The sequence below is a fragment of the Ostrea edulis genome, chromosome 9 (genome assembly GCF_947568905.1).
Source record: "Ostrea edulis chromosome 9, xbOstEdul1.1, whole genome shotgun sequence".
NCBI classification, from domain to species: Eukaryota; Metazoa; Mollusca; class Bivalvia; order Ostreida; family Ostreidae; genus Ostrea; species Ostrea edulis.
In genome coordinates this window covers 31,000,928-31,073,016 of record NC_079172.1, presented here as the reverse complement: position 1 = coordinate 31,073,016, position 72,089 = coordinate 31,000,928, and the positions used below count along the sequence as shown (strand labels likewise).

General features: G+C 35.5%; 6 protein-coding genes and 1 long non-coding RNA gene across 24 annotated transcripts in view; 3 read left to right on the top strand and 4 right to left on the bottom strand.

Moving 5' to 3' along the window:
- LOC125659112 (protein-methionine sulfoxide oxidase mical3a-like) overlaps window positions 1-930 on the bottom strand; it is a 2,051-nt gene extending 1,121 nt beyond the window's left edge. Inside the window, exons 1-2 of the mRNA XM_048890661.2 lie at window positions 806-930; window positions 1-530 (exon numbers count right to left, since the gene is read on the bottom strand). The exon at window positions 1-530 is cut by the window's left edge and continues 1,121 nt beyond it. Of these exons, the coding sequence (XP_048746618.2) occupies window positions 1-496 (496 nt within the window). The 5' untranslated portion in view covers window positions 497-530; window positions 806-930. The remainder of the gene's footprint in view (window positions 531-805) is intronic.
- A 6,963-nt stretch (window positions 931-7,893) lies between these two features.
- Window positions 7,894-10,919, top strand: LOC125659905 (uncharacterized). Its single transcript, XR_007364260.2, has 3 exons — window positions 7,894-8,141; window positions 8,753-8,805; window positions 10,698-10,919. It is a non-coding gene; the product is annotated as an uncharacterized LOC125659905 (long non-coding RNA).
- A 5,434-nt stretch (window positions 10,920-16,353) lies between these two features.
- LOC125661757 (uncharacterized) lies at window positions 16,354-24,505 on the top strand. Its single transcript, XM_048893917.2, has 7 exons — window positions 16,354-16,896; window positions 17,220-17,451; window positions 19,712-20,176; window positions 21,083-21,562; window positions 22,020-22,146; window positions 22,619-22,749; window positions 23,224-24,505. The coding sequence occupies exons 1-7, from the start codon at window positions 16,550-16,552 to the stop codon at window positions 24,391-24,393; spliced, it is 2,952 nt and encodes a 983-aa protein (XP_048749874.1). The 5' UTR covers window positions 16,354-16,549; the 3' UTR covers window positions 24,394-24,505.
- Window positions 24,506-25,563: 1,058 nt separating this feature from the next.
- LOC125661702 (probable ATP-dependent DNA helicase RecS) lies at window positions 25,564-27,672 on the bottom strand. Its single transcript, XM_048893811.2, has 3 exons — window positions 27,206-27,672; window positions 26,885-27,044; window positions 25,564-26,529 (listed from the first exon to the last, which is right to left on the bottom strand). Exons 1-3 carry the CDS (start codon window positions 27,498-27,500, stop codon window positions 25,581-25,583), a joined length of 1,404 nt encoding a protein of 467 aa, XP_048749768.2. The 5' UTR covers window positions 27,501-27,672; the 3' UTR covers window positions 25,564-25,580.
- A 12,429-nt stretch (window positions 27,673-40,101) lies between these two features.
- Window positions 40,102-43,959, bottom strand: LOC125653125 (uncharacterized). 2 transcript variants are annotated; one of them, XM_048882488.2, is made up of 2 exons: window positions 43,895-43,959; window positions 40,102-42,278 (listed from the first exon to the last, which is right to left on the bottom strand). In XM_048882488.2, exon 2 carries the CDS (start codon window positions 42,268-42,270, stop codon window positions 41,437-41,439), a length of 834 nt encoding a protein of 277 aa, XP_048738445.1. In that variant the 5' UTR covers window positions 42,271-42,278; window positions 43,895-43,959; the 3' UTR covers window positions 40,102-41,436. The 2 variants fall into 2 exon arrangements, with proteins under 2 accessions (XP_048738445.1, XP_048738444.1); XM_048882487.2 differs by having other exon boundaries at window positions 43,874-43,947.
- An 8,231-nt stretch (window positions 43,960-52,190) lies between these two features.
- On the top strand, window positions 52,191-59,246 carry LOC125657941 (monocarboxylate transporter 12-like). Of its 12 annotated transcripts, XM_048888894.2 has the most exons (7): window positions 52,196-52,338; window positions 53,922-53,990; window positions 54,286-54,429; window positions 55,737-55,883; window positions 56,872-56,958; window positions 57,739-57,837; window positions 58,406-59,246. In XM_048888894.2, exons 1-7 carry the CDS (start codon window positions 52,224-52,226, stop codon window positions 58,549-58,551), a joined length of 807 nt encoding a protein of 268 aa, XP_048744851.2. In that variant the 5' UTR covers window positions 52,196-52,223; the 3' UTR covers window positions 58,552-59,246. The 12 variants fall into 12 exon arrangements, with proteins under 12 accessions (XP_056006171.1, XP_048744850.2, XP_048744846.2 ...); XM_056150196.1 differs by lacking the exon at window positions 55,737-55,883 and having other exon boundaries at window positions 52,191-52,338; XM_048888896.2 differs by lacking the exon at window positions 57,739-57,837 and having other exon boundaries at window positions 52,197-52,338.
- A 1,853-nt stretch (window positions 59,247-61,099) lies between these two features.
- The window catches only part of LOC125657943 (monocarboxylate transporter 5-like), a 13,602-nt gene continuing 2,612 nt past the window's right edge, over window positions 61,100-72,089 (bottom strand). For 2 of the 6 annotated variants that reach the window (XM_056150198.1, XM_056150201.1), the window contains exons 2-7: window positions 68,512-68,604; window positions 67,615-67,687; window positions 66,079-66,222; window positions 65,350-65,496; window positions 61,579-62,655; window positions 61,100-61,230 (exon numbers count right to left, since the gene is read on the bottom strand). In XM_056150198.1, the coding sequence (XP_056006173.1) occupies window positions 61,121-61,230; window positions 61,579-62,655; window positions 65,350-65,496; window positions 66,079-66,222; window positions 67,615-67,687; window positions 68,512-68,520 (1,560 nt within the window). In that variant the 5' untranslated portion in view covers window positions 68,521-68,604 and the 3' untranslated portion in view covers window positions 61,100-61,120. The other 4 variants (XM_056150200.1, XM_056150202.1, XM_056150199.1 and 1 more) reach the window with 4 other exon arrangements.

Below are 72,089 nucleotides of genomic sequence, written 5' to 3'. Positions count from 1 at the left end.
ATACAGCTTCTGGTGACTTCATTAGTTTGACTAGAGGAGACGATACAGCTTCTGGTGACTTCATTGGTTTGACTAGAGGAGACGATGCAGCTTCTGGTGACTTCATTGGTTTGACTGGAGGAGACGATACAGCTTCTGGTGACTTCATTGGTTTGACTAGAGGAGACGATACAGATTCTGGTGACTTCATTGGTTTGACTGGAGGAGACGATACAGCTTCTGGTGATTTCATTGGTTTGACTGGAGGAGACGATACAGCTTCTGGTGACTTCATTGGTTTGACTAGAGGAGACGATACAGATTCTGGTGACTTCATTGGTTTGACTGGAGGAGACGATACAGCTTCTGGTGACTTCATTGGTTTGACTGGAGGAGACGATACAGCTTCTGGTGACTCTATTGGTTTGACTGGAGGAGACGATACAGCTTCTGGTGACTTCATTGGTTTGACTGGAGGAGACGATACAGCTTCTGGTGAACTGCGCCGGGGGAACATTTCTGATGCTGGGACCACACGAGCAGTTAATTTACTATCAATAAAAGATGGGAATCTCAGTTAAACAGTTTGACAAGTCAAAACAAATGAAAAGTCAAAACAAATGACAAGCTAGAATTACAGTATGATATAAATATAAACATGTATTAATATTTTATAAATGGAATGAGGTATGATATATCAAATACCCGCTTCAGATTTTTTTTATTAGAATTATTATGAAAGTGAGCAGATCTATCTCATTGATCACACATATATTGATATCAAAGGCACTATATGTCAGAATGCTAATACATAATTTTGACTAACCTGAAAATCCAACACGGCTTCCCTGTTATTTCGATCTTCAGTCAAGTCCCTGTGCGGCCTATCTACGTGTTACAGCTTCTTTAAATCACCCCTACTAACGTTATTGTTATGTAAATTTACATCACGTGGGTTTTTTGACCAATTAAAAAGTTAGAGGTGAGGTCAAATTCCGCAGTGAAGGAAACCGGAAATAAATCTGCCAAAGATATAGTCATTTTCTATATACTGTAATAAACATGTATCATCAATGCAAATGCATATTACATAGAAAATTCAATTAAGTACTGTCAAACCAGCGATGATTGTGAAATAGTGAAAAGGCCAGGAAGTTAAAGTCATTTAAAGATCTGGATTTTAGTTTAACTGATAATTAGTCTTACTGTCGTGTCATAAGGGGTGAGGGTCTTTTCTTCTTTTGTCGGGGGGGGGGGGGGGAGGGGGCAAAGGTAATAATTCTATTCTTTATAAGATATGCAAATAAAGAAATTGGGGTGACTGCTTTCTTCCATTTTCATTTATAGTGGTATTTAGGGTAAAGACAGAACTGTAAACATGTATGCATGTATTGATGGAGAATTTCTTTGGTAGTAAGTTTTTACACACACCCCCCCACTAAATAAGAAATCAAAGAATTTTTTTTGAACTTAGGAGAAAAGTTCCCCTTCCCCGATTTAGGATTTTGTAGAGTGGGAAAGTCACAGGACAAAAGAATTTTTTTTCTCTTGTCAAGGATTTTTAAAAAATTAAGTTTTCTTCAGCATTGGTTACAAATAGAGAATATTTTGAATTGAAAATAAAATTGGTGAAGAAAATGCACGATTCCTCCCTTACAGTATAATTGCGACTCATATAAACTGCACAAAATAATACATCACATCATAAGTAAATCATCGTCACAGAAAAAATGAAATTGAGGTTATTGTTAGATTCTATTACTACACTTCTATAGCAGGCCATTTTCAGATGTATTCCTCTTTAAAGATATCTCATAAATTTTAAAAGATATCTCATAAAACTTACAAGATATCTTATAAAGTTTATGAAATATATTAATTGTATCCTTTATAATTGGATATCAGATAAAAGATGATAAAATATGTTATATATTTTATAAGATATCTTCTAAAACATATATCTTATGTCTTTTAAGATACACTTAATAAGATATTTTATAAGATATCTCAAAAATGAATTTTTATAAGACATCTTGTTAACTTTATAATGTATCATATGAATATTCTTTTATAAGTTATATCATAAAACATATAAGATATCTTGCATATATAAGATATATCAAAGTTTGAGCTATATATTTTTAAAAAATTGTTTATGAGATATCTTATAAGATATATAAGATAACTTATAAAGCTTGTGAGAAATCTTATAAAACATTTAAGATATCTTATGTTTTATAAGATATCATTAAAATAAATTTAAGATACCTTCTATTCTTATAAGATATCTGTTAAACATGATATTATTTGATATACAAAATATCTTATAAAGCTTAGGAGATATCTTTCATAATTTATAATATATATCTTAAATATTTTATAAACTATAGATTATATGAGATATATATCTTATAAGATTTATTAGATATTTTATCAGAAATAGAAGATATTTTATAAATTATATACGAAATCCTTAAAGGAATACACGGTATATATAAATATGGCGTGCCATACACCTCACTTAGGAAGAAGCTAGATTAGCAGGATTTATACAAATTATATGAATATATATATATTTTCTATATATCTTAAGAAATATCTGTGAAAAGCCTAATATGCATTTTCATAAATTTAAAACTTAACGTACCAATTTTACTCTTTATGCTAAAGCAATTCATCAGCAAATGTGAATTACTACGGATGTGCTCTGCAATGCATGCAAGCAGGTAGTTATAGTTATACAGTATCAAAGTTGGTTAAGAAGTACTATGTACAAGTTACTGCTCATAAATGGAAATTCAATGGTTGAAAATTTTCCACATTTATTGAAATATACATGTACATAGTTTTCTTATCTATATGTATTGATCAGAAAGTAAGACAATGTTACATCACTGTATCTGCCTAAAAGTTTTTTTTAGTCTTAAATATTAAAGAAATTAAACCTTTAGAGTGGAAAATCTTTACAGTATGTCTATATATACATAAAATCAGATGCTGAAATTTTATAAAATTTAATCCAATATCAGTATATATACATACATTTTAAAGTTATAACAATTTCTTAAAAATTCTTGGAAGTTATTTTTATAACCTTAGTCTGTGACATGCACTTTAGAGCATCCCAGATTACAGGATTTGAAGGTAGATCCTTAATGTAAACTGATGAATGCATTTAGGAATGTGCACTGCACACCAGCTATTTCCTAAAAATGAATCTCTGAAAGAAAAAAAAATTCACAATGATCAATATAAGCTATCTGAATTTTATCTAATTGGGGGTGTTAAGGATTTTTTTTTTTTTTTTTTTTTTTTTATCTTCTTTTGTTTATATCTTTATCATTTTGTTATCAATCATTTCTGAATCATAAGGTATTTAGTACTCGGTAAACTTTACAAAAATCGCCAGTTTGTGTTCACTTTCACTTACGAACTATTTTTTCTGGATTCAGTTCATCAGTCTCATTTTTATGAACATGTAATGAAAGCAAATTGTTTGTTCGTATTTGGCTCATTGTTGATCTCAGTGATGTTTCCAATCTTTTCAAGGTGCTGAATGAGCGCTCACTGGTAGCGTTAGTTGCAGGAAATACCAAAATTAGTTTGAGAATTTTGAGGATCTCGGCAAACAGACTTTTTTCATTTGAATGTCTGAAAAATTCAACCACACTTGGTATATCTGGCGTAAAGTCTTTTGGCAAAACAGTCTTTAACATTATAAGCTAGCAGTGAAGATCCTTTGGCTTCAAATCTGTATCATATAGGGTCGTGACAAAATTGAATTCTTCAAACGTTTGACCTGTGCAAGCCTTATTTACGAGGTTTTCAAGATTAACATAAGCTTTGTAACCTGGTTGGTCAAATCTAGATTTTATGCCAGCTAAAAGCAGATCTAATGCCTCGTAGAAATCTTCCCTATACATATCTGCACACGATGAAAAAGTATGTGCTGCTGTCCCATCATCAAGTTTACGAGGAATTTTGCGTTTCCTAGGAAGAACAGGATCATCGATGTTCATCTGTTTTGCTTTTTCAACAACTTCCTCGTAAAACTGAGTGAGGATTGTCTCATCTCGGAGACTTTGCAAAGCACTCATTGTCGTTGATGCCATTTTTTTGACCATCACACGCCGAGAGATTTGGAGCCTGCAGAGCCCTTGCCAAATTATCACTATAACGTAAAAGTTTTTCACTCAGTAAACACCCAAAGAAGAAATCAAACCTGCATATATAAGCAGCCACTCCCCTAATTCTGTTTCTTATTTCTACCTCACGAACGTATTGGAGGCTTTCATCCCAAACATTTCTTAGAATTTCATAGTTTGACAAAATGCTCAAAAATGTGTCGACTTTAATTGTCCATCTTGTGGAACACAAAACCCTTATTCCCGCTGACGTTTTCTCTAGATTTTGGGCATTTTTTAATGTATTGAAAATCATCTCCCTTCTTGGACATTCTTTAATCAACTTTGTTATATCCTTTGCAATGTCCAGGGTGTCTCTAAGCAACTTACATCCCTTAATAGAATCACTGCAAGCTAGGTTAAGAGCATGACCATAACAGTGTATGTAAAGGGGTCTGGGTTCAAGCGCATGAATTTGTGTTGCAACACCTGTCTTTGAACCAGCCATACAAGCAGCATTGTCATAACACTGGCCTCGTACTTTGTTGATTGGCAGATCAAACCTCAAAAGGGCATCTTTAATTGCTAGGGTTATTGAATTAGCCCCAATGTCAGAAAGACAGTACATCCCTAATAAATCTTCATGAGCGGTAAAATTTTGATAAGCCCATCGAATGCATAAAACAAGTTGCTCTTTGATGGAAATATCTCGTGTTTCGTCTGCCATTATTGAAAAGAATTAAGACGATTTGATGAAAGCAACAATTCGTCGCAAAACCTGCAACCCCATCACCTGCAAAATTTCGTTTTGTATTTCTGGAGCAACATACTTATTTGTGTTGCGTCGTAGCCATTTCTGAAGCTGGGGATCGCGTTTAGCCTTTAGCATGAGAAGTTGATTATAGTTCGAGTTTTTCTCGTCTTTGTCACCCCGAAGAGCAATTCCTTGTCGAGCAAGAAACTTCAAAAATGTTTGTGATTTTAAGCAAATTATCTCTGTTAGACTTCTTCTCGACTTCGTGCGTCTTTGAAAGACATTCTCCAACATCTTTAACCTCCTCCTTTATCGTATTAATCTCCCTTTCCATTGCCTCTTAATGGCAATCACTTTTCTCGTGTGCGGCGAATTTTGTAGTTGCTTTTTTCCAGTTTTTAAAACCACTTGATATGAAAGCTTTTTCTTTCTTGTAACAACTGAGAGTCTTCTTCTGAAATGATTTTATGCAAGGAAAACAGAATACAACATCTTCGATTTCTACCTAATGTAACCAAAACCACCGATCAAACCAGGAGGCATTGAAAGATCTCATCTTTTTACCAAACTTTTTCTGAGATATCATCATCTGAAGAAGAAGAAGAATCAATAAAGGAAGCAACCTTAACATATTTGTCTGTTTCTTTGTTTGCAGTTTTCCCCAATTTACCTGTTTCAATAGACTTCTCATTTGTGTTAGACTCCAAGAGTGGGGAAGGACTACTTGTGATTGTTTTGGTTCAAATGAACCATGAGGTTCAGCATCCTCAAAGGATAACCTCGAACGTTTTGAAAGAGGCTCCTCATGCTTGTGAATACAGGCAACAAAATGATTAGGTGTCCAACCATCTATTTTTGTAGCAATTGTTTGAGTCCACATGATGTGGATAGCATTCTGATATTCTTTAGCATCAGCACGGTCAAGAGGAACAATAAGCTGATTATGATCTTGTCTGTTTACACCAGGGTTTTGCACCTCGGGGAAATCGACATGATTGGTTTCTACAAAACGTTAGAAGCTACGAACATATGTAAAAGGCTTGAATAGTAACCGTTCTGGGTTGTTTTTATTGTTTCCTTTTGTAACGAAGCAATCAAATCACCAGTAATTAAACATTCTTCTGACAGGGAACTTTCAAAGACATATTGAAGTGAACTTTTGTTTGTGGACATGGTCACAAAAGTGTTTTCATTCGTGTAGCGCTTCAGGTTTTTTTTAAATGTAAAGATATTAATAATTAAACTCATTGATGCATGCAGCACACCTAAGAAAATTAGAATGAATGAAAAGTATATGACATGTACTTGTATGATTATCATTTGGTACATGTGTAAATGAAAAATTCCAACTTTTTCTTATATGATATGATTTAATAATAATAATACTACCATATTTATATAGCACCCTTTTCATACACTAAGTACGCTCAAAGGTGACCAATTATGGATTGTTTTTAAGTGGAGGAAAAGCAACAATAAATGGAAACTAGAATATGACTAAATGTAGTACAATGCATGTATATATATATATATAGTAATCATTGCCAAAGTATATAATGTACCAGTGATAATTTTAAAAGTTGCTCACAAAACTGCAAAGGACATAAGGGGACAGTGCATTGTATTTAACAGGATCCTCCCTGTATTTAATGCAGGATTGTAATTGTCATTTATAACATGTATATTAAATCTGGTAAAAATGTGCATATTAGACACCAGTGGACAATGCATTAATTAAAAGAATTTTATCAGATCATGCATCAATCTCCTTATATGTAGCAAAATATCGCAGTCTTTGACTTATATAAAATCATACTAGAAAACATTTAAAATTCCTGAGTGGTGCAGGTCTCATACTCATTTACAGATTGACAGTTTATAGCTCTGAGTTTCTGTAACCACACACATGTATTACTAATGTTTATTTATGCAAGAATTTATGATATATATTAATCATTAACACATATATTAATGTGACGGGACAATATACATGGATATACATCATAACTTTTTCCTTTATTGATACATTAAGCAGTAAATATTTTCATAAGTCATTTCCCAAAAAAAATTCTCCTTTTATGAAAGAAATACCTACATGCATTTCTGGTCTTTTTAATTAATTTAGATTTACTTATTCCAATTACAAACTTATAATTACAGAGACACACATGTAATAATATCAATAATTTTTTTCATATTTAGATTAGTCATGTATCTGTATGTTAGAGGACAATCTGTACAAAAATTTTAAATCTTAAATCAAATATTGAATCACAATTAGGATTACATTGCACTACACTGTACATCAACTATATTTTGGCTGTAAGAAACCTTTGCTGTTTCATTTTTAGTATTACATTTCGCAACATAATTAAACAGTTAAGTCTCAGAAATCAAAATTGAGCTGTGATCATCCAGAAGCTGTTCTAGAAATTTAGAAGAAATTATTTTGCATGATCATATTACATGGATTTTTTTTTCAAGTTTGGCCAAGTTAGGATCATAGTGTGCACTGAGTATTATTTAACCTAAAGTAAAGAATTTTGTAATTATAAGCTCTCTTTAATGAAAAGCTGACTGTGCAATGTTAATTATTTTACATGTTTTAGTTTGTGCTATATATTTAACTGCATGAATTGCCTTGTAAAAAGATTTGGGAATTAAGTACAATTGTAACTGATCAAAATATTTATTGTATTGCATGTTGATGGAGTTTTGAAAATTTAAAAGCATAAATTAAGGCGTCAAATAAAAATTGTGTTTCTGACCCTAAATTAAACACACTATCCCTAGTTTTTAAAGTTCAATGAAGAAACATTGTTTGGGGGACTTGATATCTGTAATCCAATTTTATCTATAATAAGTAATTTTAATCAAACTAAATCTAAAAGTTTCATTAACAATTGAAAATAAGTTCAATAAGACATATAATTAATTTGTTTAAATGGAGATTGTGATCAGAATATTAAAACTTAATTGTTTACAGTTAAAGAAAAAAGATACGAATTATATATCCCAATCTGAATTAAAATTAGACTGGTATATTCGACTTGTCTTCGGTACCCCTCAATACAAGGAAGTGTATCATAGAGAAGTGGGATTCTTTTTCTCTTGCCATTATTTTGACTTGCACAGCAATTTATATTTTTAGCCTAAATTTCAAATCATAATACATATTTGTGCATGTGTTTGCTTTCAGTGTACTTTTTGGGGACTTTGAGTGATTCACCACCCTTTGAACAAATGTATTTTGAGATCCTCAAAGGAATCCTAGATTTGTCAAGGTACATGTATCACATCTTCCTATGATTGAATGTAATGATTATGTTTTCAAGATTTTAAAGGAGATGATTCTGTCTACAAAGCGAGATCATTTTATCTGTCATTAAATTTTTAACCAAGCTATACACTGCATGCAGATAATTATGTTTCTTAAAAAATTGTTATAGTATTCTTTTTATGCATGGTTGTATATGTACATGTAACAGAACTTATGAAGTACATGTATATGTGTTCAGTGTTTTATTATGTTATGTAAAATCTACTTAGGAGTACAACTACATTTACAAATTATGTACATGCATACAAAAACACAAACACAATTTCTACCTCAAAACTTTCATCAGATACAAGTAAAAAAAATTTAAGATTATAAGAATTAAGCTAATAATTATACATGTAGCAGATCTTAGAAATATTTTCATGAAGAGATACATTATTGCTTATGCTATCACTTTGCCTGTATTTCTGTCTTGGTTGAGTATATAGTACACTTGCAGGTGACACACACTGTTTCATGGAATACTGAATCTTAATTATTGACAAATCGTATAATTTCATAATATTACATTTTTTGTTACATACTAAATAACTGCATGATTTTGTTTCTTTTTAGAAGCCATGTTTTAATTGCTGCCCATCAAATAGTACAGTGTCTTTGTGTAAATTGTAAGTATTCAGTGTCTTAGTATAAATCTTAAGTATTTTGAAGCATGATGTTACAGTTAGTTTATTATGTCTCCCCTCTTCCAGGGGGATCAAGACATTGTTTGTATTTTCTGTCTGTCCATCTGTCTGTCACAAATTCTTGTGAACGCTTCTCCTCCTATATGGATTATCCAATAGACTTGAAACTTTGTACAATGCTTCATTGCAATATGTAGATGTGCATATTGTTGGGACGGGAGGATCCAATTATTTTCCTAAACGTTATAGTGGATCTAAGAAGGGTGGAAGATGTTTAAATAGCTTGTGAATGCTTCTCCTCTGATATGGATTATCAGAGCTAGACTTAAACTTTTCACAATACTTCAATGCCATTTGCAGATTGGCATATATTGTAGGGATAGGAGGATCTAATTGTTTTCTTAAAATCTGAGGGGTGGAGGTTATAAAATAATTTGTGAACACTTCTATATGGCTTATCAGAGTTCATAAATGCTTATATGCTTCTGCTCATGCTTTCTCCTCCATACCATACAGTATAATAAGGGGCAGTTTCATTTGGAGAACTTCCAATTTGAGGAGCTCAGGGAAACATTTGTATTTCCTAATAAAGAATCTTTAGTTTGAAATTGTGATTATGGTATTTTGGTTTCTCTTCTATAAAATGTTAATTATATTAAATATCTATTTTGAAAAAAAATCATAAAATATAATTATATGTAAAGTTATAATTAAAATTTTGCTCTCTGGTAAAATAGGCATAGTGTATATGCAGTGTAGATAGAAATAAATCACATAGCAAAGAAAAATTCCAAATCGATTTTAGCTCACATGAGCTGAAAGCTTGAAAGAGCAATTCTGATCACTTTTTGCTGTCATCAGTCCATCTATACAATCTTTTCAACTTCTTCTCCAGAACCATAGTGTTCATTTCAGCCTAACTTGCCACCCTTCACAGGGAAGATGATCACAAAATAGGGTGGGGTCATTGGGCCACAATAGGGGATCAAAGTTTGACATGCAAAGGTATAGGGAAAATCTTTTAAAAATCTTCTCAAGAACCACTGGGCCAGGAGAGCACAAATTTACAAGAAAGCTTCCTGACATAGTGCAGATTCAAGTTTGATAACATCATGGCCCCCGGGGGTAGGATGGGGCAACAATTGGGGATCAAAGTTTTACATACAAATATGTAGGGAAAATATAACATCTTCTCAAGAACCAATGGACCTGAAAGTAAGACAAAGTTTATATTTACATGAAAGCTCCCTGACATAGTGCAGATTCAAGTTTGTTAACACCATAGCTCCCGGGGGTAGGATGGGGCCACAATAGGGGATCAAAATTTCACATACAAATATATAAGGAAAATCTTTTATTTTTATTTTAAAGAATCACTGGGCCAGAAAGTCTTACATTTATGTCAAAGCTTCCTGACATAGTGCAGATTTAAGTTTGTTAAGTAAGTTTGTTAAAGTTATGCCCCCCCCCCCCCCCCCCCCCCAGGGGAAGGATGTCGCCACAATAGGGGATCAAAGTTTAACATACAAATATATAGGGGAAATCTTTTTCTCAAGAAATCATTGGGACAACAAAATTTACATTCACATAAAAAGCTTCCTGACATAGTGCAGATTAAATTTTGTAATAATCATGGTTTTGGGGATAAGTTGGGGCCACAATATGGATGAAAGCTTTACATGCAAATATACAAGAACAATCTTTAAATATGGACCAAGGTAACTCATATGAGCAATGTGGTCCATGGGCCTCTTGTCTTTAATGCTATTATTTAGAAGGAGTAATTAAGACAATCAATCAGTATTCATATTTCATACTGGAAAATAAAATTCAGATAGCTTATATTGATCATTGTGAATTTTTCTTTCTTTCAGAGATTCATTTTTAGGAAATAGCTGGTGTGCAGTGCACATTCCTAAATGCATTCATCAGTTTACATTAAGGATCTACCTTCAAATCCTGTAATCTGGGATGCTCTAAAGTGCATGTCACAGACTAAAGTTATAAAAATAACTTCCAAGAATTTTTAAGAAATTGTTATAACTTTAAAATGTATGTATATATACTGATTTTGGATTAAATTTTATAAAATTTCAGCATCTGATTTTATGTATATATAGACATACTGTAAAGATTTTCCACTCTAAAGGTTTAATTTCTTTAATATTTAAGACTAAAAAAAACTTTTAGGCAGATACAGTGATGTAACATTGTCTTACTTTCTGATCAATACATATAGATAAGAAAACTATGTACATGTATATTTCAATAAATGTGGAAAATTTTCAACCATTGAATTTCCATTTATGAGCAGTAACTTGTACATAGTACTTCTTAACCAACTTTGATACTGTATAACTATAACTACCTGCTTGCATGCATTGCAGAGCACAACCGTAGTAATAATTCACATTTGCTGATGAATTGCTTTAGCATAAAGAGTAAAATTGGTACGTTAAGTTTTAAATTTATGAAAATGCATATTAGGCTTTTCACAGATATTTCTTAAGATATATAGAAAATATATATATATTCATATAATTTGTATAAATCCTGCTAATCTAGCTTCTTCCTAAGTGAGGTGTATGGCACGCCATGTTTATATATACCGGGTATTCCTTTAAGGATATCTTTAAAGAGGAATACATCTGAAAATGGCCTGCTATAGAAGTGTAGTAATAGAATCTAACAATAACCTCAATTTCATTTTTTCTGTGACGATGATTTACTTATAATGTGATGTATTATTTTGTGCAGTTTATATGAGTCGCAATTATACTGTAAGAGAGGAATCGCGCATTTTCTTCACCAATTTTATTTTCAATTCAAAATATTTTCTCTTTGTAACCAATGCTGAAGAAAACTTACTTTGTTAAAAATCCTTGACAAGAGAAAAAAAATTCTTTTGTCCTGTGACTTGCCCACTCTACAAAATCCTAAATCGTTAGTAGGGGTGCAACATCTGGTTGGATATATTGCGTGCTCAATTCAAAATTTATCGATGATCATATACAAATTTGGATATACAAATAAGGGAATAATGATCGAAAAGACACATCTGTTTAAAAATGCGGGTATTACATTTGCAATCCATAATAAACAGTTGATTACACAAAGACACATATAAAAGGAAATGTATAAACGATCGAAATATAGTTTTATTGTTACTTTGGGAACCACATAATTATTTACGGTCTCTGTCTGTCCATATTCATTGATTGAACAGGAGAGAGAGAGAGAGAGAGAGAGAGAGAGAGAGAGAGAGAGAGAGAGAGACTGTCCTACTTGATGTACAATGTATCATTTCACAGAAGGAAATAAAATTGATCACTGATATAATGGTAAGCTTACAAGCATTAAAAAATTCCAGCTATTTAAAAATTTGTTATTGACAATATATTAAAAACTTACAGGAGTTGATGTTTATAATTGAATTCATTACAAAATTTTAAAAAAAATCAGTTTAAACTGTGCATGTAGAAAATACTGACTTTGTATGTTAGAATAACGGAAAAAAGTAAATTGTCAAAAAAGTGGGGAGAGCAGACCAGCCCAGCTTCCTTGCCCACCCCAATCCCCTGTATACGTGCCTGAAACAACATATCAATTCGTGTTGAAAGAAATATCTGCATTTCATTAAATTTCAAAGGAGCTCGAATTTATGTGTTCCCCTATTGAGTATTTTGTATGCAAGATTCGTTCCCGAATTTAGAATCATGCTTTCAGTCAGAGCAGAAATGAATTCATTTTGAAGTACATCTAGTTTGAATGCAAATGTGGGGTTCCTTCTTTTAATTTCATCAGACTCATTAGAACCCCCTCCCACAAACTATGCAGCTTTGTTTTTATTGATATCTAAATCGGCATATGAATCCGGATATAAATTATATAATGTTTTTCGTGATCATATAGATATCGCTACTAGAAAATGTTTATACTCTTGTCTTTTGCATATCCTACTAATGCATTACAGAGGATTGACACTAAATAAAATCTCAACACGAATTTTACTGATTTATGAATGCTAACATCTTATCGAATACATTTGAATTTGAAATTTCGACGTAGAGCGGTATGTCTATTTTCAGAATAAATCCATTGCGCCAGATCTACGAAATGAAAATAATCATTTTGGCATGTTACAGAAACATCAAAACACACATATGCTATAGTCCTGCAATGCATGCATGCGACTTTTCTGAATACATGTATCTATGTATTCGTGAATGAAGTTTCTACGCTTAAAACTATCTTGGCCTTTATGCATTTTGTTTTGTGATTTTGGTTTACCATTCCTTACACTGTGTAAATGAAGGAAAATTTGTTAAAGGGTGCAATTCTACACCATACAATTAGTATGCATGCATGTGTTGAAAAGCAAAATGTACATGTAATAACCAGATATGTATCGTCATTTTTCATGGGGGGGGGGGGGGGGGGGGGGGGAGTGTTCCAACAGGAAGAAAAAAATGGAAAATTGGATTCTTCAAAATTTCTTGCCATTCAAAATAATAATTAAAAAAGATGAACGAAAACAGCAATAAAATAAAACAAAAAACCCAAACAAACCAAGATGTTTTATCCGATGTTCAAAGTCCTAATGTGGGGGTGAAGGGTTAAAAGAGTCTTTTACTTTGACTGGCTCAATAATTTCGCCCCACACTCCATTTTCTTCCATTGTTGGGGGTGGGATGGGGTGGTTAGAGTCCTCTACTATGAGTGCCTCACAATATCTTCATTTTCTTAACTGGTGGTGGTGTGTGTCTTCTACTATTATATCAGAACTTTCAAGCTGGGGTCAAGTTTGGGGGGGGGGGATTGTCACCCAATATATTTTTTACTTGCGTTACAAAATAACGGCCTCTCACTTCTGTCGGCGCTGGTTCGAAACCCGCTCGCGCCGGTAAGTGAGAGTTTCCCAGTTTACTTTCGGAAGGTCGGTGGTCTCTTCCCAGGTACATTGTACATGTATCTGGTTTCTCTCTTCCACTAACAAAAACTGGGCACCACCAGATAACTGAAAAATTGTTGAGTGTGGCGGAAAACACACACACACACACAAAATGGATATTGTTATCAACGGTGGGGGATAGACACTCTTGCCCCCTCCCCTTGATTCTATGTACCTTTGTATTTGGGAGAGGGCCTACATAGGCTATGCCTGTTGCCCATTCCTGTTGAGTTTCTCAATAAAATATGTTTAAATAAAAAAAAAATTCTATGTGCTTGATAACTACGCATATGATAAACTCAATTATTACATTTTGCATTACTACAATTTGCGTCGAGTTCAACGCAGAATGTAATAAAGCAAAATGGCATAGATATATAAGAGCTATTGAGCGTCGAATTAGCATAAAATGAATTAATAAAAGAATTGGCTTTATGACCATGACCTGACCTACGGTATGTTAAATTTACCTAGAGAAGCCATTGTGCTAAAATAAACTTAATATACATAACAACCAGCCTTAAGACATCTGACCTACTGCCCGAATTGAATAGTGACCTTAACCTAATATCTGAATAGACCAGTAGGTGTGTCGAAGCTTAACTGGCTGCCCTGTAATCCCTCATAGGCTGCTTAGCAGCTGCAATGACAAGAGTGATACAAGTTTCATATTTATTAATTGGATCAGAAACAGGATGCAAATTTACATATATGGTGGAAAGGGTCGCATGTAAACTTTTTGTGGGGAACTGGGGAGGTGGCCAGTGTGCCAGTTTGACTACCAAAGTAGGGGCAACACAGGGGGCCCTATGTGGACATAGGTGCCCGAACCTGAACGAGTCCCCACGTTCTAAAGGAGGTAGAGATCTCTGCGCATCTCACCGGTCTCCTGCGTGCTACCTGGTTTAATTAGCAAGTGCGGAGCAAGCTTGTAGACCCTCCTACAGTTGTCGCAACATGCACCAGCCTGTAGCATCCCCTCCCTTAGTAAGAGGTGGATGTGGCCCCAGCTATGAACTAGCTGAGAGCCCCACGAATTAAACTTTAGCAACATATGCAAGAAATTAGTATTTTCTATGAATATCCACTGACCCTTGACGTAGTTTAATGGTCGTCTGGAGGGTACACGTGAAATACCTGCCCCCTGCTTTAGTAGTAGGTGGGAGGAGAGCCGGTTTTGGTGCAGAATTAGTGATCAACTACCCCAGCGCACTCCCCAGTCGCGAACCCCCTAGAAAGATGCGACAATTAAGAAAGAAAAATTGCCCAAATTAGTGCATGTAGTAATTTAACAGCATCCTGGAGACAGCTGGCATCGATCTGAAAACAGGCATGTTATCGATGGTGACATGGAAAGGAATCTGGAAAATAAAGAACAAAGCAGCAACACACGTAAATACAAATCAATTTGATGATACAAGAAAATGGGTTTGTTTGGGTGGGTATTTTTAACAATGTGTTGAAGCTAAGGTTTGAGCAGAATAAAAAGTTAACTCGTTCCCCGTTAGGCGGAATTGTAAGAGGCAAGATAGTTCGAACCAGGTTTATTTCGTAAACGGTACGAACTGTATTAGCCAATCTTAATTAATTGTGGACTATTTGATATGTATCAAATAATCTTGATTAATAAAAGAATTGGCTTTCTGACCATGACCTGACCTACGGTATGTTAAATTTACCTAGAGAAGCCATTGTGCTAAAATAAACTTAATATACATAACAACCAGCCTTAAGACATCTGACCTACTGCCCGAATTGAATAGTGACCTCAACCTAATATCTGAATAGACCAGTAGGTGTGTCGAAGCTTAACTGGCTGCCCTGTAATCCCTCATAGGCTGCTTAGCAGCTGCAATGACAAGAGTGATACAAGTTTCATATTTATTAATTGGATCAGAAACAGGATGCAAATTTACATATATGGTGGAAAGGGTCGCATGTAAACTTTTTGTGGGGAAATGGGGAGGCGGCCAGTGTGCCAGTTTGACTACCAAAGTAGGGCAACACAGGGGGCCCTATGTGGACATAAGTGCCCGAACCTAAACGAGTCCCCACGTTCTAAGGGAGGTAGAGATCTCTGCGCATCTCACCGGTCTCCTGCGTGCTACCTGGTTTAATTAGCAAGTGCGGAGCAAGCTTGTAGACCCTCCTACAGTTGTCGCAACATGCACCAGCCTGTAGCATCCCCTCCCTTAGTAGGAGGTGGATGTGGCCCCAGCTATGAACTAGCTGAGAGCCCCACGAATTAAACTTTAGCAACATATGCAAGAAATTAGTATTTTCTATGAATATCCACTGACCCTTGACGTAGTTTAATGGTCGTCTGGAGGGTACACGTGAAATACCTGCCCCATGCTTTAGTAGTAGGTGGGGGGAGAGCCAGTTTTGGCGCAGAATTAGTGATCAACTACCCTAACGCACTCCCCAGTCCGCCACAGACATTGGAACAATGTCCCCCACAAAATTTGATATTTGTATGTTCGTTTTTCCTTTTTTCTTCATTCATACTTGAAATTGGAGACACTTAAACAGTGGGGTGGGCGACGTGCATCCCAATCTAATTAAAATTAGATCTTCCATCCGCTCCCCAGTTTTCGATACGTCGCGTGGAAGATCTAACAACATCCCATTAGAGGTCGCGTCAGAGTTCAATATGAATTCAATATGAATTGGCCAATCAAATCGTCACTGCTTACATCTTTGGATGTAAAAGTAAATAACGGTAAGCCTCGAGAAGTTCCGAATGTTTAAACTTCCGAATTAAAAAAAACAAACATGGCAGCGCCAGTTGGAACACATGTGAGTACTCGGACTACCCCACGAAAAGTCTATCCTCTGGGGAACATTTGCCTTATCTGTGGGTTTTCATTTGTAAGCAAATCTGTTGACACTGATGGCAACATTAAAATCAACAAATACCTGGACAAAAAACTTCGACTTTCCACGGACCGAATGAAAGTTTTGAAAGATGTGTGCGGAATTTCGGATGGTGTGGTGTACCCAACTGACACAGGTGTGTGTCAAAAGTGTTTCAGAAGTACCGAAAGAGTATTAAAACTGGAAAAGGAAGCAGCAACAATGAGGGAATCTTTTAAAGCATCTGTTCAACTCACGCTGCAAAGGTTAGTCACATTTAAATAGCCCTGCTCACTTTAGAAAGTCGATAAATTCCCCCGTGACCTTTTTCCCCAACTTCAAAATGGCAAGTCAAACTCGTAGATAGAATACAACTCACTAGGTTCATATTCGTTTATAACTGCATATTTAATCGATTTTAAATCAATAAGTATCAAAGTAAATGTGTATGTTGAAGGGGGGGGGGTGACTCGATTTCATGCAGATTTTGTTCAATATATTGCCAAAAAGATATTTCATTTGTTTCAATATGTGTGGCTTTAATGATAAAAAGAACTTGATCTTATGATGTACATTCAATCTCATACAGGTTTAATGTTTGTGTGCCTTCCCCCTCTAAAAGATTCATTGAAAAGAGAGAAATAAGGAGCCCATTTAAAGAAAATACTGATGTGAAGAGGGTTCGACCAGATGATCCACTGTTAGTACCTATCAGAAGGGTAATGCCCGTGAAGCTGGTACAACTCCAGCCTGTCAGCGCTAATGTAATTGTGAATACCAACAAAGCACGGCGCTCTCTTGGTGGGGACTTTTTGAAACAGGTAATGACTGGGTATTGCACTCGATTTCTATGTAAAGGCAGTGTGCCGGTGTATATTGCAAAGGATTGATACAATTTGACATGCCAATCAGATTGGTATTAAGTTCTTGGGTCGTCTCCTATTTATTGCTGATTACGCTTAGTGAGTGTAAGGTATAGGATATATCAACTATTATGATTACAATCATATATGTACATGAATGTGGCTGAAACACTTGTATGCTATATTAATCATAATTCTATTGCCATCTGCTGCCTTCATTCCTACTACTGCTGAAAAGCATATTCTGAATTACCCCTGCTAGTTGTTAAAAGTTTTCAAGAACTTTGAACACACATAACTTCACAAATTGCAGACCACAAGTAACTGAATATCTTTGAATACATTTTAGGAGAAAGTAACTGATAAACATGAAAATGTTTATAAAAATGGAGAAGTTGAGGTACAGTGTATTGAAAAGGTTGAGCTTGACCATAATGTTACAAAATAAGGCTAAGAATGATAATTGTTGTGTTTCTGCTAACATCTAAGAGAAAATAAGAGTAGGTAGTTAGGTGATTGGGACTTTTAAAGAATCAGTGAATATCTTTTTGAAAACAAAAATTGTTTTTGCGTACTCAAAGAAACAATGTGATCACAATCTCCTTGCAGGTTAACATTATGAACACAAGGGACTTAATTTGCACTATGTCTATTGTTGCAACTTGGTAAGCTGTAATAAATATATTAATTACATTATCATCTGTAATAAATATTACCTCCAAATCAATGTATATTCAATAATCTTTTCAACAATTTGTTAACCATGTTAACTGTACCAGGTAGGGAGTATCATTCATTAGGTCGATCAGGTTAGCGGAAACACTTCAGTTTTTATTTTAAGCCTAAGCTGGTCAGATATATTTTACATCACTGATCTAGCTATCTATGATAATCATGATATAATGTTAAAGAATCAGTGATTTGATTAAACTGACCAGTTGAACTGTTGATTGTTATTTCTAATACATTATGTTTTGCATGTTTCATTGGCACAGGTATGCCATATTTATTAATTGAATTTGTCTTTAGTAAAGATCAATGTTTATCTGCAATCTGAAAATGAGATAATTCAGAAATTTAGTTAGAAGGCTCAAAAGAATTGATGTTCGGAAGATATGGGGTCTGTAAAGTATGTATTTGGTCTAGTGCTTTGTCACAAGCATGTACCCTTGGGGCTTGTTAATTTGAATACTAGTCAGAATTCCTCAATAATTATGGTAGTAAATCAGATATCCAAGTGACTTAGGTGGACTATTGTCGTTTGTCGTCGTCCGTTAAATATTTTACATTTAAATTTTTTTTCTTGAAAACCACTAGGCAAATTGAGTTGTTGCCATTTTTGGTATGAAACTTCTTTAGGGTAAGAGGAATGTAAACTGTGAAATGTATTATCTTAGCTTCCCCAAGGCCTCATGTGTTGTGCCAAAACTTACTTGCTCCCACACAGAAAAAGCAAATGCATAGGTAAGATGTCCTTGAAGCCATTTACCAAAATTGTGGAATTCATGGCCCTTTGGTATTAAAGGGGTTCAGTCTCTTGGGTGGGGGTCAATATGGCCATATAGTACTGTAAAGATATATTAAATCTTAGAAAATCTTTTTCTCTGCTCAAAAGTGTGAGAAAAAATAAATGCATGGTTATGATGTCCATTAAGATCTCTACCCATATTGTGAAAATCATGGCCCCTGGGTTACGAGTTTAAGCCTCTGAGCCTCTCTAGCGAAAATGTATTAAATCTTTTTCTATGTATGGGCGTTAGTACTCAGGTGACCGTTAAAACCTGTGAGTCTCTTGCTTTAAATTTTGTTTTATTTTGCATGACTTTATAGTTTTGTTCTTTATTTTGTTGACAGATATCAACACCGTTGAATGCACTTCAGTACGTATTCAGCATTTGTCTATAAACTTGATTATTGTCCATCTTAAACTGATAGAAGACATGTAAATATTGATCATGTTGATGGATTTTATATGAAAGCAAATTATGACATTTTTCTTGTAAATATTAAATTCTCAGCTGTTAATATGGTTAATTTCCTGCTACTATTAAAGCAATCTAATTAAAATTAGATCTTCCATCCGCTCCCCAGATTTTGAAATTCAAACAGTAATGAAAAAGTGTCACACAATGATTTATATCATTTATCATGGTAAACGAACTTATGAACTTCAGTCTTGAATACACATTGATTATGATATGGGGTTTTTTAAATACAGGTGTCTGTATATTATACCAGTGGAAAGAAAAGTATGACAATTACAAATGATGCGCACAAAACCATATGTAAAGCATTCATCAGAGGAAAAGATGTAGATAGAATCATAGTTGATAGTCTTTGCAAAGCAAATAAGTCAGCAGTGATCCATGGTGCAGAGCAAATTCTGAAGGAGGAATCTCATAGGACATGTAAGAGAGGAAATTCCCTGTTGCAGAGAAAAGACTATCACAACTTCTTTGGTTTCCACTGGAAAGCTATGTATGATGACCTGAACCAAACATGTCCTTCACTTCTTGCGATACTGTCATCAGTAGTGTGTGACATACCACCTGCTCCTCCTAGTAAACCATTTTCTCACATCATGTTGTCTGCAGCAGTGGCACTACATGGCAGGAATCAGGAGATGTCTCTGATGCATTATTTTACTGGGTTCATCCTTACACATGGAGGCTGTACACAACGGGTAAGTACCATTATATATGTATATTGTGTACTTACTATGACTTAAAAGTATAATATTTGGTTTCCAGCCCATTAGATCACTGGTATTGCATGTATCTCAGGTTTGTATCAAGTAAACACAAGGTTTGTGCTGAGATAGCAATACAGTTTGAACTTGCAGTGTTTACCAATAAAGGTTGGCAAAAAGTCGGTCAATACATGTATTAGTATTGATCGGGCTGGTGGTCAATACAGATCAATTGACAATTCAGTGATCATGATAGGTTTTTTTTATGTCAAAGTGGTCATTATGGTAAATACAGTCTGTAATTCATAACCTGCATTTATATTATCAGAGTATAATGTGCATGTAAATACAATTGAATGATGTAAATTATTCTGTTAAATTGGGGAAAATGCTACTTTAGAAATGAAAAACTGTGGTTCACCCCTGCCAAGGGTACTTATCAAGTAGCTAATTTTTAAGAAAATTACACACTAAAAAAAAGAGCATATCAGCTATATAATATGAGAGCTTTGAGAAGCTTAGGGGTTTATAAATACAGAGGGTATTAATAATTACAATAATGATATTACACATTATGGGAATCATTAATCATGTTAATTGATCCATATATTTATACACTCTAAATATTAAAAGTAAGCGTTGGACCATGATTGTATTAAATTCATCTTTATTTTTGCATAAAATGTACAAAATGGGAAAAGGGACAGATTCAATCTCAATTGACCACTTTGGGAGTATTGACCAGAGTGGTTATAACTGGTTAAAACTGCTGGTTAAACCGGAGGTGGTTTTACCACCCAGTTCTGATAAAAATATATTTCATTGATTAAGTGATTTAAACAACATGTAAATTTTAAAGCAATTTATACTTGTATCATATATTTTAACTTTTGATTACAGGATATCGAGAGGCTGTCAAAGTTAGGATTAAGTGTCCATCCACAAACCATTCACAAGAAACTTGTCAGCTGGCAAGATAATTTAGACATGGATTTGAAATCTATTAAAGATTCATGGGCAGAAGGTGGTCACACGAAGTACCAGATCATAGGTGACAACTGGGATAAGAATATACTCCCATCTTACAGAACTTCAGATAGAAAAACCCTCTCACTTCACCTCTTCAATATGTATGCCATTGTGGATAGGGTAGTGCCAGCATTTTCAACAGACTCTCAGACAGAGAATAGACTAGAACATGACATTTTGAAATTTATACCATCTACCCAAGAACAGGAGCTACTATTAAAGGAAATGACCTTCCTCTGTGCAAGATCTCTCATTCAAAACTCGCCACAGATTGGAAATCTCTTCAACAAAATATATCCAGATCATCTTGAGCACAAGTACAGTTGCTTTGCTGGATTGAAGACCACTCAGGTGATATGTTGAATTATCAGTAGTTAAAAGTCAAAGTGCAATCGTTGTTCTTATTCCCTTCCCTTAATTTGTGGCTCCCATTTATGGGCATGAATATGTAGCAGAGATTAACTTACATTTTGTCATATTGTAGATAATGCACTTTTTTAAGCAAGTTGATAAGTACCTCAATAGGGAAAATAACTATGTGTGTTTACTGGAGGGATCTTTATCATGCCACACCTGCTGTGACACAGGACCTCGGTTTTTGCGGTCTCATTTGAAGGACCGACCCCCAGGCAGTTGCCTGTTACAACACACAAGGGGAACTGGGGACCTATTCTAACCCAGGATCCCAATGGACTTGTGTATATGTTGATAGTTTTAAATGCATGTAATCTGTCAGCTGTCTTTATCTTTTGCAGTTTTTATTGTTATATATATGTATGTATGTACATAGTGTATATTTTATTTTCAGTATCCACTTGGTCTATACGACTGTAACGAGACCAAAACTGCAGATGTTATCCAGTTGCTGAAGAACATAACAGACAAGTATGTGCCAATGAAAGATGATGAAATTGTGGAACCTGTATTTTTTGGAGGTTTGTTTTTATTTTGATATAATCTTATTATTAACATTTACATATTATTATATACATATTTGCACAATGAATTGGTTTGTTTTTGAGAATACATGCCTACTTACTACCTAAAATGTATTGTGCTTGAAAATAATAATGATAATATTTAATTCAGTTTAATCCAATCACTTTTAAATGCATAGACATCTGACCAAATTGAAAGGGGGATATTCAGAATTGAAATTGGATTTTAAAAAATGGCTTAGAGGATTGGAACGCACCACCCCTCTCTGGCCCGCAAACTGAAAGAATTAAGGAGTAAATGTCTTATTTTAGGGGTATATGAGCCTATATTCTACTTGGGAGCATGATAATCCACATAATTAATGAATCTCAAGTGTGTTCATCTATGAAACTCAGATAAGTGAAAATGCTCATAGGCTTCTTGATTTGATGCATACAGGCATATTTCATCTTGATATCTTTTTTTCAGGAGACCGACTCACTGACGAACGAGTGCAGGGAGCTCAAAGAGCAATGGGCAATGCAGATTCTGCGAAAGAGAGACTTGAAGGGTTCATTTCAAAGACAGAGGATTTTCATCGTCTCATGAATTTCTTAGAGGTAAAATTTTTACCACGAACTTGGGCGAATTGACATGAAGCATTTGCTAACTTGAGGACATTCTTTCCTTTAGTTGTGACTTTTAGTTCACCTGAGCTGAAAGCTCAAGGGAGCTTTTCTGAAATTTTTACATATGAATGTATAGGTAAAATTGATTTTTTTTTCTTTCTTCAGAACCATTGTGCTAGAAAAGTTCAAATTAATATGACAGCTTCTCAATATATTGTTAATGAAAATCAAGGCCGGGGGGCACAATAGGGGATCAAAAAATAAATATGTGACAAGGTGAATCAGATGGGCGGTGCGCTTCATGAGACATTTGTCAATATTATGTAATCATGTACATGTACTTCATTACAATTTTTGTTTTGAAAAACCTGGTTAGCATGGCCATTACAGGTGTATATCTCTTAATATTATAAAATGATTCGGATTATAAAATGAAACACCAAACATTGTTTATTTAAATTCCAGGCAATACATAAGATGACGTTCAGTACAGGAAGTGCCAGTGATCCTGGAACTGTTTACTATTATAGAAATCTCTTAAACATGAGGAACGTCAAAGGAAAAGTAAAGAATTCGTACAGACCACACAAAATGCTGTACTATACTATTTTGGATGGTATAATCATGACACTTTTCTATGATCATTTTGGGTTAAATGATTTTAATTGCGAAATTCCTGTGCCAGAAAATTTTCAGCATTTAACAAAGGAGGAGAAATTGCATTGGCTGGATGACATTTGTGAGGGAATTATAAGGAAATGGTTTTTTGATGATGGCACAGATGTTTGTAAATCAATAAGAGAAGTGCTTTCAGACCCGAATCATCCGGAAAATTATTGGACTGAAAATATAAGTGGTGGACGAATTAAATGTCATTTCTGTGATAAGGATTATGCTTTTATTGGCTCATTACAGTCTCATGAATCAAAAGTCCATAACGTTGTTGTGAAGAAGGATAAGAAGATGAAGAAAAGAAATGATTCAGATGAAGTACAGGACTATATTTCTCTCCTTTTCAAATTAACTTTGTTGCACAAAAATCTCGATACCGCTGTAGATATGGGAGACGGGGAACGTTCAGTAAGATCTACCAAGTATGAACTGCCCATATATAACAGAACAAACAAACTTAAGTATGTGATTGGTTCCATTCACTTATCAGCTTTGACATCTGGAGTTCTTGCAGAGGAGCAGTGTGAGCGTTTAGTAGCAAATCGGTTTGTCAATGTTCAAGGAGGGCGAAACAATAATGTAGCTTTGGACGAATACCTCGAGTTATTGAACAGGGAAAGCAAAATCGCTTGCTCAGGACATCAGACGAAAAACAGTATTATAGAGCATTCAAAGGAATATCCCCATTTGGTTGGATTTGTGCAACATCTAGAGTCAATCAGTGATATGAACCCAAGGAAAGGATTTCATCACCTACCAAATTACCAGGAGGATGTTAAAAAAGTGGCCATGGACTTGGTGAAATACAAGGTACTGTGTAGCATTCCAAAACGTAAATTAAAATGCAGGTGCGTTGTAACAGACAGAAATCCTTTCGAAAACTGCCACTCTGGACTTTCAGAAATGATTCATCGTCACAAACCAAGCTTACCTTACAGGCGTGTTCGAAGTCATCATATTTAGCTGCAGTATGATGATTGTGCATTGTAATACAGGGATTTAAATGGGTGCACGTTTGTGTTCCTTTGATCATGTATACTGATAAGTGCATCTAAAGTAAAATGTTTGTGTCACAGTGAGGTTTTTTGTTGATTTCATATTTCTAAGGAAATAAAACTTTGTGTACTGTAGGATAAGGCCAAAATAAAATATGTGTGTGTTTCCTATTTAAAAAAATTGAAAGGATTCACAGTTGGTAAAACATTTTATTTCATTGAAATATTTTATTGAAGAAAAGTTTTGGAATAGTAATAAATACAGGTCTATATACATTACAAATACTCTTTAATCATTTTGAAGGCATTGGTAGTCAATTATAATTTAGAGAAACTTAAATGCAAAACAAAAAAAATTCCAGGATGGAAATAGTGGATTTTATTTATTTGTCTTCAATTAAATATTCAGGGTTGGGAAATCACACATATTTTATTTTGGGCCTCTGTGGCTGAATGGTTAGAGCATCGCAATCAAAATCACATGGCCTCTCACCTCTGGTTGGCGCTGGTTCAAATCCCGCTCGCGCCGGCAAGTGAGAAAGTTTCCCAGTTTACTTTCGAAAGATCGGTGGTCTCTTCCTAGGTACATTGTATCTGGGTTCTCTTCCACCAATAAAAACTGGGCGCCACCAGATCAGAACCAAAAGGTTTGATAATAAAAGACGATGTCCAAATAGCAAAAGACATGTAATTTTTTTGGGGGGGGGGGGGAATGTGATTTTAAAAAAATACATTTCAGTAACTTTTAACAATTAAAGTCTCCAGAGGATTTGAACTCAGGATGTGCGGTTTACCAGTCCAATGCTTTAAACTACTGAGTTATATCATACATGTACAACCAAATTGATCGATACAAACAATTTCACAAAATATTTAAATTGCCGTTTTGTGATGTTGGCTCATAAAAAGTATAAGCCTCGGGGTGTTATGAGCTACCTTAAAACTAAATATGATGAATGTTGAAAAAGATTTTAACTTGAATGACTTCCTGATTCAACTCGAAAAAGCTCATTTTCTTTGCAAAATAAAACTTTGTTGATTACAAATTTTAGCAATTTAAAATGATTGCTAAAAATTCTACTTTCACACTGATAATTCAGTCTATGGAATTTATATTAGTTACAAAACAAATACAGTGAAGGGTTTAAAGTTTATTCATGATAATTCTAAATTTTCTAGCTCATGCTCATTATTAGAGAAGTACTCTTCTGTACCACTGTCCGAGATATCACTGTCATTCTGACCAGCACATGAGCTTCCTGATGAATGAAAAATTTCTTCCAGTGGAAGCATACTACAGTTCTGACACTCACATTTCCTTCTACACAAGTCACAACATGTGTGTTTTCTACTTTCTTTCTCCATAATCAATGAAATAACTTCTGATTTCAAAAAACACTGCAGTAATGAAATCCTCCTACAGTCTGTTGTTCTCAAAATTTCCTTCACATCAGACGACAGTTTTCTCAGATGATATGAGTTATATAAAATAATGGCAATCGAAGGTTCTCCATCCCTGCCAACTCGTCCGATTGCTTGTAGAAGGTCAACAACTTGCACCGGTGGTCCAAATAAAATGACACTGTGACAATTTTTCACATCTAATCCCATGCCCAAAGCACTTGTGGCAATAACAATTTTGATTTCACCAGAAAGATTAGTCAAATTTTCCAAGATTTTTTGTTTCCTACTCCTTGGTGTCTCAGAATGAAACATTTCCAATAAATTTGAAGCAAATGGTAATTCCTGTGTTACATACGAGTAAATATCTGAGACATCCTTTATTGAGGTACAGTATATTATGGTTCTGGAAAATTTCTCCCGCAGTTGACTTAGCCCCTCGATCAACCAATGCATTGACATTTCAACAGTGTTAGGAATTTTGGCAACTAAAACCCTGATATTGGCTTTATTTGGAGAGATTACTATCTCGTTAACATCAGCAGCTAAATGTATTACTTTCTTTACTCTCTTTCTGATCTTTAATGTGCATGTTGCACTAAGAGCCAGCACAGTTGACTTTGGGAAGAGGGAGCGTAATTCCCCAATGTCATTAAACCATTTCCGAAATGTTTCTTTGCCTGGACATTCAACATTGTCCCCCCTGTAAATTAGATATACTAGTGTCACAGTTGATTTTGAAACAGCATGATTGAAAAAAATTCCTAAAGGTATACAATATGATTATGTAAATGAATACAGGTACAGACTTTGTATGTGCACCTGCTCAGATGTGCATACATTTGATTGCAAACCAGTCATTTGCATGTTCCCAGAATATGTTTGACTTGAATCCAATTTAACCATTCTTGAGAACACATTTCACATAAGTGATGTAGAACACTTTAAAAAGCAAAGTAAAAACAATTGAACTTTATTTTAGATAATATAAAAACATTATTATTAGATAGGCATCAATAGTAAAGTTGTTTTTTTTTTTTTAAATCTAATAAACATACCATGTAGCAATTGTGTGGAATTCATCTATAACCAGAACAGACACCGGTAATTCCTGGATACTTGCTCTCCATTCCGGATCTCCTACCAGGGTCTCTGGTGATGCATATATGATGTCCACTAAACCGTCTTTGATGTTCATGTCACTTTGTGTACTTGAACCTACCCATGAAGAGAGCATTTGTATAAAACTTACCACAAACTTGAAGACATAAATGACAAGAGATTCCGAATAAATATCTTTTTACAATGTTAATCAGTAAGAGCATCTTATTTTATGTTTACGCCCCCCCCCCTTCCAAGAATGATACAGAAACCAATACCTGCATAAGCTGATTTTACTTCTGGGATGTTTGACATCTTTTCTACTTGATCTTGCATCAAGGCCACAAGTGGACAACACACGACTACGATTTCTTTAACACCCGTTAATCGTCGGTTCACCAAACTGTACATCTGGTACGGTAGGGACTTTCCAAAGCCTGTGGGAAGGACTGCCATACAGTCTGTTTTGTCTATAAGGCAGTGAAGAATTGATTTCTGTTCGTCCTTTAACGCATCGACACCAAAAACTGGTAATAGATCATTTACGATCGCTTCAATCGAAGAATCCGCCATTTTGTACGCTGAACCGAATCAAGCGAGAAAGCTGCTATCTGATTAGCTAAATGAAAAGGTTTACCCGTATTTTGATTGGCTAGTTATAAATAAGATAATGCATTCATGTTGAACTCTGACGCGACCTCTAATGGGATGTTGTTAGATCTTCCACGCGACGTATCGAAAACTGGGGAGCGGATGGAAGATCTAATTTTAATTAGATTGCGTGCATCCTCGTCGTCGCCCAGGGCCCGCAGGCGCGAGGGGAGAGCATTTATCTCTACGCTCCCCTCTCCGAACCCCCTGTGCACTCTGAAGCAATGGTTACTAAGACCAAGTTATCACCAAATTGACACATTTCGGTAATCGCTCTCAACTTGAAGATTTCCTGCATTTCCTGTAATTTTCGTGGGAATATTTAAAACTTTCAGGATTTCCGACCAGTAATTAGATTGAATTCTGAAGTTGATAATTGCAAAAAGTGTAACCTCGAAGGTAATAAATTAACAGCAAGGTCATCTCAATTCTGCAGGGTGGGCGACGTGCACTCTTGTCTGTCACCCAGGCCCCCTGGAGGCACAATGGGAGAGCGTTTATCTCTATATGCTACCCCCTTCGAACCCCCTTGCGTACTCTCAAGCAATGGTGACTTAACCAAGAGGTCACTGGTATCACCAAATTGACACATTTTGATAGTGATTATGAAAGTTGTAAATTATTTGAATTTCCTGGATTTTTCAAGGGAATAGCTAAAACTTCAGGATTCCTGACCAAAATTAGACTGAATTCTGAAATGACCATTTCAAAATGTGTAATCTCAAAGGTGACGTAAGATTGGCAACAAAGTGGTCGCAGTTCAGGCGGACTATAAGACTTGTCAGCCCTGAATAACTCCTATGATGGAAAGCAAAAATTGGACAAAATTTCCTAACACCAATTTAGCAAACCATCTCCCAGTCCTACTGGAGGAAATCACGTCCCATAACTGAAACTGGTATACCTCTAAAGGATTCCGATTGATTCTGAAGAGTTTCAGCAGAAAATTCTAGAATAATTTTGAAGTCTGAATTCCGTCAAAAAAGATCTAACTACAAGTCCCAGATACTTCCGTAAAAACTAAGGTAATGATAGCAGAATGGCACATTGCTAAATACCATTTTCGACGATTCCTAAGATAAAACAATAAACTGTAATGGATCAAACTTTTTCAACCGGAAATTCCTCATAAATTCGTCAAACTAATCCAAACGTTCCAGAGCCAGTGAGAATTAACCCAAACTCAGCTAAGAATTAAAATTAAGACCGATTACTCGAGCCAAAATACGAAATTACCCAGCCCATTAACACCCCTAAGCCTCTACCCTGAAAGCCACGCCTCCTCGAAAAAGTTGGATAGCAAAACATATGACACTTCCTGGCGTGGTTTCTCGACTGCTGGAACCATACAAACTCCAATAAATGCTTATTGAATGGATTATGGAAAGAAAAATTCAACGCCGAATACATCTGAGACAAAACCAGTCAATTATTTACATGTACATGAAAATAGAATGGAGTGTGATTGACTTAAAGTTAACCAAACAATAACTTTTGGTTAGGCTTGATATTGAGAATAAACAACAACGAACCGATCAACAATCTGCAAATCCGAACTTAAATTGAGATTGTGGACAATTATCGGAAACAAAAACTGTAATTAAATGCAACTAATGATATGGAACTAGGGTCTCTGTGCTATGGAAAGTGTTAAGTATCGAAAGACCGACAAGGTGAGAATATACTGCGACTCGTACGCTGTGATGCTGGTTCTAGCACAAACCTGAAAAGTGTGTACGAAATAGCATATAGCGCTCCACGTCACGTACGTTGTCGGAATCATAGATCTGTAAACTAGATAAAATAAAAAGAGGCAAATTGCTGAAATAGCAAGAATACCACGTAATTGCATAGGGATGTTAATAATAGATAAGTACTATGAAGTTAATAACTCTGCATAAATTGACCGGTGAGGTCCTTGGTACCTAAAATTGTGACCGTGCGTAGTAAAAACCCGTGAACCCCTATGACCGTGAATAGCAATGCCTACCCTGAAACTTGGGCCCAATAATGCCTACCTAGCAAGTAAACCTAGCGAGATAATGTAGTGGTTGGCCACATTGCAAATTGAACCTCGTGGTAGGTTGAGGTCCGAGCCCCTGGTCTATGCAGTGCCGACATGGCACAATCAGGTATACCTGAACGTTATCCAGGTTCATCTGTGTATGACATGTAAATGAATAAATACAAGTAACGCGACGTAATGAACTGATTACAGAATGGGACGAATTAAGAGTAAGCAAGCCTTGGAATTTGTAGCATGATATGACTATCTGGTGCCCTTTGCTTGACCGACTCGCTAGCCATGCCTATGAAAGGTGATGAAACCTACGTTAACCAAGTACCTTGAATCATGAATGGCATTTTGGCCAAATAGATACAATCAAAATTGTGCCATAGGTTTGCCATTGGGATACATAATAATAGAGCACCGGCAATGCTAGGTATATTAGGTGGTGTAGGACATGACCAGGATATGAATTTACATATGGCGGCTGCCAGAAGATACATACAGAAACTAAGTCTGAGTATGGTATCGCCCTGCTATGTTGTGCGAGTGCTTTACGACAGCCGGTAGAATTTGAACTAAGTGAATATTAAGGAATATCAAATAAATGCAGCGACTCACCATGTTGACCTTGAGAAGGGATGGTAGCCTTCGTCAGGGATTAGACAACTATCGCCGGCTGAATAGGTACCTCCTGCCTTCAGGGGAGGGGGAGGACCAGCGTTGTCGCGCTTCACTGCCTGGCTGGTATGCCGTCCTTGTCTCGAGCTCCAGTCCCATGGAGATCCCGGTTAGAAAGGTCCGTGTGTGGTGGCACGATAAAAATCGTTCCCCGCAAAGCGGCCGAACACAGGCCAAAATTTGGAAACCCATGCCGACAGTGGTGACGATTCTATTCAGGTTGACCTTGAGAAAGGCGAGTAGCGTTTGCCCGGGATTAAACCTCCATCACCGGCTGAATGGGTACCTCCTGCATTTAAAAGAGGGGGTGGGGGGTGGGGGGCGGGGGGGCGGGGCGGGTAACCATAACGTTGCCGTGCTTCACTGCCTTGCCCTCGTAGTCTCGGACTCAAGTCCCGTGGGGATCCAGGATAGAAAGGTCCACAGCACCCATCGCAGTTGTAACAGGCCGTCAAATTTCTACATTTTCTACATGTAAATGTATGATTCTATTCATATTGCAAACTCGCTTCTTTTTTATACTTTGTAGGGTTCATTTTTTCCCCATATGTCATACCCGAAATTGTTGCTTTAGTGTTTAACTTGTGTAATTCTGTTAAAATTATAAGTATTCCAGTTAAAACCTTCTTCTCTTTTCTTCAGATTTTGTTTTTATTTTTTGCCAAAACGTGATTCCCGGGTTTTAATTCATAAGAAGGAGAGAGAAATTGACATATAAATGTTTCCAAATCTCAACATTCAAATAATATGTATTTTAATGATCATGTTTTTCTTTAAACTAAGAGAGTTAACTCTTTCAATAAAATCATTTCGATAAATTTACATGATTTGATCATCATTGCTATCTTGAATAGTTGACTGATTGCATATTGTTTAACTTCCATCCCGAGAATCTTTCACTCATATGGAGACATTACTATTGCCGGTGAAGGTCTGCAAAATTTAGGCCTATGCTCGGCGCTTACAGCATTTGAGCAAGGAGGGATCTTTATCGTTCCACACCTGCTGTGACATGTGGCCTCGGGTTTTGCGTTCACATCCGAAGGACCGCCCCCATCAAGTCGCCTCTTACGACAAGCAAGGGATACTGAGGACCTATTCTAACCCGAAATCCCCATGAGATTCTTGGACAGTGTTTTTTTTTAAAACAGTAAATGGACGTATATGTATTGGTACATCCAATAGCCTACATTATTATTTGTTCACTACAACATAATCGATAATGAAATTCATCTCCAATCTCATCTCTAGTACATTTGAGTAAGTTGTATGTGAGTTTACCTTTCTATTTTCTTGTTCTACGTTTACAAACCTGTTTCTATTGAACACTTTACATTTAATTACAACAATTTCTGATGCACTAAAATGGGCAATTATTTTTCAAAACATAGCTTTTAAATTCTAAACTTCATGTTTTGATGAATGATACATATCAAATTTCCATGACTGATCAAATTGAACAAATACCTCAAAAAATTATTTTACACTTGAGCAGCTTTTGGGTGGCATGTCTTTGAAGACCAATTTGAAATTATACACGGGACAAGCTATGTTATTGAAGATAGAAATTTGTTGATGGGGTGGGCGTTAAATAATTTGAAATTTGGAAATAATGTGCAATGAGGTTCAGAATATAGACTGATTTTAGAATGTAGTAATTGTCACGAGGTGTTTTTTAATTAGAGAGGTTCCGAGTATATTATTTCACGAGTGAATACCAATAGAACGAAGACTACCGAGGACAACAACAGGATTTTCTTTTCCCATAATTTAGCAGAAGGATATAAAAAGACGTTTTTGTAACGCACTCTAAAATTACTCCCCCCCCCCCTTCTTGTTAAATCAAAAGTGATACAAAATAAGATTTATATTCTCAGTTATGTGGTAAGATTTAAACAGTCCATTTCTTGTTTCATTGATTTAAAAGATCGGGCTGTTTACCTTTGGACAAAAAAGTGTCATTAATAACCATTGAAAAACAAGTGGAACGAACACTTTAAGATTGTCTTTCAGAATTCTGTTTGTAATTACACATGGAATATTAAAAGTTTTTCAAACAAATTGTCAGGCCGTTCTTCACATACTGATTTTGAATACAGATTACAATGATTTACTCCTTTTACCTACTGCAGTATTCAAGATAGAGGGTTCACGATGGGTGTGACCGGTCGGCAGGGTATGCTTACTCCTCCTAAGCACCTTATCCCACCTCTGGTGTGTCCCAGGGTTCCGTGTTTGCCCAACTCTTAGTTTTGTACTCAGTATAGGATTCATGAGATTGAACTCTGTTTGTTATCTTCAATTTTTATGATTACTAGTATTATGAAAGTAGAAAGTTATAAAACAAATTTTACCGATATTTTTAATTGTATTTTATGAGCATAACAAGATTCACGAGAAGTCGGTGAATGAAAAAGTCTTTATGTTCACAAAAAATTCTAATTCAGCAAGGCAAAACTTCCAGAAAAGTAAAATGATTCTGTAAAAATAATGATGTAATGATTTGTAAAGAAGTTTGTGTTTGAAAGTAAAGTTCTACATACATATGTAAATCATTAGATGTAATAGTGTTAAGTAGATGTACTTCAGATTGATTGAATATTGTTTAACGTCCCTCTCGAGAATATTTCACTCATGTGGAGACGTCACTACGGCGGCGTAGAAAGGCCAAGTAAAAAAAAATATTATTCGTTCGGACGAATTAGCTATTTGTTCGGACAAATAAGTTATTTGTTCGGACGAATTAGCTATTTGTTTGGACAAATTAGCATTTCGTTCGGACGAATTAGCTATTTGTTCGGACAAATAAGTTATTTGTTCGGACGAATTAGCTATTTGTTCGGACAAATAAGTTATTTGTTCGGACGAATTAGCTATTTGTTTGGACAAATTAGCATTTCGTTCGGACGAATTAGCTATTTGTTCGGACAAATAAGTTATTTGTTCGGACGAATTAGCTATTTGTTCGGACAAATTAGCAATTCGTTCGGACGAATTAGCTATTTGTTCGGACAAACTAGTAATTCGTTCGGACGAATTAGCAATTTGTTCGGACGAAGTAGAAATCGTTCGAACGAATAAGTAAATTTGTTCGGGCAAATAAGTAATTTGTTCTGACGAGTTAGCAATTTGTTCGGACGAATTTGTAATTAGTTATAAGGCAACGCCAATACCGTAGTGAAACATCATAAAGTGGTGGTTGGGAAGCACAAAACTTAAATTGGGGCACATGCTAAAATGGGATTCAATTCCAAAAGTTTCCATATAAACATCATGAAGATGGCGACGGTAAATACAGTAAACTTCATAACCCCCCCCCCCCCCAAACCCTTGAAATAACAAGCTAAAAATTGTGGGAATCCCTACACCTTGCTCAGTCTTAAAAGTTTGAGGTAGGCCTCAACCCCCCCGCCCCTTCCCCGGACAAAAGTATATTAAATGAAAATTTTCTGTACAACGGAGTGTAACACATTCAATAAGAAACTAAAGTTTTGTATAGGACGACAATAATGAAATTATGCGCCAATCAGAGCCTATCATAGTTTTGTCAACGTAAATCTGGATATCCAAATTTTATACCAATTTTTCTTTATAGCAATTAGGGGCCTAACAATTTTAGAACATAAATTTCCCAGAAGTGTAAGGAGGGGGCACAAACATACTCTTGTCCCCACTCCCTACTTTTGAAAGTGTTATGGGGACACGAGCAGGCGCGTAGCATCGTTTTTGAAAGGGGGCCAGCCAAAAAGGAGAAAAGGAGTGGGGGGGGGGGGGGGGTTCAGCCGGACCAAAAAGAATTTTGATATGTAAAAAAAGAAAAAGAAAAAAGGGAAGATTTTTTTAAAAAGTGGGGAGAGGACCAGGCCCTTCCTGTTCCCCTCCCTCCCTGTTGCTACGTCCCTGACGAGTGCCCGCTGCCAACCCTCCCTACAAGCTTATAGATCTCTGTATATGTATGTATACATGTACCTACATGTAAATGAATCTACAGAACTCTCTATAAAGACAGCATATATCATTTTGTCTTATCGAAAAACTTTTTTGTCATTTTTAGCTTGATATTTCAGGGGTTGGGGTGGTTATGTAGTTTACTGTATTTACCGTCGCCATCTTCATGATGTTTATATGGAAACTTTTGGAATTGAATCCCATTTTAGCATGTGCCCCAATTTAAGTTTTGTGCTTCTCAACCACCACTTTATGATGTTTCACTACGGCATTGGCGTTGCCTTATAGCTAATTACATATTCTTCCGAACAAATTGCTAACTCGTCAGAACAAATTACTTATTTGCCCTAACAAATTTACTTAGTCGTTCGAACGAATTTCTACTTCGTCCGAACAAATTGCTAATTCGTCCGAACGAATTACTAATTTGTCCGAACAAATAGCTAATTCGTCCAAACGAATTGCTAATTTGTCTGAACAAATAGCTAATTCGTCCGAACAAATAACTTAGTTGTCCGAACAAATTGCTAATTCGTCCGAACGAATAGCTAATTCGTCCGAACAAATTGCTAATTCGTCCGAACAAATTACTAATTCGTCCGAACGAATAATTTTTTTTTTTTTACTTGGCCTCTCTACGCCGCCGTACGTCACCACTGCCGGTAAAGGGTTGCAAAATTTAGGCCTATGCTCGACGCTTATGGCCATTGAGCAGGGAGGAATCTTTATCGTGCCACACCTACTGTGAGACGGGGCCTCGGTTTTTGCGGTCCCTACCGAAGGACCGCCCCATTCAGTCGCCTTTTACGACAAGCAAGGGGTACTGAGGACCTATTCTAACCCGGGTCGAGATCTACTGAATTTTTTTTACCAGGTATTTGAAAAGAAAATATCTACGAGAATACTGCATGATCTGTCATTTCCATATTTTAGTTTCTGTTTTCATAATGAGGTTGATAGGGAAATGAAGCATGTGTTTTCAAGTACGGGGTTTTTAGTATTCACAATTTATGATATCTTCCATATGGTATTTGAGTTTATGCTAATTTGGTGTTCAATATATCTTATACATTTATAACATTTTACACCATATCATTCTGCGTTGAACTCAATCTAATTAAAATTAGATCCTATGATCGGCTCATGTGTATGAGCACAGTTGTCATATTTTACGTCGTGTTCAACGCAATCTAATTAAAATTAAATCCTATTATCCGCTCATCTACTATCGCTACACATGTTAATATTCTCAAGAGGACAACTCATTTAATGAGGCAGGCAGTGTTTTTGTTAACTTTAGGAGGAGTTATCTCTCACTGCACGTATAAGCATTTTGTCCAAAATTTGTCAACTTATTCATTCATTCCTTTTTGGTACAAGTGCATTCCTTTTGAATCACTAACAATAATGAGTAAACAATGTTTTTAAACACTTGAAATGAACTAAGTATTTTTAATCAAATGCTTGAAGAGAAACAGAGTTACTCTCCTTTTCTCTGTTCATAGCATTATAGGGAAAGTTGATTGATTGTTTGTTTGATCGCTTCGTAACCGGGAGGTCGTGAGTTCGAGACCTGGTCATGTTTTGGCCGCATCAAACCTACGACGCTAACGTAGGTAGGCTTCGTCGGGAATTCTTCACTCATATTGAGACGTCACCAGCTGTAAGTGAAGTACTACAAATCAGACATATGCTTAGCGCTTAAGGCCGTAGCAGTGAGGGTTTTTATAACGTGTCTGCTGTGACACGGGACCTCCGGTTTTAAGGTCATATCCGAAAGACCCGCGATTTTCACATCTAAATGCCTAGCGTTTGGCAAAAGAGCAATCAATACCCATGTTAATCTGTTAACGTCTTAGGTTTGGCACGATCGGGTCTCGAGTCCCGTGAGGATCTGGGTGAGAATAGGTCCTCAGTACCCCCTGCTTGTTGTAAGAGGCGACTAAATGGGGCGGTCCTTCGGATGAGACCGCAGAAACCGAGGCCCTGTGTCACAGCAGGTGTGACACGATAAAGATCGGGGCTCGAACTCACGACCTCCCGGTTGCGAAGCGAACGCTCAACGGTTACCAAGTGACCGGTCGATTGATTGCAACGTCACTCTGGAGAATTTTTCACTCATGTGGAGACGTCAACATTGCCGATAATGGACTGTAAAATATAGGTCTTTACTTGGCATTTACGGCCTTTGAGCAGGGAGGGATCTTTACTAATAACGTGCCACACCTGCTGTGACATGGGACCTCGGTTTTTGTTGTCTCATCCGAAGAATTTAGTTGCTTCTTACGAAAAGCAAGGGGTTACTGAGGACCTATTCTAACCCGGATCCCCATGGGAATGTGCCATTTGAAAGTTCGATTTGTGTGTGTGAGCCAATTTAGGATGCTTTAAATTACTCTAACATTTCACTAGTTTGTAAACAGAAACAAGGCCCGAATTTTGTTTACATAACACATAGTTTAGGCTAAAATATAGCCGTTTCTATCCTTGCATTAAGAAGATCCCTGCTATTCCGTGGAAAGTTGTGGGAGAAGAGAGAGAGAGAGAGAGAGGGGGGGGGGAGACCACAAAAAGTAAGTAGTGAGGAAACAAAAAGTAAGTAGTGGGGAAGCAAAGAGTAAGTAGTGAGGAAGCAAAAAGAAAGTAGTGAAGAAGCAAAAAGAAAGCTTCTTAAAGATTCAAGAACGCTAAATGATAATACAGACTACAAGGAGGTGTTCATTGGCCCGGATCTCACAAAGATGCAACGCCTGGAAGATTACAAATTTCGAAAAGAATTATGGGATAGGAGGGACCAGGGCGAGGCTGATATTTTTATTAGGAGGGAAAATCGTTCAGCGACACCAGAGCTTTGCAGTTCAGAGGAGGGAGCACAAGGGCCGTAGATACAGGGGCTGTCGCTACAGACTTGGACGGTGCGGAGTAAACGTCACAAGCACCCACAGGTAAATAGTTTTTATCAAAGATGGACTTAATATTTTAAAAGAAATGTTGACGTGATAACCACAAATATTGATTGATTGATTGTATCTTGTTTAACGTCCCTCATATGTAGACGTCACCAACACCGGTGAAGGGCTTCAAATTTATGCCTTTGCCCGGCGTCTACGGCCATTGAGGAGTGAGGGTTCTTTAGCGTGCCACACCTACTGTGACACGGGACATCCGTTTTTAAGGTCATCTCAGAGGACCCGTGACATTCGCGCTGTTACCTAATGCCGAGCGTTTGGCGATGGAACTGTCACTATCTGTTTTAACGACATAGGTCTGTCACGGCCGGGATTCGAACTCCGGCCTTCCGCATGTGGGGCGAACGCTCTAACCTCTAGGCCACCGCGGCGGTAAATGGTATGGTAATTTTTACACAACAAAATGTGGAAAGGTCATAATTTGAATTTGAATTCTCGTATTGGCCAAGTGAGCAAATTGAAATTAATAGGTTGATTAAATAATGCATTACACCAGACATTAGACACATTAATAGAGTATGTCAGTGACAACGTTCAGTTTACAACACATAGATGCTCAATAGATACAACTGGGATTCTGTAGGACGACACAAATGTTTTTTTTTTTTAAAATGGCAAGGACTTTGGTGATAAAGATGGTAATTTTTTTTAATTTCTTTTTTTCTTCTTCTTACATTTTTTGGTACCGGGGGAATAAGCATAAATGGCTATTGCATCGTGAGTAATTCAATAAGGTCACTTACATGTATCAATCATTTTAGGGTAGATAATTTCAACGAATTTTCAGACCACGCCTTGATGGTAGAATTACAGCGATTGGACGACAAAGACACACGTGTTGTAGAGGAGGTAGAAGCACAATGACAGACCCAATACATGAAAGGCGAAGATAACGAACAGCGATCAATCTCACCAACTCTTATAAGCAATACAAATTAGAGAGTTGGGGAAACACGGACCCCTGGACACACCAGAGGTGGGATTAGGTGCCTAGGAGGAGTAAGCATCCCTTGTCGACTGGTCACACCCGCCGTAAGCCCTATATCTTGATCAGGTAAACGGAGTTATCCGTAGTCAAAATCAGTGTGTCAAGAACGGCCTAACAATCGGTATGGAACACGTCGGACAGCATTTGACCCAATGATAGGCTGTATTGACGAATTAGATCGTTATAACGACCATAGAATTTGCGAAATGCTGACTTCAATCGAGACTGTTGAAATCCCTGTACCATCAACTTGTTTGTCAATAGTTTGCCTTGATTTAAAAACTGACCATACGTAGAACAAGCTCTTGCATATCGAATCAGTTCAGAGATATAAACACCATATGCAGGTGATAATGGAATATTGCTACATAAATATGGGAAGTTGAAGATGGAGAAGCTGAAATCATTCCGTTTGTCATACAGTTGAGTTGTCAGATTGACATTAATGTCTCCGTGCAATAAAATATCGAAGTGTGAAGCAGAAGTGGACGACTCTGTGGTGTCTTTTATTTGAGCTCACAGGGATATATCGAATCGACATACGAATGAAAGTTATTATTGTTACTAGACAAAACGTCGCCGATATATCGTTGAAAGGGAGATAATACTGACGTCATAAGGAATTCCCAATTTGATCATCAAAACAAATTTAAGGAAATCGTTCAAAGCATAGATGTGCAGTCGAGCGAATCCCTAGATTCAGGTGTTTCACGAATTCTTGGGAATTTTTTTAATAAATGAGATAACTGAAAAATGTAAACAAGGTACGATTGTGTATATAAAAAGGCCCCCAAAATGTCTCTGTTTCAAATGTGTCTTGAATTAAGCTTGATCTGTGTTTTATGTAAGTTAAATATATGCCAAGTATACTATCTCAACTTAAATCAGAGTTATTGCTTATTTGATAGCATTATTACGTCATGAATAAGACTTTCTCCCGCCTTTTTTCAAAAAGAGCTTAATAACTGTTAAATTTCATCCAGATTATTGCCTAGGAAAAGGTGTGCCCATCTGTCGAGCAAAATGAAATTAATATATATTGTTTATTAATTGACGATAAAAAAATGTATTTGAATATGAATTTGCTCGACGCATGGGCTGCATGTTTTCTGAAAGGAAAACCCCCTAAATATATGAATTTTTTCATTGATTTTGGCAATTTTATACCAACTTCATGCTCTTGTCATTACAGCAAGAAGCAATTTTGGATCAAATTAAATGTAGTTTGGGTTTGCTTATATATTCATTATTGGAATGGCAGATTTTGGGACTCCTATTGAAATCATCAATTTTCTGGGCCAGATGACTGTAGAAACTGTACCTGCTTTGCCCAGACATAGCAATGTTAACTACAGAGCAAAAGAGGAGGATAAACTTTGGTTTGATGAGAGTTGTAGATCCGTAAGAAATGAATGCCTACACACATTAAATCGATTCAGCAAATACAGAACTAATGTAAATAGGGAAATTCCAATTGAATGTAAGGTAACCTGCGAAAAAAAATCATCCAAGAAAAGATGGAATTTCATAAATTGGGAAGGAATTTCATTATCATACATGAGAAAATATAATCTAAATCTTTTTTTTCATCAAAGATTTAGAAAAAAGAAAAATCACGTATATCCAAAATATCTTTACTTTATTGTCACGTATTCAACTCGTGGTTGAATCATATCTTGAGTGCTGTAATGCTTAGGACCATCAAACATGGTCAGCTGCGTATTGATGCATCGAGGGGGTACATCATTATGGAATTTTATGGCAATACATTGTCAAAATGTGTCCGAATCATATTTGCACACTGCAAGACCTAACTCCAGGTCTGCTCATGAATCTTGGAGTATGAAAACATGGCCATGTATCATCTGCATGTAGTTCCATATGGATATCACTGCTGTACATTTTATGAGCATACCTTATGCGAAAGTCATTTTGATTAATATTTACTAATCATGTCAACAAAGATTACACGAATAATTAAAAACACAGGTATTAATTTTTAAAATTTCAGCCCCACACTGCGGTTTGGTATATTATGCAAACGAGTCTTGATTGAAACATTGCAGAAAAACCCATCAAAACGTTGCAGAAACTTATCATATACTATCTGTATACAATAGTTTCTCAAAGCTGAAACTTGCGTAAACTGCAGATTTCAACAGGTTCTCGTCTCGGAAACAATTTGGAAACGTGGAGAATCTAAGTTTCCGCAGCGCAGAAATTTCCATTGTATACCGCTGTATTCTAACATTGCAGAAACTGTATTTTTCATCTAATTATTATTGCAGACCATTGTGTATAAATAGTGCTATTTTTTATCATCATGTTACTGAGGAGTTTGAATAAAAAGTAGAAAAAAATACCATCTTATCTCTTTGGTCGAGTTGTCGGATATTATGTTTTAAAACCCGGAAGTAATATTGTATTCGATGGTGAATCTGACGGACTTGATTACAAATTGGCATGCCCTAAATTACATGGATCTCACACAGTAAATGATGTTCAGAGAACTAGACGGAGTACAAGGATTAATTCAGTCAACCACGAGACTTAACTTTTACAATTTTCGTTGGAATAATTTTACTGTGACTAAATGAAACTTAATATGTGTCTACTTATATCAAATGTCATACTTCTTGGTTTAAGCATTGTAGAAAAAAGGTCAGGAAATTGCATTTGGTACAATGACAAATAATGTAGTAAAAACCTGTCCCTATGACGAAACTTGATCTTAATTTATAAACAAATAGTAGTCAACCACATGCCAAATTTCAGCTTCCTCAAAGCATTGGGGAAAATCGAGAGAGAAAAAAATTGAAGAAGTTAATTCAACCATGAAACTAAGTCTTACAATTTTTGTTAAAATAATTCAACCGTAACAGAAGTGATCATGATATGTATATAATCATTAAATAATAACAAATTTCTAAGCTAAAGCATTGTGGTAAAAATCTGGAAACCTATATTTGGCATAAAGTCCCACAAATCTCGTAAAAATCTCTCAACTGTGACGAAACTCAAATTTGATCTGTATACATACATTAATAAACCACATACCAAATTTTAGTTTCCTAAATCAAAGTATGATGAAAAGTTCGGAAGAGTGAGTTGTGACAAAAAGACAGACGAAAAGACAGACAGATGGATGGACGAACAGAGTCCCCTTCGGCTCCGCCGGTAGGGGACTGAAATACTGAATATCATTAAAATACGTCAACTTTGGAAAAAAAACCCTGATAAAAATATGTTGCAGTGTTTCAATAATTAGTAGGTTTTATAAATCTTTCCGTCTTTTTGAACACTTTGAATGAGATCAGACAATTGAGATTTTTGTTGTATAGGCTGCCATACACCGTCAGTGTTATTATTAGATGCTTCCATTGCTTTTTGTTTATGCTGATCAACGGATTGATTCATAATCTGAGAGTCATATGATGCCGCTTGGTTTCCTTTTATCTGGGCATTTTCGTGAATAACTCTCCAACCCTGCAGGGTCTGAGCATTTGGCATCGCTATATTCATACTATTGGAGATGTTTTGTCTTGCAGAATCTGCTGGTACCTGTACATCGCGCATATTTTGATTTTGAACAATATTTGGTAACTGGAAATGTTGGTACACATTTTGGGTATTCACTCTATCGGGATCACTTGGTAATTCGATGTTCTGAATATTTTGCTTTTTTTGCTGATCATTATCACTAGGTACATCAAGGTTTGCCGCAACAACTTGGTTATGTAGACTGACAAAAGTTTGCGGCTGTGCAGCTACATTAGGTTGCACAACTTCTGGTTCCTGTTGACTGAGCACATTTTTATAGTAGAACACAGGGGGCTCGGGGTTTTGATCAGCAATACGCCCTGATTTCAAATTCGAGCTTATTCTGGAGAGTTCATTCTCAAACATTTTTCTTGCAGGGGAATCTTGAAGTTTTATTGTCGTCAATAGTCGTGATGAACTCGCGCTGCCACTGTTACTAGTTTGGTTAGATCGATAAAACTTCATGATGTGCTCGTGAGGTTCCACTATCTTGTACAAGGTTAGAATGGTCACAGACAATGTGGCAGCCCCGATCACTAAATGTTTCGTCTTCACCATAGCTCAACCTATAAAAATACAATTACCTCATGTGTCTCACACAAACCCCAAAACAAAACAAAAATATTTTTAAAAAAACATATATCACTGGTCTCCAAGGATAATGACAATCGCGAATATCATCATTTTATTGACAACAAGTATTATCATGAAACGGAAAAGATGAAGATAACAAACAGTAATCAATCTCATTAACCCTATAAAGAATACAAAATTAAGAATAGGGCAAACACGGACCCCTAGGCACATCAGAGGTGGGATCAGGTGCCAAAGAGGAGAAAGCATCCACTGTCGACGGTCATACCTGCCGTGAACCCTATATCCTGATCAGGTAAACGGAGTTATCCGTAGACAAAGCTAGGGAGCAGAGAACTGCCTAACAATCGGCATGAAACAAGTCAGACAGCATTTGACCCAATGATAGGTTGTATTGGCAAACTAGATTGTTATAACGACCATAGAATTTATTTGCGAAATGCTGACTTTAAACGAGATCGTTGAAACCCCTGCACCATCAACTTGTTTGCTTTTATTTAAAAACTGATCACACGCAGAACAATTTCTTGTATATAGAATCAGTTGAGATATGTACACCATATACAGGTGATAATGGAATCTTACTACATACATATGGGAAGTTGACGATAGAGAAGCTGAAATCATTCCATTTATCATAAAGTAAATCTAGAGAGATGTTCACACAGCCACAGGAATACGTGTATCTAGAGAGATGTTCACACAGCCACAGAAATACATGTATCTAGAGAGATGTTCACACAGCCACAGAAATACGTGTATCTAGAGAGATGTTCACACAGCCACAGAAATACGTGTATCTAGAGAGATGTTCACACAGCCACAGAAATACGTGTATCTAGAGAGATGTTCACTGAGCCACAGAAATACGTGTATCTAGAGAGATGTTCACTCAGTCACAGAAATACGTGTATCTAGAGAGATGTTCACACAGCCACAGGAATACGTGTATCTAGAGAGATGTTCACACAGCCACAGAAATACATGTATCTAGAGAGATGTTCACACAGTCACTGAAATACGTGTATCTAGAGAGATGTTCACACAGCCACAGAAATACGTGTATCTAGAGAGATGTTCACACAGCCACAGAAATACGTGTATCTAGAGAGATGTTCACTGAGCCACAGAAATACGTGTATCTAGAGAGATGTTCACACAGTCACAGAAATACGTGTATCTAGAGAGATGTTCACACAGCCACAGAAATACGTGTATCTAGAGAGATGTTCACACAGGAGTTTTATGTTACAAAAATATAACAGTTTTGGAATAATGTACCCACACTAAGTATTATTGTTAACACATGATGACTAATGCTGTGTATGTCAAGCTTCTATGAGAGACACCATTACTAGTTGTCCTATTGTATAAGCGATGGCGTATGCATTGCTGCACGGTATCACATTAATAACAAACCAACTCGACAGCAAAGGACGAACAGGATTTTGTTACACATGTCTGATTGCGCACGTGCAGGATGAGATGAAGCGAGGCAAAATCCTTTTAGAATCAGTAACATATAACACTGCAAGAAAATAAATATTATCTTTCATTTAGTATTTACCTTGAAACTGAAAAAACGTACCGTATCGTCCTTCCAACGTAAACAGACTATTTAAATGAGCGTGTCATTCATTGCTCGTAAAGACGAATGTTACCTGAGGCGCTGACTGTCATTATTACATATGTCTGTAAGTCTTATTTGCTATACCTCTCAGTTCTTTTTCTTTTTCAAGCATTTCTAGTTCAATGCAATTAAGATTATCAGTGTATTTGGAGTTTTACAAGAGAATCGGACATGGTATGGAAAAATAATACGTCTTTCACAAGCTTGTATAAATAGGTCAAAGCTTGAAAACTGAATGGACATCGCTTTACCTTAATATATTCTGTCTAATGACAGATGTATAAAAATAAATTAATACTTGCATTATGCAGATGTTAATACCTGTAATGAATACGCAATTTAAGATTTTAAAAGGTGTTGCAGTGCGTAAGTAGATAAAACCCAAGAACTTATGTGTGCAAAATATTCCCGACAAATTGAGTTCAACAACCTGTAATGTTTTCAAACATAAGAGAAAAGAAGTATGTACAGTTTCTAAAGTCATCTGGCCCAAAATATCGATGATTTCACTTGGAGCTCAAACCCTGGCATTCAAATAAGGAATAGATTAGCAAACCCAAAATTCGCTCAGTTTGATCAGTAAAATGATTTTTGTCATATGACGAGAGCTTGAAGTTGGTATAAATTTGCAAAAATTCCATTTTCATTCAAAATATCCACAAATTCAGGTGGTTTTCCTCTCAGAAAACATACAGCGCATACGTCGAGCAAATTCATATTGAAGCATATTTTTCATCTTACAATGATATACAATATGTATCATTTTCATTTTGCTCGACAAATGCGCACATCTTTTCCTGAGTAATAATCTGTATGACATTTGACAGTTTTCAGGCTTATTTTGAGAAAAAGGCGGGAAATGTCTTATTCATGATGTCATAATGCTATCCATTTAGGAATATAATTCTGATTTTGTTGATATAATATACCTGGCATATATTTTACTTTCTAAAAACGCTGATTAAGGTTAATTCAAGACACATTTTATAGAGAGAAAATGTTTGGGCCTTTTTATGTATACAATCGTACCTTGTTCTTAGGAAATTGTTAGGAATCAAAGTTCTTGCAATACACTCTTTGGATTTCTTGACAAATGCCCTAGATGGAAAACTGTGAGAAACCATTTACTCACTTTGTAATATACCCTCAAACATTTAAACTGCATTTCTTTTTTCAAAACTTGTAAATAAAATCAAACTCCTTGCCATACTCATGTCTTCACTACTAATACAAATACTACGTACAATAAGCTCCTCACATGAACACTGTGAAAGGAGTTAAACGGACACTCCATGTACCTTCCTGCAACATTTAACTATAAAGAAAGAAGCAAAAGGTCGAAATGCATCAAAATTGCAACATGATTTGGATTGCATACAGACGGACAGAATAGGTTCCGTCGAAAGGCAAGTGCATAAAATTTAAAAAACCTCAATATCTAGAAAGGAAAGCACAAACAACAGAAGTACTACTAAATATTCTTTTGGAATTGTATTTCAACCTTAATGCATAAAAAGGTGAAAATAACGAACAGTGATCAATCTCATAAATCCCATAAGCAATAGAAAAACGAAATAAATTTATTTGGGTGTTTTATCTCATGTCCATTCTATTAAATGTTGGGTTAGAAAGTGTTTTTGGTGCTTGGTAAAGTTGCTTTCTACATTTGCACATGTGAGATCAAGGTCCTTTGACATGTCCAGCTGGCCTATAGTTGAAAAAAAGACGAAGAGCAAGAACGAATGTGTATTTTGTATTTATGCAATGTAAAGTTTTTTATTCAGAAGTTTGGATGCAATAGCAGAAGTATATTTGTTGGAAATATGAAGTGTAATCTTGAACTTAAAATTACATGGAATACAAGACTGATCTTTTTATCATGACCAAGAATGTTGCTCATCTTCTCCTTTGTTAGTAACCAACAGTGTGACTCAGAAAAATTTTCATCCGTAACTCGCGCTGGTTGTGTTGTTTATTTTTGGCATACTTCTTACAGTAAAAGAAAATGCCTTCATTGTATTCAACTTTATTTCAGATATCACTGTTTCTGAACAAAACAATATCATTTCGAAAACTTTTTAAAGTAGTATTTCACGTCATAAATGATTCAGTTGACATTGTTTACAATAAAAGATTACTTTACAGAGAGGTCAATTTATATGTAAATCTTAATGAATAATAAAAATGACGTGATTCTTAATTTTTTCTGAAGATTTGTCCATCTTTATGACAATGCATTGTCATTTAAGACCAAATTCTTTGTGGTATAACGTTGAAATTAAGATAGGTTTCCGACATGTTTTAGTTTAACTTGGTTCTATGAAAATTATTACCAAACAGTATGCGTGACATAATTGTTACAAGTTATAATATACATAATAAGACAGAACATCTCCTTGAAAGTATATTGAATATCCCGTGTGTTGAGGAATATGTTAAGATTGAAAATCAAATCATAGAAGCAAAATATATTACTAGGGTGCACAAACAATAAAGATATTCCAAATTTAACTATTGAAAAATGAAAATAAGTAATTCAATGTGTAATTTTTGTATCTTTTATTACTCTAATTAACTTACATTTCGTTTTACAAATATGTATTATAAAAATCTTTCGGAATTATTTACATGGCTCGTATATACGAATTAAGGAAGTTGGCTCCTGAACTTTTAAGTACAACTGCAGGATGCTACAACTAAGTATTTACTGGTTCAATATTGATCTCATTGCTGCAAACATATTACACAAACATTACGGAACCATATCTAGTTGAAAACTTTTGTGTCAATACAAATTTTGAAAGGGTTTGGCAGGGACTATATTTTGTGTCGAAAGGATTGATTAATCAAAAAGTTCTAAATCTGCATGATATTAGTTTTTGTTTCATCCAATATATCTTCTGTCTTTATACTTCTATACGTGTATTTCAGTATTATAATTTATGATACTAGTAGTTCAGACATGGAACTAGTTCAAATGTTGTAATTTATTAATTTGGTTTATATATTTTCCCAAACAGAACACCGATTTTCAAAAAAGTCTAAATTGATTTACTCGAAATTTTGTGTAAAAATTCACTATTTTCGCCAATAATTGTCCTCCGCGGCAACGCAGATTTCAGTACAGGTAAATTTCAGCACAGGTAACTTAGTTATATTAATTGTTATATTTGTGTTTTACTATACAGGAAGATTGCAAAATTTGTTTTCCCCATGCTTTGCACATTAAATGTTTTTCATAACAGATAATCATGAGGTAAAAACTTCACACTAAAACTATTATTGGGTATTAGAATGTTTGAGATATACATGTAAGTATTTCCAAACTAAAAAAAAGTTTTATTTCTAACATCACAACCATTGGTAGCTAAAACCCATTGGTGTCTATCCATGGACTACAACTTCATATAATTTCAGTGATGTGATGAAATGTTCTATATTAACCATTTTAGCCCCCCCCCCCCGATGTGTAGTCCTTGGTCACAACAGCTCTCTTCACCTTGTCACATTTTGACTTCCAAATGAATTCAAATATATCTGTGCGCAGTGATGCAATTTTTTCATGTTATAGTGTAGGAAGAGAGATAAATAAATGATTTAGTTTTGGTAAAATGGTGTTGTTTTTTTTTTTTTTTTTTTTTTTTTACAATTGAAACCCGGCAAATAGGCGTAAGAATCCGTCGGTGCCATTGTTGAATAAGAGACTTAATTTTGGTAAAACACTATTGTAATTCAAGTCCATGATTTTTCTAAGTCTGCAGAGAATTGAATTCCAAGTAAAGAGAAAGTTGTTGATCCCTAGTCTTTCTTCCACCTTGAATGATGAAAAACTTGGCTTGAAATTTGTTTTGAACCAATCCATACATTTTTTTGTTTTTAAACTATTTATTCTTAGACCAGAAAATTTGAAAAATAAATCTAAAGTATCAAGAGCAGCAAATAAAAAATTCGGTGAGCCATCAAGGTTGAGAGAAGTACCATCAGCATACTTGGAGATTTTGTGTTCTTTTTCATTAACAAATATGCCTTTAATATTTTTATTTTGTTTTATAAGAATTGCCAAAATCTTAGTGCATAGGAGAAACAGATATGGAGCAATTGGGTCCCCCCCCCCCCTGTCTGCAGCCTCTTTCAATATTGATTTGTTCTGATAAATAACCACATTGTAAGACAGATGCTTTGAAATTAGTATTCAAAATTTTAATCCTCTCAATAATGTTTTTTCAAATCGAAAGTACTCTAGAACCTTGTAGATAAATGACCAAGATATTGAGTCGAATGCTTTTTCAAAATCTATCAACACTAGTAATCCAGGTATATTTTTCAATTCTATACATACCATTAATAGATAAATGTAAAACTTATACGGTACCAATTTTGATGCACCAGATGCGCATTTCGACAAATAATGTCTCTTCAGTGATGCTCAACCGAAATGTTTGAAATCCGAAATACCAATGAACTTGCTAGAGCAATTATAGGGAAAGAGAGTGCCAAAAAGTGGAGTCAAATTCGTCTAAGGATATCTAATATTTTCTCCAATATATCTTTCTTTCATAAATCCAGATTTTGTATTTGAAATAATTGAATCTAATATTCTTTTAAATCTGTAGCTTAGACAACCAGAAATAAGTTTATAAAAGACATTTAGTAAAGTAATGGGTCGCCAATTTTTTTAAATACTGTCTTGGGTTTTCACTTTTTGGTAAACAATAATATCAAGTCTTTTCGAAATAGGTAGCTCTTTTTTGTGAAAATACAATTAATTGCTGCTATTATGTAATATTTCAAATCAATCCAAAAGAATTTAAAAAAACCTCTGCGGTAAACCCATCACTACCAGGGGACTTATTATTTTTCATATTTTTTAAGACTTCCAAAATCTCACAATTTCTACAAAAATACCTTCTAGAGAGTTACATGTAGATACAGGTTCATCTAATTTTTGTTTTGATCAGGTGTGTCTATAATTTTATTGAGATCAATATCAATTAGTTCTAAATCTTTATTTGCATATCATGTCTCATAAAAAGATTTAATCTGCTTCAGAATTTCAAATTGGTCATAAATAATGTTTTCTTCAGTGCGGACCCTCTTTATTGTTTTATTTATAAAATTGTGCGATTCTAGGTTGCAAAAATATTTTGTATGTTTTTCTCCCTCTTCCACTCATCTCGCATGTGATCTTATAAGGTGACCTTGCATTCTGTCTTTTCTTAGTTTTTCTAGAGAAGATTTTTTTTCATTAACAATGTCTATTTATATCATCTTCTGACTCTAGACGGACCATTTCCTCATTGACAATATCTTCGTGGTCTTTCGTGATCAGGTCTTCCAACAATTTGTCGGAATTCCCATAGGTACGAATTGTGCTGCTTTTTAGCTGACCTGTTTTTATATTCATGTGGAGCAGAATTTATTCAGAAACTTCTACGTGAGAAGAAAAAATATCTTGCTGTGGCCTTCAATTCGACATTTAGATATATCGACGACATTTTCGCTATTAAAAATAATAATTTTCATTCATATGTCGATTCGATAAATCCCTGCGAGCTCGAAATAAAAGACACCACAGAATCGTTCACTTCTCCTTCATACTTCGATATTTTATTGAAAGTAGATATTAACGGCAAATCAACAACTCAACTTTAAGACAAACAGAATGATTTCAACTTTTCCATCGTCAACTCCCCGTATTTATTTATCAATTTTCTATTATCACCTGCATATGGAGTTTATATCTCTCAACTGATTCGATACGCAATATCTTGTTCTGCGTATTGTCAGTTTATAAATCGAGGCAAACAAGTTGATGGTACATGGTTTTGCATAGTCTCATTTAAAGTCAGCATTTCGCGAATTATATGGTAGTTATAACGATCTAGTTTGCCAATGCAACCTGTCATTGGGTCAAATGCTGTCTGACATGTTTCATACCAATTGTTAGACCGTTCGTGGCACACTGACTTTGACTACGGATAACTCCGTTTACCTGATCAAGATATAGGGCTCACGGCGGTTGTGACCAGTCGACAGGGGATGCTTACTCCTTCTAGGCACCTGATCCCACCTCTGATGTGTTCAGGGGTCCGTGTTTGTCCAACTTTCTATTTTGTATTACTTATGGGATTTATGAGATTGATCACTGTTCGTTATCTTCATCTTTTATTGTGATTTTTTCAACTTTTCCTGCTGCTTTTGTTTGTGAGAAGAGTATGATATTGTTACCCCTCTTATTTCCATTAAAAGAACGTCAAGAAATGTGCTGTCATCAATACCTTCTAGATCTAAGTCACCCTCAGGATTTGCTGTATTTTTTTTTTCAACTACTGTTGAACTTCCAGAGACCATGTCCTCTAATAAATGAGTTGAATTTTAATTCTATGACTACAATAGAGTGATCCGATCTATACCCTGGCTTGATATAAATATTTTCTATTTTGTGTGATAAATGTAATCCAGACGATCTTATTTTAAAGGATTTTTTCTCCATGTATACACTTTACTATACAGATTCATAATTCTGTTATAGTCAACTAATTGCATATTACCCATGACTTCTTATAATTTTTCGTTTGGCAATACAACCTATCATTGGGTCAAATGCTGTCTGACGTGTTTCATACCGACTGTTAGACCGTTCGTGGTACACTGACTTTGACTACGGATAACTCCATTATTGATATTTGAATAATTATAAGTATCAACTGAAGGTCTTAGTGCAAGATTTAAGTATCCACAGAGTATATAATAATCATTATCAAATTCTAAAAAGATTTTATAAAAACATGGCGTATCAGCATTTGGCCAATGAATATTGATAAGAGTTATTTTATTTTCCTCAATTGTAAGGTCCAAGGCTAATAAATTTCCATCATCATCTCTTTTTCTCTGTGAACTTTAAATTCAAAATTATTATTGAAGAGTATACATACATCTCTTGAGTTAGATTTGAAGGAATGAAACACGCATCCATGACCCGACTGTGCCTCAACAAATGATTCTGATTCTGTTATAACATGAGTGTCTTGAAGACAAAGAATACAGTATCTTTTTGATTTGTAAAAGTTCAATACATTTTGTCATTATGAAGGAGTGGCTACCCTTGACAGTTAATTCACCGTTGCAATTTTTACATTATCTATTACCTGTATCTGCAAAATAAAGTTGTAACATATTCATTCATGACTTTTATACACATACACATGCAAGGTGATCAATTTCATAACATACATGCATAACTAATACCTCTTAAACGAATAATTCTTAACTAATAAGAAAATAGAAATAAAAATTGACTTTTAAAAAAGTCTCTGACTCAAAATGTCATAAAATATTATTAACATATTTGTATATTCAGAAAATATTTACATATTTTGTGCACTTAGAAAAACTATACATATTTCGTATACTGATTTAAAAAAGTGAAGATAACGAACAGTGATCAATCTCATAACTCCTACAGGGAATACAAAACAGAAAGTTGGGCAAACACGGACCCCTGAACATACCAGAGACGGGATCAGGTGCCTAGGAGGAGTGTGCACTACCTGTCAACCAGTCGTAAAGTTCAATCAGGTAAAGAGAGTAAACAGGTAAACAGAGTAATCGGCAGTTAGAATTAATGTGTAACGAACGGCTTAACAATTGGTATGAAAAATGCCAGACAGCATTTTACCTAAGGACGGGTTGTATTGGCAATCTAGATCGTTAGAACGATCAGAGAATTTGCGGAAGGATGACTTTAAACGAGACAGTTGAAACTCCTGTAACACCAACCTGTTTGTCAGTAGCCTTCCTTGATTTAAAAACTGATGATACGCAGAACAAGCGCTTGTGTAACGAATCATTTGAGAGACATAAGCACATTACGATGTCATAATGGAATATTGTCACATAACAAATATGGGAAGTTCACGATGGAAAAGCATCCCGTGAGTATATGTTTAGGATTTGTAAGTTCAAAATTCAATTTCTTACAATTGTATGGTGTATTTCTGGTAACCTATTGTCAACGATTTATGAAATCTAAAGTGTAAAATTGTACTTTCTTTAGAATTAATTTATTATTTTTTATTAGTATTTTTCTTTGAAATAAAACAACTCAAAGAATGACTATTTGGTGACTTATTTGATTTGAATACCCTATCAATTCTCTCACTAGCTATAACGGATGTATAACAAAGGGTTTACTATTCAACATTTGAATTTATTCACACCTCTTGACCTCATAAACACTCAACCTTTTCCTGAAATATAAATAAAACACATACAATACATCGAGCAAATGCATCGCCTGTGCTGCATTAAGTTCGCATCAAGAGAGGGGTCCTCCGAGAACACGACATATAGGACACCGTACTGCACTGGCAGAGAGACACGCAGTGAGTGGTGCGGTTTCGGTGAGTACATTTCATTCTTGACATATCATTTTTTTTTAAAATAAAACAAAGTAACAGGCAATTACACGCTATTCTGATTCCCTATCATCTGTAAAGGAAAATAATCGAATAGCGTTAGCACTCCATGAAATATATACCCCTGTGACGAGGCTTATCATTCCGTATACTTTCAACAATTTAAAAAGATATTTCTTATAGTCACATTTCGATAATTTGAATTGCATTTTGATAATAAACCCGTGTTGTACTCTTTAGGCCAAGTGTATACATATTCAGAAGATGAAAGCTTATGAGATATCAACCTTCAGTTTCAGTTAGTAAGATAAAGAAAACAGTGATCAATCTCAATTCCTTTGAACAATACAAGTTTAAGGTATTCAATGTATAATGACCATATTTCATATCTAATAAATGGATGGTGGAACTTTTGTAATCATGGTATCATTTTGAAGGGTTCATCAAATAAAAATAATCCACCATAGGAATATTCAAAATTTTGTTTACTGCTTGATTTATTTCACCTAGAATTTAACATTGAGGTATATGGGAAAAGCATGTTTTAATACAATATTTTAAAAAGAAATTATATTTTCATACAAATCTCTTGGTAGAAAGTTACATACACTTTCTCTTAATGAAAATATAAAACAAAATTAATCATTGACCACACACATTTTTAGAAAATTAAATTTTTCTTATTTTTATAAAGGGCAGACAACTCTTCCAAAAAGTCTTAAGTGCAAAAAGGTCAGCTTCTAATCATTTACCAGTCAGGTGAATTTCATCTGTTTCACTTTCATCATTATTTAACAATAAACAATTATGTTGATCTAAATCCTTCAAAAGTGTTCATTATCCTTTCATTATACATAGAATACCTTAAGAGCAGAGCAACTACGGACCCCTTGACACACCAGAGGCATAATCAGCATCCCCTATAGACAGGTCATTATCGCCGTGGAGGAGGAGTAATCATCCCCTTAGACCGGTCATAACCGCCGTGGTCCCTTTATCTTGAGATGTATAGAATTATCACTACTACTCTTACCCGATCCTAATACGAGCATGCGCTAGTCTTATGTTTCCACTTGTCAATGCTCCATTATAATAACTGCGACGTCTGATGAGCACTTAATCCATTATTAGACCAGAATTGATTTAAATGAAAATGTGAAGATAAAGAACAGTGAATAATCTGAAAAATCCTATAAAGAATACAAAATAGAGAGTTAGACAAACACGGACCCCTGGATATACCAGAGGTGGATCAGGTTCCTATGAGGTGCAAGCATCCTCTGTCGACCGGTCACACCTGCCGCGAGTCCAATATCTTGATGAAGTAAACGGAGTAATCCGTAGTCAGAATCAGTGTGCCAAGAACGGCCTAAAGAGTGGAATGAATATGTAAATAAATTAAGAGACTGCGCTGATTTGATTACGCCAGATAAGCGTTAAATGTTTATTTTTTTTTTTAGATCCATTACGCTGATATTCGACTACTATTGTCATATGATATCATTCGCACACATACTATTCACCAAAACACTGACATTTTCAGTGAAAACGTTAACATTATGTGATAGATGAGAAAACAATGAAAAGAGAAAACGCAGTTCCCATTGACAGAGGATGGGCATGGATGATTCTCCTTGGTGAGTTATTATGCAGTAATACTTATTAAACTTACGTAATGTATCAAAAGTAGAAAAAGTAAATAAAGGAAACCGAGTACCTGTATTCGAAAGGCAAAATATTCTCATTAATCACACAAGACTATGATGTTGATTAAAGAAGTGTAAACGTTCAAAATTTAAAACAAAGTTTGAATCTGAATTGAAATTTTAAAATAAAAAAAAAATCCTTTTTAATCTGGATAATGCAGAATGAGTGTGAATTGTGATAGTTTTCTTAACAACAATGTAGTGAGAGTTTTGTTTTCCCTTTCAGCTAATTTTCTGGTTGTTTTTCTGGTGATTGGTTTCATGTCGTCGTTCGGGATTTTCTTTGCTGAGTTTATGAGTGAGTTTAATGCTCCTGCCTCCAGTATTACTATAGCGCTGTCTCTACAGACCGTAGTTTTCAGTTTGTCGTGTGAGTATTGCTAAGATTATGCTTCGCTGTTTCCAATGATTACGCTCTTGCAAAAAGAGAAGTACTGAATAGGGTTAAGCGTGAAAAATTTGAAAATCTGCATGAAATATTACTATACTTTGGCAATATTTTAAACATGTAATACTAGTATTTTTCTACCAGCAGTTCTGAATTGCAATCCATCACAAGCTCGATAAAAAGGAGGAATAGACACTAGTTCATTTATGTTTATGCGAACTGAGGATTTTCTTTGAGTCCGCTTTCAAGACACTTGCTATAAATAGTTTTTTCTACTTACCTTTGAATCTTTCCATTTTTTTCCTTTTATTTTTACAGGTTTTCACAACATTCGGGCATATTTGAAAGTATCCTTACTCTATAGTAGAAGTGACAAAACGTTAAAGAGTATCTCTTTACGTTACAGACTATCTCTTTACATTACAGAGTATCTCTTTACGTTACATAGTATCTCTTTACGTCACAGAGTATCTCTTTACGTTACAGAGTATCTCTTTACATTACAGAGTATCTTTTTACATTACAGAGTATCTATTTACGTTACAGAGTATCTCTTTACGTTACAGAGGTTCTCTTTACGTTACAAAATATATCTTTACATTACAGAGTATCTCTTTACGTTACAGAGTATCTCTTTACATTACAAAGTATCTCTTTACGTTACAGAGTATCTCTTTACATTACAGAGTATCTCTTTACGTTACAGAATATCTCTTTACATTACAGAGTATCTCTTTACATTACAGAGTATCTCTTTACAGAGTATCTCTTTACATTACAGAGTATCTCTTTACGTTACAGAGTATCTCTTTACATTACAGAGTATCTTTTTACATTACAGAGTATCTCTTTACGTTACAGAGTATCTCTTTACATGAAAGCTCTGAAAAGAAATTCTTAATGAAAACTAATAACTTGATTCAATTTGTAACGCTACTAATTTTACATGTTTGGCATATTTATTCACATTGTGTGCAGACATATTTGAAAACAGAGAAGTACGATTTGTTTGTAGCTAGTGTCCTTTAGGTTCGATGTGGATGGTGCATGTATATATCAACTAGCTAAAAAATCAATGACAATGGCTGTAAGACCTAATCACATAGATAAACATCACCCTCATACATCTCGGCCAGACGGTCATAACTTTACATACATGTACAATGTATATCTACATTTCAAAACTTGGTTTTAAATTTGGTGTATGAAAACATTTGCTACATAATGAACCATCACTGAATGGAAATACTAAGAAAGCAATTAAAAACTGTAAACCTTTCTACTTTCAGCCCTGCTTGTCTTGAATATCGGGTCACGTGTTGCATCCATTCGGACATATATCATCGTCAGTGGCTTCTTTGCGTGTTCAGCGTATTTGATAAGTGCCGTAATCACAGACGTATCCTATCTAGTTCTCTCCCATGGCTTAATATTTGGTACGTAGATTACAAATAAAAAAGGCAATCCTCGGCATTGAGCTTACCTTCATCAGATTAAACCATTCTCAAACATCCAAGTAATAAATTGCTATTATGATAATATTTTGTTGAAAGTTGTGTTCAGTTTTGTTTTTCTCTTTGATTTTATATCCCTTCCAATTTTTTTTCACTCAATGAGACGTCACCAGCTGTAGGTTAAGTACCACAAATTTAGACCTTTGCTTTGCGCTCAGGGTCGTAGCAGTGAGGGTTCTTTAACGTGCCAACGGCTGCCGTGACACGGCATCTCCGTTTTAAGGTAATGTCCGAAAGACCCGTGATTCTCACTTCTAAATGCCTAGCATTTGGCGAAAAAGCAATCACTACCTACAAGTATGTTATGTTTACATCTTAGTTTTAGTGAACTTTGTGTACGTCTTAGGTTTGACGCGGCCATGGCACGAGCGGGGCTTGAACTTACTATCTCCCGGTTAAGAAGTATTCAGCTACCGCGAACGATTTTTAGATAATATAAATGTATGCAATTATAGAATGAAATACCAATCATATCTCGAAACAGCTTTCGTGGAATCGCATATTAGTATTAATACAAAATAATCAATTCCTTTCATATTTACTAATTTGGAAGCCAAAATTCAAGATAATGATCGAAGATTAATCTAATAATCCAACAAATATACAAAATAAAGAAAAGGGGGAGGACCCCTGAAACACCAGAGGTAGAATCAGGTGTCTAAGAGGAGTAGGCATCCCCTGTTGACCGTTTACATCAGCATTGAGCCTTCTATTCTTATGTAGAGCAATCAGTATGAAAAGAACGGCTTAGCAATTAACATTAGTATGAAACACCTAAGACATTATTGCTTTTGCAAATACAGTCATTATAACGACTGTAGAATTTGCGAAATGCTGACTTTAATTGAGACTGTTGAAACCACTGTTATATTAGACATAGATATAAACATGTATTTTAATCATTTTTAAGGTATTGCCTATGGATTTTCGTATGGTCCAGCACTTGTTATCCTTGGGAGATACTTCGACAAGAAACGAGGAATTGCATCAAGCCTTGGTAATACAGGCGTAAGCTTTGGTAGTTTGGTATTTCCACCAATCATTAGGGCTCTCTTAAATCACTACGGTCTTAGAGGAACTCTTGTCGTGGTTGGCGGGATCCACCTACACCTCTGTGTGGCGGGAGCTTTGATGAGACCCATAGAGTTTTATGAAGTACGACAGAGAAATTCTGAGGGACACTCCATAGAAATGACATCCATTGGATTTTGGTCAACTACCCAGGATACTGAAAGTAGTCGAAAAAATAGTCTAACTTCGAAGATTAATACATGTTCGATGAAAGAAAATTGTACTGAGACTGAGCAAACTGACGTTACAGGCGACAACAAGTCAGATGTATCAAAATCAAAGGAATCCTTTCATTGTACGGGAAATGAGCGAGTGGGACGGAATCTATGCAATAAATTGATAGACTTCAAAATTTTGCGAAATCCTCTATTCAGGATGTGGATTCCAGTATGTTTTCTAGCAATAATCGGATGTGTTCAAATAGTAATTTTCATACCTCCACATGCAAAAGATCTTCATATATCAGATAACAATATCACCCTCTTAGTGATGATAGTAGGAGCTTCGAACTTGATTTCGAAGATTCTATCAGCATTCCTTATATACTGTAACGTTATGCCCAAACATCAACTTATAGCTGTATCTCTGATAATAACAGGCGTTTCTTCCATGTTCATTTCATTTTACACCGACTTCTTAACATTGTCAATCCTGTCTGTGATATTTGGCGTTTTTGGAAGCGTGTACTTTGGTCTTTTTCCTGCAGTACTGGTGGATTTCGTTGGCTTAGAACACATTTCGGGTGCAATGGCAATAAACATGTTAATGCAAGGATTGGGACTATCAATATCCAATCCCATTTTAGGTAAAATAAAAGCATTTATATCTGCTTCAGATTTGCATATTGTATCCCCACCAGTTTATTTTGAAACAATCTTCATTAAATTATGCGTATGGTCAGTTTTAAAATCGAGGCAGGCTAATGACAAACAAGTTGATGGTAATGGGGTTTCAACAGTTTCGTTTAAAGTCAGCATTCGCAAATTCTATAGTCGTTATAACGATCTAGTTTGCCAATACAACCTGTAATTGGGTAAAATGCTGTCAGACATGTTTCATACCGATCGTTAGACCGTTCTTGGCACACTGATTTTAATTACGGATAAGTCCGTTTATCTCATCATGATATAGAGCTCACGGTGGATGTGACCGGTCGACAGGGGATACTTACACCTCCTAGGCACCTGATCCCACCTCTGGTGTGTCCAGGAGTCAGTGTTTGCCCAACCCTCTATTTTGTATTGCTTATAGGAGTTATAATATTGATGATTGTTCGTTATCTTCACTTCTCATTACGGACTAATTTTAATGCTAAGAAGCATTTTTTCCAAGTAAATATTCTATAATTGATAAACAATAACCTCTACTTTCAGGATTTTTAAGAGACACAACAGGAACATTCCATGCTTCTTTCTATCTGATGGGAACAACTCTTATTGGGAGTGGGTCTATTCTGTTTCTCGAACCGTTATTCAGAAAGAAGGAAAGCCTAAGCATTGGGACTGAAACATTAACATGAGAACATTGATATTACGATGATTATTATATGGCTGCAAAACTGTTATTTTCTAGGGGACATTGGAGTACAACAGATCCATTATCACCTGCATATTTCTCTCAACTGATTCGATACGCAACAGATTGTTCTGCATATGATCAGTTTTAAAATCGAGGCAGTAGAGATGCAAAATAGAGTCGGGCAAACACGGAACCCTGGATATACCAGAAGTGGGATCAGGTGCCAATGAAGAGTAAACATTCCCTGTCGACCAGTCACACCCGTAGTGAGGCGTATATTTTGATCTGGCAAACGGAGTAATCCGCAGTCAAACTCAGTGTGCCAAGAACGGCCTCATAATTGGTATGAAACACTTCAGCCATCATTTGACCTAATCATAGGTTGTATTTGCAAACTAGATCATATAACGACCATATAATTTTGGAAATACTGACTTTAAACGAGATTGTTGAAACCATTCTAACATCAACGTGTTTGTCAGTAGATTTAAAAACTGATCATACGCAGAACAGTCGCGTGCGTATCGAATCAGTTGAGAGATATAAACACCATATGCAGGTGATAATGGAATAGTGTAATATGAATATGGGAAGTAGACAATGGAGAAACTGAAATCACCTCGTTTATTCACAAATCTAAATTGTTAGTCTGTCGTTAATATTTATTTTCAATAAAATACCCAAGTACGAAGCAGCTGTGTTGGTCCCTTTGTTGTCTTTTATTTCGGGTTCACAGGGATCATTATACATAGGATTGACATATGAAGGAAACAAATATTATTGTTAATGGATAAAACATGGTCGATATATCTGAATGTCGAGTTGAAGGCTACAGCAAGAGATTTTTTCTTCTCATCTACAAGCTTTTGAATAAACTCTTCTTCATAAGAATTTAAAAACAGGTAGGCTATCAAAGGATCCCAATTCGTGTCCATAGGAACTCCAAGAATTTGTTGGAAGGCCTGATCACCAAAGACTACGAAGATTTTGTCAATGGGGAACTCCAGCATATTTTTTATTTCAACTTCAGAATGCTTGTGCATGGAATCAGAGTGGTATTTGACAAATTGTTTTTTTGGATGACTGATCACTAGATGAAAGGTGAAGATAACGAATAGTGATCCGTCTCATAACTCCTATAAACAATACAAACTAGATAGTTGGGTAAACAAAGACCCCTGGACACACCAGATGTGTGATCAGGTGCCTAGGAGGAATAAGCATTCCCCGTCGACCGATCACACCCGCCGTGAGTTATATATCTTCATCAGGTAAACGGAGTAATCTGCAGTCAAAATCAGTGTGCTAAGAACGGTCCAACAATCGGTATGAAACACGTCAGACAGCACTTAACCCAATGACAGGTTGTATTGACAAATGATATCGTTACAACGACCACAGAAGTTGCGAATGGCCGACTCAAAACGAGACCACCGAAACTCCTGCACCATCAACCTGTCTGCCAGTAGCCTGTCCTGACTTTAAAAACTACCACACGCAGAACAAGCTCCCGCGGATCGAATCAGTTAAGAAACGTAAACACCATACGCCGGTGACAATGGAAACATTTCCTTTTCCATTTGTATTGAAGAAGGAACTGCATATGGTGTCAAAAATCTTGTCTTTAATTCAATGTGAGGAATGGTCGTGTAAAGTGTTAAAAAGTCATGCGATTTGATGTTCTGCGATTTCAAATTTACTAAAATTTCTTTAGAATTTTTTAGAATCTACATTTGATTTACACCACTTCTAGCCCATGTTGTGGCACAATACGTTTGAAGTGTCTCCTTCACGGTTGTTAATATTTGGAAGACCTAATCACCAAAGACTACGAAGATATTGTCACTGAGAAACTCCAGCATATTTTTTATTTCAACATCAGAGTACTTGTGCATGGAATCAGAGTGGTGTTTAACAAAGTAATTTTTTTGGATGACTGATAACTAGATATGAATAATTCCTTGTTCCAGTTTTGTTGAAGAAGCAGCTGTCTATAATGTCAAAAAGTATTGTCTTTAATCTGTCGTGAGGAATGGTTGTGTAAAGTGTTGAAAAGTCATACAATTTGATGTTGTTGCTTTGAGAAAAGTTTTGCGATTTCAAATTTACTACAAGTTCTTTAGAATTTTTTAGAACCCACACTTTTACTTTTACTTTATTTTTTAGAACCCACACCAAGATTGGGACTTTTTACTGGATTCAGCAATGTATCTTTGTAAGTGTTTTTATGAAGTTGAGGAATCCAGTGTAGGTACGATAACTCATAACTTAAAAAATCACATGGATTCTTGTGAATCGTCAATACTTACGTTAAACACCCTCAAGTTTGATGCGGCACCGAGATGGAGGAAATAACACGTGTACTTCCGGTTGCCAAACTATTGCTCTAAGCATTTGTTAGACCGAGGAAATGTAGTTCCTCACTTATCAGAAGCCTTTTCATGTTGTCGTTTGTACAGGTAAGAAGTTCCAAAACTTTATTTAGTGTTGTCATTGTGTAGTTCCTCGTCTCTTGTATCTAGTTTTATGTGTAACAATTCAGAAAATAGTTCGAGAAAGTATTCATTTACTCATTTAGATATCAATGGCTTCAAAAGTAACAAAAGTCCACCCAAAACCAAACTGGTCCCCATGAGGTAGTATCCACCCACATATGAACCAGTCTCATCTCGTATAAGACCTGAAATTAAACAAAGGATACTTACAATGTAGTTATAAACAAAATTAGCTAAGTGGTTTCAGAAAAAAGTGAAATAATCAACATCAAATCGTCATGCTTTTTTCATGATAAGCGAAGATAACAGTGATCAATCTCATAAACCCAAAATAAAGAATAAACAAACACGGACCCCTGGACACGCCAGAAACGGGACCTCAGAAGAGTATGGGTGATGAATATCAAGTACATGGTGGAAATCCACTTCACATTCTTAGAATCTAGATAGACTTGTGCTACTATAAATCGGACGACCTCTGATTCATCAGTTGATAGACATGAAATGGACGCTGAAATCACTTATACACTTACCTATAAGCGTGGACGTAATTGCAATTGACAACCCTCTCGTGACTGTGGTCATTGCGAGTCCATGGCGCAGATTTTCTAATCCTACAAAATCGACTACTAAAACATTTATCAAGGAGTAATAAGTTCCTCCGAATGCCGCTTGGGAGACGCTGAATATTGACAATGACACAAAATCATTGCAAAAGGATGCCATGAAAAATGTAATGCCGTTTGCTATCATCGCTATAGTCATCATGTGATGCCTTTGGAGCTTTCTGTTGTCCGCAATAAACACGAATAAACATCTTCCAGCCAAATCACCTCCCGCAGAAATTGTAACGAGGTAACCAATCATATTTGATTGCAATCCCTGGTCTTTTGCGAATGGTGCTATGTATGTAACTGCAACAGAACAACCAGCTGTTACGAAAAACGATGACGACATTAACAAAATAAACTTGGCATCCTTGAGGAGTGAAAAGTTGAATAATGTGAATAAAAACCGGACACAACAATTTCTCTCCTTCCTGGATGATACAGAATTGGAATCTGGGTTATTCTTTCCATATATCGTGTCAATCTTCTCCATTGACACAGTGCTCCCGATGTCAATTGAACTTCCGAATAACTCTACGGATTTTATTTCACCATTCGTCATGTGACCAGAATTCCTGTTTGCAAAGGAACCTGAATTGAAAGGCTTGTTAAGGGAGTGATTTGAGTGGGTGGAAGTGTTTTGCTTCTCATACTCATCATTTATACCGCTATCTTTTTCATTTGACGAAAGAAAATTTTCATGAGCTCCATCTTTGTCTATTTTGGTCAAATCTTTCTTTTCGTTGACATTAGTAATACCTTCTCTTTCAATAGGCTGCATAAGCAGCCCGATAGGTAGAAAATGAAGGAATATCCCTCCTGAGAGTATTAGGGTTCCCTCTAGACCATATTCATTGAACAAGAACGTCAACAATAACGGCAATGCTAAACCTCCAAGACTTCCTCCAACATTCGCAATACCATTAGCCATTCCACGTCGTTTTTCAAAATATTTCCCGACCATCAACATGGACGGCAGGTGCGCACACATACACGATATGGCTGTAAGTAGAGTCAAAGTTGTTAGTGAGTATAAATATGCATAAACAACAAGAAACTTATTTCAACATTTTCAAACTGCACGCAGTAGTCTAGTGGTCAGGGACAGGTCGTTTCGCAACAAGAAGTCCCGGGTTCGATTCTCAATTCAACACTGCGCAACATCTTAATTAACATAGACAGTGACTGTTCCTTCATCAAATGTCCGGCATTAGAAGTGAAATTCACCGGTTATGACCTTAAAAAAGAAGGTCCCGTATAGTGACAGGCGTTGGCACGTTAAAGAACCCACACTGTTACGGCCTTCAGCGCTAAACATTGATCTAAATTTGACGCACTGCTGATGACGTTTCTTTATGTGTGAAAAAAAGCATTAATTAAAGGCCACGTTAATCAATATCACTACCCGTACTAAAAGGGACACTTATAACATACACTTTCTCTCTGGTGATATTAATCGCCGGTAGCGTTAGCTCAGTGTTAGAGCGTTTGCTTCGTAACAGGGAGGTCATAAGTTCTTCTGGGTTGTGTAAAATTAAATAAAAATATGAATCCTCGTTAAATTCGCTTTTGATATCGTTTAGATAAAGATACCGACACGTTTTTGATTAATAATACATCGATTAAATCACACACACCCCTACAAGTAGTGTTACATCAATACAAGGGACGAAAGTCACCATCTTAGAAAAAATACCCCCACTAAGGTCAATATCCGTTTCTATACTCTAAACTTAGAATTATTGGATTATTGCGGTACGATTCGCTGCAACGAAAATTTGAAATATCAAAATCTGCTTACATGTTCAAAATGTCCTCGGCATTCTTAAAAGATGCATGCCCGGTTAAAAATCGTAGTAACGTTAAATGTATGATAAAAATATACTGTAATTTTCATGTAATCTAAATAGTAACGCCATAAAGTGTCATTTCAATTGTTGGCACTTTTCCTTTAGTCAGGCACTTCTTTTCTTTCCAGGCCGATTTGGCGCGATGGCCGTCAAAATCGATGAGAACGAATGTGTTTTCTTTTGATAGAACGCGTGTCGACCGGTGACAAGTACAACATCATTATTAGGAACATCATTGCCGCAGCGAATCTCGAACCACGATAGATTTTAACTTTGGAGTACCAAAAAAAAGGATGTTGAACGGAATGTGGTTTTTTTTCTAAGATGACAACCACCATTCCTTGTATCATAGGCGTTATGAGATTGATCACTGTTCGTTATCTTAACCTTTCATTGAACTGATACTACTTCCAGTGGGTGTAATTCAAACGATGTATTAATTACCAAAACGTGTCCACATCTTTATCAAAACGACTTCAAAGGTGATTTTGATTTTAACTATATACTTTATTTTCCACAACCCGGAAGACAAATACATGGGGTTGCGGCAGGCGTTGGCACTTTCAGAAACCCTATGGTCACTGCTACGGCCCTGAGCACTAGGCATACATGTAGGTCTAAATGTGTGGTACTTCACCTATGACTGGCTTGGATTTCTAAAAAAAAATCCTCAAACTTAAGTTTGAGTTTTCTTTTATTTGATCAGCCAATGAGCATAATCTCAGCATAAAGTCCAAGTTTTGACTTGAGGAAGTTAGCTCCTGAGCTTTTGAGCACAACTGCGCAGAATGTTTACTGGTTCAATACTGATCCCATTGGTGCAAACATATTACACATCTATTACTGAACCCTATTCAGTTGAAAATTTTTGCGTCAATTCAAATTTTTTAAGGGTTTGGCAGGAACTATATTTTGTGGCGGAAGGATTGATTAATTACACAGTTCTAAATCTGTATGATTTTTCTGTTTCTGTTTCACCCAATATATCTTCTATTTTTATACTTCTTTATGTGTATATCAGTATTATAATCTATGATATAAGTAGTTGAGACTTGGAACTAATTCAAACGTTGTGATTTATTGACTTGGTTGATATATTTTTCCAAACAGAACACTGATTCTTTAAAAAGTCCAAATTAATTTACTTGAAATTTTGTTTGAAAATTCAATATTTTCGCCAATAATTAATTTTTTAAAAATCTCTAACCCTCACTTCTTTTTAGTTCCATTTCAGATTTTAAGACAAGACCTTGAAAATTATGCGAAATTTTAGAAATTAACATTACTCCTTATGTGTTCTTTTAAACTCTCAAATTTAATATCATGAAGTTTTTCGTATATCAAATGCAAAAAGGTCATTATTTATTTCCATTACTAATATAAAACTTTTTTTAAAATCTGTATTGTTAGAAGAAGTGATAATGTATCTATTTTATGTAATCATTGTTTTGTGTTGCTTATGTTGTGCTGATACCAACAGACAAAATGAATAAAGCCCGAGGAAATTTTAAGTGCAAAAAGGTCATGTTTAGAACACTGTAGCTCAATAACAAGCATTGCGACCACAGTTTTTTTTTTTAAATTTCCAAATTCTCCTTCAATGTAGAAATCAAAAATACACTTCCCCCCAAAAATTGACATTACTTCAAATTTCAGGTGCGAACCTCTTTTTAAAAGTTTCTTTCGAGATATCCAGGCCTCGTGGCGTCTCAATACAAGTGAAAAATTCTTAACGGGGTGTGTAGCATCCAAACAACCAACGAATAAACATTCATTAATGATGTTTGCCAAATGTTTCGTTCAAATATGTGAATATATCCAAATAATTTATCCATAATATACATACCAAATAAAAAACTTTGTGTTAAAAATAGAACGCCTGCAGAAGGAGCATAGGCATTTCCAATGTTAGCGGACAATCCAATGATTGCTGCAGTCATGACCATAGTCCTCTCTGTAAAATATCGAGTTCCAATTCCCATTAGAATGATGGCTGAAAAAGAAGTAATATAAAAGAATTAAGCGTGATGATCACGACAAAACCATCCGTCTTCATCGTGAATAGTTAGTAGTAGAATACAGTAAGTAATATTTGTTTGTAAAATATTATAAATCCAAAAGTGTTCTTCTAATCAACGATCCCGTGGGGATCCGGGTTAGAATAGGTCCTCAGTACCCTCTTGCTTGTCGTAAGAGGCGACTAGATGGAGCGATCCTTCGGATGAGACTGCAAAAACCGAGGCCCCGTGTCACAACAGGTGTTGCACGATAAAGATCCCTCTCTGCTGAAAGGCCGTAAGCGCCGAGCATAGGCCTAAATTTTGCAGCCCTTCACCGGCAATGGTGACGTCTCCATGTGATTGAAAAATTGTCGAGAGGGACGTTAAACAATATACAATCAATCTAATCAACAAACTTTCCATGAGTTCAATATGCATAACATTCAATGCCAAAGGTTTTCGCCTCTTTCTTCCAAAATATGAAAATATGGACAACCATCGAAGGTGTCGCCTAGATACTTCAGCAACAGGTAACATTGGTCTGAATGGACTACCGTGGTGTCATAGATACTCACAGCCGATGCTTGATACAATGGTCTGGATGGACAAGATCAAAGATAGCACCGATGAACTGGCGTTGTACTTTCTTTGATATTGTACGAAAAAAAGTCCAAAGGATTTGAACATCCCTAGGATAATGAAATACTCCGAAAAGCATGCTGCAAGAAATTAAAAAGAAAGTTATATCATAAAACATGTAAATGTTGTTTCATGTGAAAATTTATAAAGTAACTTAGTTATCAAGTTAAAATTACTGTTGACAAGGCAGTGCAGTAATCTAATTAGTAAGTACAGTGTAGTGGTTCACCAATATCGAAACTTCTGAAAGAACCTATATATATCACTAGCATTTTGTTACAACTCGTTCTTAGAGTGAATATCGTTATAATCAAAATAAAGTTCATGTAGGGCCTAGCGCTTGCGCAGAAAATGTGACTGGGCTTACCAAACAAGGATAAATGCATTTGGTAATTTAGGAAAAGAAAACTAACTTTGCAATAGTGAATTCAAGATTTAATTTCTATAAACCATTTCTGAACATGCGCAGCAGTAACTTCCTTTCGATTCATCCTCTTCAAGAACACACAACATGATTTCTCTCCCACCCAATCCTATGATTTGCTACTAGTTAACGGCTTTTCGGTTAGCCTGTCTCTGTAGTAACATGATTTTCAATGTTTAATTTCTTTAACCTTCAATTATATATAATGCCACATACCATTGTCATACAAGCGATAACCTTAAGTATTTAGAACTCTTTTCCATCCTTTGTATGTAATTACACATACAATAGATTATGTACAAATCAAAGCAATACTAGTATATTTTCCATTGGGCGTCTGTATGTGTTTGTATATATACAGATGTAATTAGTTTACAGGACCCCTGGACATATATGTACCAGAGGTGGTCAGGTGCCTAGGAGTAAGCATCCCCTGTCGACCAGTCACACCCGCCATGAGCTCTATATCTTGATCAGGTAAACGGAGTAATCCGTAGTGAAAATCAGAATGTAACGAACGGTCTAACAAATTGGTATGCAGCGCGCCAGACAGCATTTGACCCAAAGAAAGGCTTATTGGCAAACTAGATCGTTATAACGACCATAAAATTTGCGAAATGCTGACTCTAAACGAGACTGTAGAAACCCCATGTAGCATGGACTTTTTGATGCTGTATTTTGTTGTCACTGACTGGTACGCTGGTATGAGTGATTGCTGGGTAACTTGACGAGGCCAACAAAACAGAATTCACCATCCGTTTACATACCACAATGATACAGAATTCACCATACATTTACATATCACAAAAAATATAGAATTCATCATTCATTTACATGTCACAATGATACAGAAGTCATCATTGATTTACATACCACAATGATACAGAATTCACCGTGGATTTACATACCACAACGATACAGAATTCACCGTTGATTTACATACCACAATGATACAGAATTCATCATTGATTTACATATCACAATGATACAGAATTCATCATTGATTTACATACCACAATGATACAGAATTCACCATTCATTTACATACCACAAAGTACTATCCATGCCCATCCTCTATCCACAGAGGAAGATGAATTTTTCCGGAAGTTGAAAAGTACCATCTACAAATTCAATAACCATGTGTTAAGAAATATTCATTACTGACAACTCCCTCCTCATACCCTGGGGTGTAATATAACTTAAGTTACAATTTAATGCTGCACTAATTTAAAATCCAAACTTTCACAACTATCATACATGAAAGAGAGTTTAGTTTTGCAATGATATTTTTCTTACTGGTAAAACTTTTTGTAAAGTATAATGTCCGTTTCATGATATATTTCTAAAATTCAATAGAGTGTATTTCGACTTAAAGACTGCAGTGTTCGACATTCAACAGCAAAACGTCCATTCCCAGAAAGAGATTCATATAAATCTAGTATAGGATAATGGGCATGTCTCAGAAGGGGGTAACGTAATGCAAACAATAGAGAATTATTACCGCCATCCGAGTGATTTCTTGTTGTACATAATGCTATCTATACCATACAGTAACACACATAGCAAATTAAATGTTACGTCATTACATTAGATTGTTCTGAATCATGATATGTGTACTTCGTACCCACTCCATGCTAACAGATAGGACACGAGAGCTCTTCTGATAAATTCGTCATCACATAAATAATCCGTGGCGGGTTTGTTTATGCAGTGATGTATATAAATATATATACATACATGCATACAGTGATGTATATTTAATGCACAAAAATATTAGGAACACTAACTAGAATGCTACTATACAAAAATGACTGTTTTAAATAAAATATATTAACCTACACGAAATGTGTCCTAAGAAAATATCACCCCAGAAACAAGCATAAGACAACTTTTTTATCGTCTGGAACAATAGAACGGGGACATAAAACCTAAACTGAATGCTTACCTTTATCATATGAAGGGAGCCACTGACTTCAACAAAGGCACGCTACATTCCGGTTACACCAGACACACATCAGCGATAAATGTCCATACTAAACTGTGAAAAGAAATGTTTAGAAAATATGACCTTTAGAACAACCTTTAGGTTCTCAACGGCGGATGATATCAGACAAAAGTTGTGTAATGTGTTATGAAAGAGTGTAAATACCACTTCAGTGGGTTTTTTTTTTTTAAAGATTTGTGATCGATGATAGGCAGAAAATGAATCCCCACAATCTCAAAGTCCGCAAGGGAAGCTTTTATATCTATCCATGGATCTATTAATACATACTTGTACTTCATTTTATTCCGTCAGCCATAATTTCGTATCATGGGAACTCTTTTATTTTAGAGGTAACAAACATTTTGTCTAAGAATGTAAGAAACTCGAATAAAGTCCAAAAGGAGCCTAATGCTTAAAAATATCTTTCATTTTAGTTCAGTTTATTCTCATATTGCTCAAAACAACATTGAAAAGATCCACATACAATGGGGGGGGGGGGGGGGGGGGGGGGGCAGCAATATAATGATATAATGCAATCGAATGTATATGCAATTTGTATTGGTTTAACCAGGAGAGACAACACTCTTGTGAGGTATATTTATAAATTTGGTAAGATTACTGATAATACATTGGATATATATATATATATATATATATATATATATATATATATATGAATATAAATTGAATACTTTTACATTTGGTAAGCGGACCGGTTTGGAGTTTAGAATGGAATGATACTGTTTAACCTAAGCTATAACAACTCGGGCAAATAATCTAAAAGTGATTTTTTTTTTTAAGACAGATACAATTTCAAGAATGAGAAGAGACTTACAGACATGTGTTAGGATGCATTGTCGATCAGGATTTTGCAATTGTCGTATATTTTCCTGTAATTTCAATTAATTGAGCATATAAAATTTTGGGGTGAATAACTGTATCTTGCACAGTAACGAACTTTGATCCTGTTTGGGTAGATTTCATCAGACTTGCTTCAGATGATGTAACTATCCTGTACATTTAGGGTGAATGACCGAGCACCTTAAGGACCTAATTTAGAACTACATTGTATGTTTTGTACAGGAATGAACCTCTATACAGATGTGTTCAGACTTGCGTCAGATTATGCTATTGTTCTGCGCGTTTGGGGTAAATGAAAAATAAAATTTTGAAAAACATGCTTTATTTCTAGAAATGATGTTTTACGGTGGTTACGGGTCTTCAGGATATGGCATTAAGAACGGAGGCAATGTGTCATGGTAGGCGTGGGCACGTTAATGAACTCACACTGATACGGAGGAATAACACACCAAAGAAATTATAATTGTGATTAAAAGATTTATATAACGCTCTATCAACATTAGTTCTCTAAAGCGCTTTACAAATGTGATTGAAAAGATAATATAAAATCGAAAACTTTTGAATTTACCTCATTTAGTGGGAAAATGCAATTTTAACAGAAAGTGATCTGGAAAAAATTGAATTAAAACCCTAACTAGACTCGAACGCATGAACTACAGATCAACAGACGACACGTAAACGGACTGAGCTACCAAGCTTGACAATCAAATTCAAAAGCAATATACAAATATTGCTGAGATATAAATTCATTCGAATTTCAGAGGGAAGTCGTCCATTATTACGATGCAGTGTTCCTCCTTAAGCGTCACACATATATCAAAGATGTGACACTTCACTATAGATGGTGACGTTTCTACATGAATGAAAACTTTTTAGATTTAAAGTAATTCCTCCCTCATGTGACGTCTGGTCATGGGTTTTTGCAAAATCTTTATTTCATTAGAATTTGTGCATGATAGAAATATATCTTTAGGAGGAAGTTCATTCACTAGGTATCATAGAAAAAATCTAGTTAACAATTTGATATTGAAAAAGTTTATATTTTCTATAAACAATTAATTATATGTATTACAAAAATGTTGTCTAGGGCGATAACTCCTATGCTAATATTTCTCTATGGTAAGTTTACTATACAATGATTTGCTTGATATTCACCATTAATTCATATATATTTTCTGATGTTGATATAGACTTTCGTTTTTGTATGTCTGACATCTTTAAAATTCTGACAACATAATATATATTTTCTTCGGTTATTGATTAAAAACGCCTAAATCAAGTTGAAATCAATACAGATTTTCTACTTTTAACCATTAATTTTGATAAGTCCCATGAGGGTGGAGCTCTTTTAACTATCTATGTTCTACACAGATGATACGTGTGTACAGGCAAACTACCTTTAATAGTCTTGTTAAACTTTCAGTTTATGATAACGCTGGAGTGCGGATAACGTTGTTCGTCTTCTAATATTTGAAATTCCTGAATCGCCATGAAGGAAAACTGTCGTGAGAATGCTTTGTAAACAATTTTGAGATCTTGTACTTTTTACTGCGAGATTTCAAACGAACGAAAACTGCAGAAGGACAAGGCTACTCAACCGTACATTAATAATTGTTACAAACGCTCTCATTATAATTACCTAAGCTTTGTAAATGTATGGTATTTCTAAAAGCACTCTCCTTTCAAATTGACATAAACTGTTATAGATATAAGGAATATAGAGTTAGTTTATGTGTATCAAGAAGGTATAAAACGATTATGTATGGGGGGGGGGGGGTAATTTGTATCGCCGATTATACAACCTCCCTATTGGTTTTATATTTCCTTAATGCAAAAAATCTTGATTTTTTTTCCCCCTTTTTAACATACCACCGACTCATAAGAAATATATCATTTTAACCATGTTGGCAAAGTTTTAAAGTGAATCATTTTACAATTCATCATTTCTGAATGGAACTGACTATCTTTAAACAAATTTAATACACCGCTATTCTGAACGCGGGAAGTAGGAATAAATACTGAAAAGATAGTTTTAAAATAATGTAAGAATTTACAAATAAGTAATCATAAATAATAAATAAGTAATTACAAATAATTAATAAGAAATCATTATTTACAAATATCGGATACGACATTTAAGTATTGAATGATGAGTATGGTGTAGTTACAATACTTTGGTACTCAGATTATAATATGAACGTTATGTATTTTAAAATATTTGTTCAAACAAGGATACCATAAAAGTGGGAACACCGGTATTGCGAAGTTAACACTGTCTCGCTTTTTAAAAAAACAAATCCTAACTTTCGTTCTTATAGATAAATATAATTATGTATCTTTTTCACGAAAAGAATATTTTCTTGTAAATAAAACCCCGAATATCGAACAAACATTGACAAGTAAGTAATGAGAAATAGATAAGAAGGAATTCATTATTGCCTTCGGGGGTTCCGTTTCAACATGGAATATTTATATTTTATGACCAACTAAAATTTCCCCTTAAAAAACACTGTCAATCACAAACAATTTCGCAAGTTTAAAAATGCGCTGTAACAAAATCAATCACGTGATATACAGTAGCGGAGATACCATTTGACAGTCATTTACTAGGCGAATGCATAGAGAGGTGGGTGGGACGTGCGTTTTCCGGATAAATAACTAATATAAGAGTGAGAGAA

Coding starts and splice junctions, on each gene's coding strand:
- LOC125661702 (XM_048893811.2), bottom strand. CDS start 27,500: ATGGCGGATTCTTCGATTGAAGCGATCGTAAATGATCTATTACCAGTT. Junction 27,045..27,205: donor AGTAAAATCAGCTTATGCAG/GTATTGGTTTCT, acceptor CTTCATGGGTAG/GTTCAAGTACACAAAGTGAC. Junction 26,530..26,884: donor TTCCACACAATTGCTACATG/GTATGTTTATTA, acceptor TCTAATTTACAG/GGGGGACAATGTTGAATGTC.
- LOC125653125 (XM_048882488.2), bottom strand. CDS start 42,270: ATGGTGAAGACGAAACATTTAGTGATCGGGGCTGCCACATTGTCTGTG.
- LOC125657941 (XM_056150191.1), top strand. CDS start 52,224: ATGCATCGCCTGTGCTGCATTAAGTTCGCATCAAGAGAGGGGTCCTCC. Junction 53,991..54,285: donor GGCATGGATGATTCTCCTTG/GTGAGTTATTAT, acceptor TTTCCCTTTCAG/CTAATTTTCTGGTTGTTTTT. Junction 55,884..56,871: donor CTCCCATGGCTTAATATTTG/GTACGTAGATTA, acceptor ATCATTTTTAAG/GTATTGCCTATGGATTTTCG.
- LOC125661757 (XM_048893917.2), top strand. CDS start 16,550: ATGGCAGCGCCAGTTGGAACACATGTGAGTACTCGGACTACCCCACGA. Junction 17,452..19,711: donor GTGGGGACTTTTTGAAACAG/GTAATGACTGGG, acceptor TTTTAAATACAG/GTGTCTGTATATTATACCAG. Junction 22,147..22,618: donor GGAACCTGTATTTTTTGGAG/GTTTGTTTTTAT, acceptor TCTTTTTTTCAG/GAGACCGACTCACTGACGAA.